The sequence below is a fragment of the Rosa chinensis genome, chromosome 5, assembly GCF_002994745.2.
Source record: "Rosa chinensis cultivar Old Blush chromosome 5, RchiOBHm-V2, whole genome shotgun sequence".
Taxonomy (NCBI): Eukaryota; Viridiplantae; Streptophyta; class Magnoliopsida; order Rosales; family Rosaceae; genus Rosa; species Rosa chinensis.
Genome location: NC_037092.1, coordinates 46310784 through 46382872, shown reverse-complemented (window position 1 = coordinate 46382872; position 72089 = coordinate 46310784). Strand labels below are relative to the sequence as shown.

General features: G+C 40.4%; 2 protein-coding genes and 2 long non-coding RNA genes across 4 annotated transcripts; 2 read left to right on the top strand and 2 right to left on the bottom strand.

Annotated features, from left to right (window-relative positions):
* The first annotated feature begins 8406 nt into the window (after positions 1 to 8406).
* On the top strand, positions 8407 to 16875 carry LOC112166339 (protein IQ-DOMAIN 1). Its single transcript, XM_024303163.2, has 8 exons — positions 8407 to 8569; positions 9091 to 9221; positions 9324 to 9441; positions 10872 to 11108; positions 13295 to 13522; positions 13931 to 14044; positions 15426 to 16014; positions 16332 to 16875. Exons 3-8 carry the CDS (start codon positions 9358 to 9360, stop codon positions 16481 to 16483), a joined length of 1404 nt encoding a protein of 467 aa, XP_024158931.1. The 5' UTR covers positions 8407 to 8569; positions 9091 to 9221; positions 9324 to 9357; the 3' UTR covers positions 16484 to 16875.
* Positions 16876 to 26629: 9754 nt separating this feature from the next.
* Positions 26630 to 27699, bottom strand: LOC121053109. Its single transcript, XR_005810797.1, has 4 exons — positions 27378 to 27699; positions 27147 to 27285; positions 26895 to 26999; positions 26630 to 26771 (listed from the first exon to the last, which is right to left on the bottom strand). It is a non-coding gene; the product is annotated as an uncharacterized LOC121053109 (long non-coding RNA).
* A 13319-nt stretch (positions 27700 to 41018) lies between these two features.
* Positions 41019 to 41978, bottom strand: LOC112202886. The gene is made up of 3 exons (XR_002937600.2): positions 41432 to 41978; positions 41303 to 41349; positions 41019 to 41104 (listed from the first exon to the last, which is right to left on the bottom strand). It is a non-coding gene; the product is annotated as an uncharacterized LOC112202886 (long non-coding RNA).
* A 1664-nt stretch (positions 41979 to 43642) lies between these two features.
* On the top strand, positions 43643 to 46260 carry LOC112165722 (glycosyltransferase BC10). The gene is made up of 2 exons (XM_024302346.2): positions 43643 to 45117; positions 45719 to 46260. The coding sequence occupies exon 1, from the start codon at positions 44012 to 44014 to the stop codon at positions 45095 to 45097; it is 1086 nt and encodes a 361-aa protein (XP_024158114.1). The 5' UTR covers positions 43643 to 44011; the 3' UTR covers positions 45098 to 45117; positions 45719 to 46260.
* Positions 46261 to 72089: the final 25829 nt, after the last annotated feature.

Genomic DNA, 72089 nt, shown 5'->3' with positions numbered 1-72089 from the left:
CGTCCGATCGACGGTGTGATCCAGAGAATTGTTTATTATTAAAGAAACATGAATTCAACTTTTTTGACTAGCCTTCATGCCTCGTGTCGAAATGAATATAACTGGGGTCAATGTTTTTGATTGAGTTCAAGTCGGGGTTTAGCTCGAATAATTTTTTTTTTTTTTTTCAAGCTCAAGCTCAAGCTTATCCTCGGCTTGATTTTTTTTTTTTAGAGAAAAATTTATCATCAGTGTCTACATTTTGGTGCTAATTCCAATTTGATTCCCAGATTCACAAACATATTAATGTGATACGTGAAGTTTTATATTGCTATTGATGACAAATTTCCGTCAAATTTCCATAACGTCTCCATTAAAAATCTGATGTGACAAGCATGTCGAGGGAAAAAAAAGGCAAAAGACCAAAATAACCTAATCTTAAATCTTATCACCAATTTTTACTGAATTTGAGACTCGAGATCTGAGTTTATTGTGAGAGTAGAATTATTTGAGGAGAGCATGTAGACTCTTGATGTTTGGTTGGCTTTGTCGGTATTAGAAGTGTTCCTTTTGTTTACAGGTTTGATGTTTTTGGGTGGTTCATCTTTAAGGGAAGTTCCGCTAAATTTTTGGTAAAATTTCTTCTAAAGTGAGCCCCACAAAACCACTTAGGATTTCAGGGTGAAATTTGGAACGGATTCTGTCAAATATGGTCCAATAAAAAAAAAAAACATTTCATACCAAGTTTATAAAAAAAAAAAAGGAAACATTTATGCTATCAATGTGAGATGTAAAATAGATAGTCATATAAATATACATTGTACTCAACTATAAGAACGTACACACTCACATATGCAGTATCTATGAATTAAGAATACAAACCTGGATAGGACATGTTTGATCTTCTCCTCTGAGCAATCTGATGAATGCAATCTCAATAATGGGGCAAAGAACTTGAATGCTTGTGTGATTGCTAGAGTAGGGATCAAGGTCCATATATAGGCTTTAAGGATTAGGTGCCTCCCATAAAGGTTTCCTAATCCTATTAGATCCAGGCCAACCTTTTCCTGTTCCATATGCAAATAGGTATACTTCATTAGCAAGGTAACCTTTAATCAGTACTGATATCAATGGGCAACAATCATGGAACCAATGAATACGAGGAATGTCTATTTGCTTATTCTGTAAGGTATGCAACTTAGTTGTTGTAGTTCCTAATGAATATTGATAAGTCCACATCAAGTCTTACAATCTCCCACTTGGACTATCAATGTTCAAACAACAAGAAAAGTTGTTGCATCAGATGTAGCAAAAATGAAGTGTGCACAAAGACATTCTTAGTTTCACCAAATCCATTTTAGTACTCAGTCATTCTGCAACCTACTACAATGAACCACAGGAAATCTAATACTTAACCAAGCACTAGCACCCTGCAGTCACATTGCAATATCTTATAGAACACAGGAGCAGCTTAAATGCATATGAAACTTTGTTTTACTTACAGAATGTAATGCAAGTAATTAAACTGATCCAAACTTCAGAGATTCTTAAAACTTAAGGAATATGTAAACTTAATGCTTGTTGTAAAGCTTAGTACAAATTTCATCAGTACATTGAAAATCTGCAAATAATGCTAATGACCTGAAATAGCAAGTTTACTCGAGTAAAATTAAATAAATGCAGAAACTCATTCAATCATAGTTCTTGAGTCAGAAATTTGAATATTCATAATACCAAAGTAGGAACTTCAAAGTTAATGTTTATCAAAATGCTAAATAAAGTCTACAACAATGAAAGTTTAAGTAATACAAAACAAAAGTTTTCAACCTCCCACTAATCTAAAGCATCAAAACCTGACAAGATCCCCATACTTTTAACATGATCCTAAAAAGAACCAACTGCCAAGGGTTTTGTAAGTGGGTCTGCTAATTGATCTTGTGTACCTATCTTAATGATTTCAATCTCATCATCCCTTATGCTCTCCCTAACAACAAAGTACTTCACGTGAATATTCATGGAGGCTGTGGACCTTTTATTATTCTTGGCAAAGAATACTGCAGCTGCATTGTCGCAGTATAATTTTATAGGTCTCTCAATAGAATCTACTACTCCTATCTCTGTAATGAAGTTTCTGAGCCAAAGTGCTTGCCCTGTAGCTTCATGAATGGCAACATACTCGGCTTGCATAGTAGAAGTAGCAGTTAGAGATTGTTTCACAGTTCTCCAAGATATTGCCCCTCCAGCCAACATAAAAATGTGTCCAGAGGTCAATTTAAGATCATCCACACAACCCTTATAATCTGAATCACTGTATCCAACTACTTCTAATTATGTATCATCCATCTTTTTATAAACCGGCATGTGATCCTTTGTTTTCTGCAAATATCTCAAGACCTTTTTGCCAGCAGTCCAATGATCATTACCTGGATTGGACTGATATCTTGACAAAACTCCAACTGCAAAGGCTATATCAGGCCTAGTGCAGACCTGGGCATACATCAAACTACCCACCAATCTAGCATAGGGTCTCTTATCCATCTCCTTTCTTTCAATTGCATTCCTAGGACACTGACCTGCATGTAATCTATCTCCTTTAGACATAGGTGAGTCTCCAGCTTTACATGTTTCCATACAGAAACGTTTGAGGACTTTGTCTATATAATTTTTCTGAGACAATCCCAGTAATTTTCTGTTTCTATCCCTCTTTATTTCTATACCAAGGACAAACATTGCTTCTCCCATATCCTTCATATCAAAAAATTTCATCAGAAAATTCTTGGTATCTTTTAACAATCCTATATCGCTACTAGCCAACAAGATGTCATCCACATATAATATTAAGAAAATAAATTTACTCCCACTGACTTTCATATATATGCATTCATCTAACCTGTTCTCAGCGAAGCCGTATGAAGTAATCACTAAATCGAATTTAATATACCATTGTCTGGAGGCTTGTTTTAAACCATAAATCAATTTTCTTAGCATGCACACCTTTTGTTCATTGCCTTCTGACACAAACCCTTCAGGCTGCAACATATATATTTGCTCACTCAAGTCACCATTTAAAAACGCTGTTTTTACATCCATCTGATGTAACTCAAGGTCATAGTGAGCAACCAGAGCCATCATTATCCTAAATGCATCCTTAGTAGATACTGGAGAAAAGGTTTCAGTATAATCTATGCCTTCTTTTTGAGTGAATCCCTTAGCAACAAGCCTAGCCTTGAACCTCTCGACATTACCATGTGCATCCCTTTTAGTTTTAAATACCCACTTGCACCCAATACGTTTGAAACCTTCTGGTTTGTTAACTAGTTCCCAAACTCCATTGATATCCATTGATTGCAGTTCAGATTCCATTGCCTCTAACCATTTGTCTTTCTGTGGTGACTCTACAGCTTGAATATATGATTTAGGATCATCCTCCATTCCTAAATCAAAATCTGCTTCAGTGAGAAAAACAGTTGCGTAGTCATCAGGAATAGCAGACCTCCTAACTCTCTGCGACCTTCTTAACTCTATTACTAGTTCTTGCTGTAGCTCAGGTACTGGTGGTTCGGGCTGTACTACATCATTAACTTGTTGTGGTGCAAAATTCTGCGCCTCTATCGATATCTCAGCATGATTATTATGCTCATTCAACTCTACAACCTCGTTACCTGGTGGTACAATAGCTTCTAGAACTGGTTCTTCATTTATTGCAGTAGACACATTATTTTCTACTTCATCATACACAAACCGCTCATTAATGTCACTCATAGTATTGCTGGCAGCTTCCAAATCCAACTCATCCAAAACAACATCATCAGCATCATTCATCTCTCCCAAAAAGGTAGCTCTATTGGTCTCTAAAATCCTAGTATGATGATGTGGGCAATAAAATTTATATCCTTTAGACTTAGTCAAATATCCTCCAAAGAAAACACTTGAGGTTCTAAGATCAAGCTTCCCTGCCTTAGGATTGTAAATTCTTGCCTCTGCCTTACATCCCCACACATGAAAGTGATTTAAACTAGGTTTTCTGCTGAACCACAATTCAAAAGGTGTTTTGTTATCCACTGATTTACTAGGAGTCCTATTGCAAATATAGTTAGCTGTACGCAGTGCTTCCCCCCACAAAAATCTAGGAAGACCTGACTTATAAATCATACTTCTAACCATGTTAATTAACTTTCTATTCCTCCTCTCTGCAACTCCATTTTGTTCCGGTGTCCCTGGCGTGGTGTACTGAGCCTGAATACCACACTGTTGAAGATAAAGAGCAAAAGGTCCTAAATTCTGTCTAGCCTCAGTGTGTCTACCATAAAACTCACCTCCCCTGTCTGATCTAACAACTTTAATTACTTTATTCAATTGCTTTTCTGCCTCAGCCTTAAATATTTTAAAGACTTCTAAAGCTTGAGATTTTTCAAAAATAAGAAATATATGATAAAACCTTGAAAAATCATCGATAAAGGTAATAAAGTAGTGATTTCCACAAAGAGTTTTATGAGGAAACGGACTGCAAATGTTAGTGTGAATTAATTCCAGTAGTTCTTAGCTCCTAACCGACCCCTTTTTCCTAGATTTAGTTGTTTTACCCTTAAGGCACTCAATGCATATATCAAGATCAGTGAAATCTAATGAAGGGAGAATGTTTTCTTTCACAAGTGTTTTTAATATTTCTTTAGAAATATGCCCCAGCCTTTTATGCCAAAGAAAAGCTGAGTTTTAATTATGTCTAGATCTTTTAACCCCTACAGCTTTCTCCGTTAAAAATACTTCAAGTGAATTTTTACAATTTAAATGCCAATAATCATCAACAAGAGATGCATTACCAATGAAATTAGAAAAATTGAAAAAATCCAATCCTTTTATTATTTCCAACAAAAGAAAAACCATGTGTTTTGACAAAAAGAGATCCTGACACTAGATTTCTTTGCATAGAAGGTATGCAGTATACATTATTTAAATCTAAGGTAAAACCTCTAGGAAAGACTAATCGAACTACTCCAATTGCTTTAACTGCTACCCTGTTGCCATTCCCCGAGCTAATCCTAGCTTCATTCTTGTTTGGGATCCTCTTTCATAGATATCCTTGCATAGATGTAATAACATGTATCGGTGAAGCGGTATCAAACCACCAAGAACTAGAGGACACACTGACAAGATTATTTTCTAAATGAAAAACAGTTTTGGTTTTTAAATTATTACCTTTCTTTAGAAGCCAGTCCTTTAAACCCCTGCAATCCTTTTTGACATGTCCCGGCTTTCGGCAGAAAAAACATTTCACAGAACCATTCTTAAAGTTTTTAAAGTTGCTAGACCCCTGAGAAGTTCCCTGAGAAACTTTAGAAGATGAGGCACCTGATTGGTTTGATTTGCTGCTGAACTTTTTCTTAAACTGAGGCTTGCCAACAAAGTTGATTCCTATGCTTTTTCCCTTCTTAATTCTATCATCTTCTTGAACACATATAGAAATTAATTCATTCATAGTCCACTTCTCCTTCTGTGTATTATAGTTAGACTACATCTAACTATATTGTTGAGGCAAAGAATTCAAAAGCAAATGTACCAGGAAGGTTTCTTCTATGTTAAGATTAAGGGCCTTGAGTTTTGCTGCTACATCAATACCCTTCATTATATACTCTCTGACGCTTCCAACTCCATCGAATTTCATGGTAATGAGGGTGTTCATCAGGTTTCCAATCTCAGCCTTATATGAGACCTTAAATTTCTCCTCTACATTTTTTGAAATATTCCCTAGCATATTCAGACTCGAGTATACTGCCTCTCACAGCTTCTGTCATAAATTTCTTCAAGATTACTAGGGTTAATTTGTTGTGTTTGTGCCACTGATGGTACCTATCTTTCACATCCTTGCTGGTAGTAGGTGTTGGTTCAGCTGGTGGGTCTTCCTTAAGGACATGGTCATAATCTATCATGCCTAGATGCAGCTCTATGTCTTGCTTCCATCGCTTAAAATTTGATCCATTCAAGTTTTCAATTTGATGAAGTCCTAAAGGAAGGTTCATGGCTGTAGCAAAACATTAAAAGTTCCAGATTTAGTAATGAAAAAATTATTAATTCGAATTATGGCATTAAACTGAAGTGCCCCCAAATTGCATAAGGCGTCTGCCTTACCTAGAGTGGCAAAGGACATATAGACACTAACTGAATTATATAACCAGAACATTAAAACAACTATAGGTTTATTAGATTATGTCAACACTTGGAGTGGCAAGAAGAACAACCTCTAACAACCACTGAATGCATTTCAATCTTCTGTTATATGCTAATATTGAACCTAAGAGATGTGAATGTTTAAACCTTCTAAAGGGAGCAAAGACACAGACAATTAGATTCAATATTACAAGGCGTTGATCCATTACTTATGTTTAAATGACTTTCGGATATGAAATTATTATGCTCGGATTTGGATTTATGACTTATGTTGAATTTTGACGAGTTTTTCCGAGGTGATTCCGAAATTTTATTTATTTATTATTTCTCGCATATTGGTTTATGAATTCGAGAATATTTTGGCGTGCGGGGTCACGTCATTGGTATATATATTTTGCTCGTGAGATTTTGGGGAAACCTTACTGATTTTCCATTTTCGTGGATTTTAACCCACCATACCTGGGTCGTTTTATTTTATTGCTAGCTAGCCTATTAGTACTCCTCCCCGCTTACTATGTGTTTGCGGTTGAGTTGAGCAGAACCTGGGAGGCTCCCTTATTTGTATGGTGATAACTCATTCCCCATAATCTATTGTTACTTGACTAGCCCCGCTAGTCCGATGTCTCTTAACCAGCGGAGTTGGTATATTTTCACTAGTTTTCGAGCTTAAAGAAATGTGTTTTATAAATGTTGCATGCATCGAGTTTTAAAAGGAATAAATGTGGGAAAGTATAAAATCTCTTTTCTTTTCAATTACTTATTTTTATCCACTCACGCTAAAGTTATTATCTACTTTCCCTTGGGCCTTTCTGTTTCAAATGCCAGTCTATAGAGTAGCTGGTTCGGCATAGTAGGATTCGGGGCATAGCATATGCTGCTGTTGTATTTCATATTGTAGGTTACTTATTGAACCTACTTGTATCTTGAGTTCTTTTCTCTTTTAGATTGCTCTGATAACTTGTGAGACAATTGTTATAGAATTTTTGTGATTTTGGAATATGTTGTATTGTCGAATTTCAGTTGTTTATTGTGGAATTGTTGTGATTTGGGGAGCAGGGTAGCTCCAGAAGAATAAGGATGGTTCTTTGGAAGTATGAATGTGTTTCTACAGGTTTTGGGTAGTCCATTTTTAGGGGTGACTCTACTGAATTTTCAATAGAGTTATATCTAAGGCAGGCTCTACAAGGCCACCTCGGATTTCAAGGTGGAATTCGGGGCAGGTCCTATCAGTCTCAATTTGAAAAACATGTATTCTTGTGTTCGAATCTATACTACATAATCATGCATTTACATTGTGGAAAGAAATAATTGATTATAGAATTTTGAGTGGTTATGATTATAGAATTTTGGTATTGAAAACCTTTTGTGTAGTTGAGTTTACTGTATGGGGCATTCAATATCTGTAGTCAGCCCATGAGTGCACAAATAGGGGAAAGTAAACATTTTCGACAAAAAATGTTGATAAAATGATCTTATTGAGTTTCAGATATGGATATCATGAGTAAAACAAGATGACTGACAAAAGGGGAAAAGAATTGTAGTGTAGAGTATGAGAAGAAAGTCGAGTTGACATCATATTCATATATTGTTTATATATTTATATTATTTGAAAATTTGTTTGTTGTTTGCTAAGATTAATCTAAAAGGTCATTTGCCCTAATGAGCATAAACTCACCCCTTCATAGAACTTCACAGGTTCATAGAACCAGTCGTGTATGATAAATAATAAGCACTTAAGCAGAACTTTACATTACAAATTAGGGCTTTCTAGGTTCTTTTGTAAAGAAAATATGAATCAGGAATAAACGTTTTGAAAATCTGTTTGTGGTTCAAGCAACGTTTTAAAACTTGTAAACTAAATTAAGGTACGAAAGTTCTCATACTTTCAAGGTCTTTTTGTGCTACCTCTCTCTCACTTTGATTATCATATGAATATTAAACTAATTAAAATGTGATTCGCTCCTTGACTCAAGATTATATATCTTGACTCTAGCCGCGTGATAATATTGAAAAACCACGGTTTGTTTTTACCTAACTAGAAATTTACACTTAAAAAAAAAAAAAATTCACCTGAGGTGGTGGTACAAGTGAAAAGAAAAATATCTTTTTCACCTGATGAGGCGCGGGGGTCAATAATGGCAGAACATGCGAGGCAAAAAGACAGAAAGTCTCAGCCAATCAATGGATTCGGCGTGTCCCGTGATTGACTCTGCGTGACAACGACCATACACCTCGGCCAGCAAGCAAGCAAGCAACTCCAACGACGTCGTTTCCATTCTCCTCTCTTCTTCCTTCAAACACTACTCCCTCACTCACTCACTTCCGACCTCACATTCAGCTCAGACCCACCGCCGAGCCCAAATCGGATGCTCCAGACTTGAATTCCGGCGGCATTGACCAGTTTGACCGGCTGAATAAAGTCAAGGTATCCATCGTTGACCTTTAGCTCTCATCATTTTATTCGAGTTTCAAGTGAGTTGACTCGTGATCCGATTCTTTCCATTTTTCCTTGTTTATTACTAGTAATAGATGCTCTGGATTTTCGGGGTTCTAAGGTTTTATGCGATGCTTGCTATCAACTTGTTTGATGAAAGCGATTCTTTGGCTTGTAATTCACAATTCTTCTATTTTTTTGGGAAATTAACAATGTGGGACTTTAGACTAGAGTCACCCTATTTCCGTTTTTTACAAAGTTGCACAATTTGTTATAGGATCACCACGCTGTAACTAATCATTTTCTTGCACATGGGTGTAAGGTCTAAGGTCAATTCGCATTGCCATACTTGGGCCTAAATTTATGTTTTCTATATCTGTATATGGAATCAAAATTTGGACCATGCCAAATTATTCTAGTTTCTGTAGTTTGGTCTTGTGTCAGTGATCATTGTTATGTGTCTTAGAGTTGAAATGCATATTTATTGAGAGCTACTTGGTTCTTTTTTCAAGCCTACCAGACATGAGGAGGTTGCATGGAATTTGGGGGTGCTGCTCCTGGCATATTTATGTTTAATGAAGTGACTGCTCTGTGGTGGCAATAGTTTCTTGGTTGGAGATCATACCGATAGCTGAGAGATTAGGTATGTAACGTTTATTTTCTTTTTGCTTTCTGCAACGTTAGTTCAAATTATTCGGATCGATAGGAAAATTGTTGTGAAGCCAAATGATTTGTTCTGAAGCAGGTTAAGATTTGGTTGAGATAAAGTAATCGGTGCCATGGGTGTCTCGGGTAAATGGATTAAGGCATTGGTTGGCTTGAAAAAATCAGAAAAGTCGCAGTCTTCAGTGGCAGATGACAATGTCAGTACCATCTCTTTCCAATGCTTAACCTTCTATGATAAAGTTGGTTTTCGTTTTTTCTTTTTGTTCATTGGTGTCTTGCAAGGTTGGATTAGCATCTCTAATCACTTTTAATCTTATTGAAATCTGCCGGAATATGCTTCTACTTTCCAAAATATTAGATCAGTGCTGTGGCTGTTATTTGGTTGGTCTTTGAGAATTTAGGATATGCACCTTTGGTGTTCTATGAAGATTTATATATTCTTCTCTTACTTTGCATAGAACCACTCCCATGTGCTTGGAGATATCTGTGTTTCTTGGTTAGAGCTGCTGTATTTGTAAAGTCTGGATATTATATCAAGTTCAATGCTTTCTTTCTGTTACCAGTTATAGGCTCTACTCAGCACATATGCTCAAGTTGAGTTTGTCCATAGATATCCTAAGTGGAGGAATTTGTTGCTAATTACTTCGGAAATGTACTCATTGTGATTTGGTGTTAAGAAATAGCTTTCATCCTGTTACTATGCTTGAAGCTACAAATTTTTATCAAAGGAGGGGATTCATATGTAATCGTTGAACAGATTTTCCTGTGATTGCAATGTACATTTAACTTTTCCAGACTATAATATAACTAGGAAGAGTTGTGAAGAGCATGTGCACCAACAAATTTTAAGGACTAAGGCCTAAACTGAAATTTAGAGCTCCAAAATCACACTATTCACAAATTCAGACTTCTCATCAGTGTTGTGTTTCCAGCCGTGAGGGCTAAGGCTGGACCTTTCATTTTAAACAAAAAATCATGACCATTAATTTTGGAAGCCTTTACAAGTGTTGCATGTATGTGGGCCCAGTTTTAGCCTGGTCTGAATCCTAGTTTAATTTCTTTGCCAAAAAAGAAGAAGAAAGAATCCTATTGTAATTTAGCCTCTTCAAAAAGCTGGCATGTAGTTAGCCCAGTGTAAAGCCTCCCTGGAGCTGATTTGGGCCTATATATTACTTTTCACTAGCCTAAATACTACCGGCTGCACATGCTTTAAGAACTCAATGTTTTTGTCGATTAGATTAGAAGACATTACTTAGCTCAGATCCTAATACCTCAGGCACAAATGGTGGCAAACCAAGAATGCTATCATAGCTGGAGATTATGAGTCCAAATATTTTAACCACTCTATTTACATGTATACTGAACTCCAGATGCTGGGTTCTCTGGTAAGTTGTGAGGAAAGGCCACAGTTGTGTTAAACTTTATAATAGTAGTCCACGTCTTGATTAATTACACTTTCGGTGACAGTGGAAAACCAACATAACTTCTTAATGTAAATATAAGACCTCGATATTCAGTAGGCATATGAACAATCCAAGAAGCTCCAAGATATATTGAATGGTAATGTTTCAAATAGATCAAAGTATAAGTCAGTCTGACTTATTTCATTGTTTGTCAATCATGGCAGAGAACAACTGCTAACAGGTTTCGGCACAGGAGAAAGCATTCCGTTGAAATTGATTCAGATAGACTGCAATGCAAGTTTGATGCCAATGCTGCCCCACCAATTGGACATCCTCAATTAAACCCAGATGTTGTGGATTCTCCTTCTAGTTCACTCGAAGTACAGAATGCACAGAGTGAGCAGAATGTGAGAGAAGAGTGGGCGGCTACATGCATCCAAACAGCTTTTCGCGGCTTTCTGGTATTAAGTTTTTCTCATTATATGCAGCTGCAGTTGGTCAGCTCTCAACACTGTTCAAGTATTATAACTAGTTATATGGACTCAAATGTGTATTAGTCTTTCAAATGAATTTATTTAGGGATTTCACATTCAAGCTTTTATGGTCTTAAGGATATTGAATTTAGTACATCTCTACTGATTAAGGAGTAATACTAAGAAGAGAGATAATGAATATTTCTGAGAATTTGTTATGCACCCATGTACACATGACCACACAAGTACAATCACAATTCTGAATAGTGTAACATGTAATTGCTGCAAGGTTAGAATTCCTAAATTTCATATCTGTTATATAATTTGTGTATTCACATGCTAGATCAGTGTCCCACATAGCGAAGAGCCAAAGATGGATGAGAAAAGTATAGGTGAATGAAAAACATATTGTGGGAGCCTTCTGCGTAGTAGTAAATCCAGTAGTCAATTATGCGTAAAATAAAAATAAAGAAAACTTGAATCTTTATTCTCTCTATCAGATGAAAGTGGCTACATGACTTGTGTTGTATTATGTTGTGGTAAAGTCAATGAAATGAAACTATTTGATCTAATCCTAAGAATAAAAAATATATTTGTGTTATAGATAGAAAGATTGCTAAATTATGAAACCTCTGTATCATCCTAAGGCTGAATTTAATTCCATTGAACTTCAGTCTTTTCTACCATATTGTTTTATAGAAGCTTGACAGTTACCATTGAACCAGGGGTACAATACTAAATTTGAACCCAAATTCTAACTAGAAACCTCAAGAAAATTACTATTAGATGTATGAAAGTAAGTTCTTTGAGCCTCTGTGATGCTACTTCAGATCCAGTCTCTTCTCTAGAAAATTTTCTTTGGTAATTTAAGGTAAAGGCTTTGGGATGGATTGTGGCGCATGTGAGGGTGAATACTTGTGATGTTCTTCAAAGGACGAGACTGCGATGCTGTTTCTCTCTCACTGGTGTGTTCTGTGCAAATCTGAGGGGAAGTGTTGATCATGTTTTTGTGCATTGTGAAGTGGGTTGTATTTATTTATTTTTGGAGAATGTTGTTTATGGAGGCGGGACTGGCTCAGGCAAGTTCATCAGGGAGGATCTATTTGTTAAGTCAATATCTACTGTTTTGGTAAAGGAAAAAGGCCTAAATCCTTTTGGGCTGCAGGGTGTTAGCTGTAATTTGGGTGGTTTGGATGTAAAGAAATAGAAGGATCTTTGAAGCCTATGGTAATGTGGAGTTGGGAGATCTTTGGGGGAGAATTAAAGTTCTTGGCATCTTTATAGGCCTATGTCTCTGGAGAGTTTAAAGATTATACTCTTTCCTCTGTATTGGCTAACTGTTGCTGTCTTGGGTTCTTTGTCGAGGCCGTTTTAGTGGCAGTTGAACCTTTTCTTCTGTTGTTTTGGCTGCCTTCTTTAAGTTATTTATTTTTCCCTGTGGACTTCTTGTCCCCTTCATTGTATTCTGCATTTTGTTCTTTTTTTTTCCTGCTTTTCAATAAGAAGCTGTTCTTTTAAAAAAAAAAAAAAGAAAGAAAAAGAGTGCTTTTAGCCTCGGCACTGCAATCCTACTTGTCTTTAGAGCTTCATGACAATAAATCTAAACTGTGTTTTGAATTAGCTCCATATTAAGTGGTACGGATGTTTGGTTTTGCATACCGAAACTTATTTGTGAAGTATAGATTGGGATGCAGTCTTGCAGATTATCATTTTTATTGTGGCAACAACTATTGAGCAACTGCAACTTTTAAACTATGTCATCTGATAATTAAGTAATATAGGTGGCTAACATATTGACATGTTCCTTTTTGTAATTTGGCAATTAGGTACCTATTATGTAAAACCAAATTATACCTATCTTTTGTTCAACAATGAACTTTCATGACTTAGATAGTTACAGGTTATCAATCTCGTAGTAGAATAGTAAATGTGGGAATATAGTTTGTTTGAGAATTAGATTTGAAGAGTTGGTTAACTTAACTGCAATATGCCTGCAATCTAGTATATCTTTCTTCAATCAGTTTGTACTTGACAGAGAGTAGGTCCATATAGTTTTTTTTTTCCTTTTCGAATAATAAAATAAACAAAATATAGTTTGACTTGTTGGTTCATTTTGGAATGTTTTTTTAAATTTGTGATCAGATTATAATCTTTTCGTGATATTTATTTATCAGGCCAGAAGAGCGCTTCGGGCTTTAAAAGGATTAGTAAGACTTCAAGCCCTTGTCAGAGGCCATGCTGTGAGGAAGCAAGCTGCAATAACTCTTCGCTGTATGCAAGCTTTAGTTAGAGTTCAGGCTCGTGTGAGAGCAAGGCGTGTTCGTCTGGCATTGGAAGGTGAAACAACAGAAGATAGACTACAGCAACAACTTGCTAATGAGGCTCATGTCCGAGAAATAGAAGTAAGCAATAATTGTTTGATTCTTCATGTATTATAACTACTCTACAATATTGAATGAGATGACACATAATCATGCTCAGAAGGAACTGTACTTATGTTCATGTTGATTGGTACTAAAAACCAATATCATCTTCAGATGGAACCTTATCATATTAACATGATGAAAGATGTCATAGTAAATTGAATTGCATAAGTAGGCCATCAAATATGCCGTTAAAGCATTCTTGAAGTTCGTAATACTCTGTGTAATTAATGAACAGGTCCAAAATGCAATAGATGCATGTCAATGACTCCTGCTGATTATTCTACATTGACTTCGGCAGACCTACCTTACATACTTGTTCCCATCAGCATCCTACATCTGTATAGGCTTGCTAACTGCTTGATATTACTTCTGACTGTGGTGCAGGAAGGATGGTGTGACAGTGTAGGATCTGTTCAAGAAATTCAGGCCAAGTTGTTGAAGCGGCAAGAGGCTGCAGCTAAGCGTGAGAGAGCCATGGCATATGCACTTGCTCATCAGGTAAAACATGATAAAGCTTTGTCGACTTTAAGAAGTGGCATTATGTTCTTTTTTTTCATTCACATTGGACAAAAGGAAGGGAAAGAGGAAACACTATCACACTGCAAACACAGCACAAAAGGAGAAACTTAAATGTGGATATGCTGTCTGGACAGTAAGATGGTCTTAGGATTCTTATCTTCAATATAATTTCTTTTTCTTCTGATAAATAGAATAATAATTGCACCAAATAATGAATTGACTCATCATATCAATTAATCTTTTTAGTTCTTTGTTTTAAACAGAAATTTCTAGTAGAATTCATTTGATGTTCAGACAACTACTTTTATGATCACCATCATTAGGCAACCTTGTCTCATTAGTGTGGTATCTCAGTTACCACTGCACTGAATCTCATATGGTTCAGCTTTTTGTGAGGATTTATGAAGCCTCATTATAGATTACCAACTCTTCTGAATGAACTGATTTTTTAATTATACTGCACTGCTAATATGGCTATTTCCAAATGTAGACTTCCGTTCCTTTTGCTTTCATATGGTTCAGCTTTTTGTTAGGATTTATGAAGCCTCATGCTTATCCAATTTATAGATTACCAACTCTTCTGAATGAACTGATTTTTTAATTATACTGCACTGCTAATATGGCTATTTCCAAATGTAGACTTCCGTTCCTTTTGCTTTCGGTGGTATTTTTCTAAACAATGCCCAAGATGCGGCATGCTAATGATGTCATTAAAGGGTTTCTAAATTTGCCTGAATGAGTATTTTGTTGTATCTGCTATCCCAATCATAATGCTAAACTGTTGAAGGTGATGGTCAGCTTTGAAGAACTCTTCAAGGCTTCGAGGGTCTATATAATAAGTAGCTCTAGTGGTCAAGAGTATTTACCTCTACACCTAAGATTCTGTGTTTGATTTTCCCCTTCCCCTTATAGTTTATCACAATAAAAAACAAAGCTAATAGTGACCGTCAGTGTGCATTTGCTGCACAGCATACTCCTTAGTTATGGGTTCTAAGTTCTAACATGTACAAAGTAATACACTTGTCAGAAGAGAGATGGAAATAAGCTTTTCTCTTCCTTCCCTACATAGAAAGGAAAGAAATGAAATGTATCTCTTTTAAAGTAAGTTTGCTGGCCAAAGTACAACTCTGTGTGTGGCTTTATTTATATTATTCTCAGGCGACACGGTGTTTAAAGCATTATGCATACTTTCCTAAACTTACTGAATACTATATACCATTTTTTTTCCATTGCAAATTACCCTTCTAAGCACTTGTGCACGCTTACACACGTCCCAAATAAGCAGTATTAGTCTTTTATTTGTCTATAATTAGAGTTGTTCATCACCTACTTGGGATTACATACAAAATTTATTCTGCAGTGGCAAGCTGGAACAAGACAGCAGCATGCTCCCTCTGGGTTTGAACCAGATAAAAACAGCTGGGGATGGAACTGGTTAGAAAGATGGATGGCTGTCCGTCCCTGGGAGAACCGCTTTCTAGATATTAATCTTAGAGATGGAGTAATGGTAGATGAGAATGAATCAACAGAGGCTAAGGATGGCAGCAGATCAGGGTTAAAATCTGCTGGCAAGAAACCTATTGCTTCAACTGTTCAATCGAATCTTGTAAGTCAAAAAGCTGTACCCTTTCATTCCAATGGGTGTGATTCTTCACCCAGCAAGTTGGCAGGTGTGCTAGAGGCATCCAACACCCAACTTGGAAAGCCAAATTCCAAGCCTGTACCCTTTCATTCTGATGGGTGTGATTCTTCACCCAGCAAGTCGGCAGGTGTGCTAGAGGGATCCAACACCCAACTTGGAAAGCCAAATTCCAAGCCCTGTTTGGAAGATTCAATTGAAAGAGGAAACTTGAAACCTGATATTGCATCAAGATCCCATAGTAATCCAAAAGAGAGAACAACAGGATTGAATAAACAGGCGAAGAAGCGGTTGTCTCTGCCTAGCAATGGTGAGTCCCCATCTTTCTGTGTGTGTGTGTGTGTTTCTTTCATATGTGCCCTAAGTTTCCTTACTGATAAAGGGAGTAGCAGTTTCTTCTGAATTAGCAGTATATATGTTCCCTTAATCATACATTTTGAATGATAAGAACACTTCTACACAAGCATATCTGATTCTAGATAAGCAGCTGACACATAGAGCTGTCATATTGCTTGTCTTAAACACTGCATTAATGGAATTCCATGCATAATGTCTTATCTAAAGTCTTTTATGAAACAAGGATTAACTATGCTGCTCCATGTTTATGTGTCTATCTGGTTTGATCAGGAGGTCTTAGTGGTCAAACTGCCAGACATCCTATTAGATCTAATGTCAAAGGGACACCCAGTTCTCAGAAGCCCGTCAAGGCTAGATCAAAACCCAGTGGGAAAGGGGACTCTTCAAAGTCATCCCCGCAAGCCGTTGATATGCAACTTTAAATGCCACATGGAACTAAGTTTCTGCACATTACCCTTCTGAGGCGTTTGGTGTTTTATATCTGTACATATTGAAACACATTCTGAGAGGATGCAACAGCAGCAGTTTCAGGAATGGATCAATTAGTGATTGTTGGAGGGAATAAGACTAGTAGGATCAATGCGTGATTGTTGTGATTATGATTAGCATGCTTGATTGTTTTTAACTATATTAATATTTGGTGTACTACTCGAGTCTACAATTTTCAAAGTAGTTGGCTTCAAGATTTGCCATTACTTGGATACTTAGAAAATCAGTGTACTATTGTTTTGCCAATAATGGAACTCAGAATTGGGGCGATGGGCGAACATCATTCAAGTGGAAATTTAAAAGTCACCACAGATATTAGATAGAACCTGTTACAAGTCGGCTTCTTTAAATTTCCTTCGGTATTTTGTCCACATTTTTTTAGGTGTATAAAGCACCAAAATAATCAGAGATATAAGCTCAGTTTTCCAGTGGTTAAACCTTCTAGCTAGTATTCACAATTATCAATTTGCAAACTCATTCCAGGTGATGTCTTCCAATTTCCTTGGCCATTCCACACCAAGAAGGATCTCAAAACAGCTAACAGGTAAAATGTTAGCAGCAGTTGATACCGGAAAACCTTGAATAGATCAGTGTCCTTCAGTCTTGAGCTTCTCACCACTGGCCACCACTACTTGCAGTGATTTGGAAGTATCCTCATATCCTTTGTAGTTCTTCATCAAGTTAGGACAAAGTTATGAGGACATGTACAGATTTCCCATTGAAAATTTCAGTCAACTGCAAGGTTTTGGGTTTATCATTAATTAGTTGCCAAAATATGCAATGAGATTAATGGTTTGGTTCCTCCATATTAGAATGAGATGCATCTTCAAGCAACTTCTGGGAGTCCTGCCCCTGTATCCATAGTTTCCTGGACAGCCCCAAGCCCTTTTTGGCAGTTGTGACCTAGCTTGTATTGTTCATCACAGAGACACACACACACACACACACAAACAAAAAAACAACCCCAAGCCCTTTTTTGCAGTTGTGACCTAGCTTGTATTGTTCATCACAGAGACACACACACACACACACACACAAACAAAAAACAAAAACAAAAACAAAAGCAAAAAAAATACTGCTTTTTGGTATTACAACTACCGGCAGATGCTTGGTGTGCAGATGAATTACCTTTAGTTTTTTTTAGTGAAAGAACTGCCATTTTGAGATATACTGCTGTTAATGTATCCCTGTTTGGTTTTGGTGATACCGTAGACTTGAAATATGAGTCTTTGCTGATATTCTTATGTCCCATAAACTTTTCTTCATAGATTCTAGCTAATTCATAGGCTTGGCCGCTTGGAGCAGTGTAGTTGGATTGTGTGCTTTCACATCTCTCCTTATTTCTTCCTTCAGGCCACTAATAAAACTTGCTTATAAAAATTCTCCTGGATATTCAGATGCTCTTCTGGACAGCTTATTGAATTGAGCCTGTTAGTCATTAACAGAGCCTTGTTGATACATAGTTGCCGAAGCAGCCTGATAATCAATTTTAGTGTTTTGCCAAATTATTTCATAAGCAACTCAGAGAAACCAATATAGTTGTCTGGGTACTCATCTTGGAACAAGTATCAAATATCTGCTGCATCATTAATAAGATGCACAGAAGCAACCGAGACTCTGATCCCCACAAGAATTTGATAAAGCTCAGAAGTACTACTCAGCCTTGTGTAGCCACTCCACAGGATCACCCTCACGAAATGTTGGAAGATCTAATCCCATATGTTTCATGGTTAATAAATGAGAATCAACCTAATGTTGATAATGGTGAGGCGGGTCATATCCAAAAGTGTGGGAGTGGTCAACTTTTAGTTAGTATGATGATAATTTTCAGTCATGAATGCGGCGATTATTACGGCCTTAACTATGATAACAACTACGCGCAGTGATTATGGTTATGAATGCGCGATGAATGACAGTCGTAAATGAGTCATGATTAATCATCGTTAATGCAGCAATAATTATCATCATAAGTGAGTAAGTAAATGCGATCATAAAAGCGGGAACAATGACAGTTTGTCCCCTAAGTAAGTCATCGCCTATATAAAGGCGGCTCAACATCAAGGTAAATCATCTCATTCCTATTCTTCTGACTAGGCTCGACTAAGAAATGTACTGACGTAGGCATCAGAGGGTTTTCTGCAGGTACTCCCCTCATCTTCTAGCTGACGGTCAAACTTCTGGGTCAACGCTCAAAAGATGCTTCCAGATAGTTCCTAGTCAGCTCTCGCTCCAGTCCGCATTCATTGGTGAGTCAATATCCTCTACGAAATTTTTCGTTACCAACAAAAAGTGGTTTCAGGCATGGAGTAATTTTGATATGGAGGAGGTTGAAATGAAGGGTAATTAGTAGGCCTAGTGTTGGAGACATTATTGAGTATGAAAGTGTATGCAAATTTATGGATGATGTGCCATACTCCCAAGTATAGGAGGTCAAGTTTTAGTAAATGGAAAAAAGTAAGAGTATCGTACCTAAGGGATTGAGTAACTCTACCATAGCTAGATTACCGTGAAAATAAACCTAGAAAACACATGTAAAATCTACCTTTTTACAAGTTCACAACTTTAGCCCTTTGGAAGCTAAAGATCATGAGGATGGTAGTAACAATTGTGGTAGTGAGTGGCATGGTTGATTTTAATTTAGATAAAGAAAATTAAATGCATAAAAATAAAATAAAAAAACTTATGTGCAAATAATGTAAATTTCCATGTGTTTTGATGTTTATGCACGTTTTGAATCTTTTGGCTACTATACTTTCATGTACCCTAAGTGTGTTTATAGATTTATCACCTAGAATCATGCTTTAGGAAATTAATGAATCGGAAACATGAACTCGATAAATTCTTGATTCAGTGAGCATGTGTAGCTAAATAGGTGGTGGCTTAGCTTATTCCTACAGGAAGAACTAAGTTGCTTGAATTTCTTACCTTGAAATTAAAGCATGATGTTGTGAGTTTAGGTTCTGGAGAATTTAGGCTCACGGCACCATAGGTCATTTAGGATCCGGAAAATTTGAATAGTATAAAGGTCGTGTAATTTAGCTTTGTTTCGGAAGAGATTGTTAAATTGCATGATTAGTTGGTTTGTTGATAGCTTCACCAAAGCACTAAGGTGAAGTTAACAATTACACCAAAGCACTAAGGTGAAGTTAACAATTACATCAAATATGGGTTACATTTTGTGCATGAGTAAGGTTAGTTGTGATGCCTAAGTCTCTATTCTTCTCATTGATTTAGTCTCTAAGAGAAGAACTACCCAACCTCCCACCTAGCTCTCAAAGATGTCAAATGATGTATAAGATTTTCAGTTTTTACAACCCAAAACACCATATACATCCACAAAGCTCAAGAATAAGGAAGAACAAGGGCTTGGATATGTGAAAGCAAGTGTTGTGATTGGTTTAGAGTGTGAAGTAACTTCGGTTTTGGTGAAACCCAAGTGCCTAGCTACACACCTATTTCTCACACAAACTTAAAGAACTATGTAGAAGAAAACTAGAGAAATAAAAGAGAGATTTTGATGCTCCAAAATGAGGGAGCCAAGGGGATGCATGGTTTTGGGGAGAGAGAATGGGCTATTTAAAGGCCAAAGCAATTCAAATCAAAGGTGAAGATAAAAAGAAATGAAGGGCTAGATGTGATTGACAAATGTGTAAGCACAAAATGTGGATCTAGTCTTTAACTCCACATAGAAATGACTTAGAAAACCCATAGATATTTTGGTGGAGGATAAAAAGTAAGGGTAGAAGGGTCATTGTGTAAGGGATCGAACAAGCTAATAAATGGGAGACAAAAGTGTAAGGTGTAAGAATGAGACCACTTGTCATATTTCAAATTTTGAATTTCAAAATAACCTAGACCTAAAGTCTTCCCACCCAAAGTCTCTAACCCTAGTCAGCTCTTCCTTGTCCTCCACACATGTTCTTGACCGGTCAACTTGGCCGGAAATGCCCGGAATCCGGCGTTGACCTTCGTTGACTTCTTTTTCGTCCATTTGAGCACTTTCTTCTTCTTTCTTCCTTCACTTAGATCTCTACCAAGACTTCCGAATTTGCCTTAGACTTCTTCATACCAAATGTTCCTCCATGAGTGTAGATTATCCTGGCACTTAGGTGTGGCCGGAAATACTGCCGGAATCCGTACAGGTTAGGTTTTGCAGTTTTCGTCTTTTTGTCAGAAAATTGGACCGATCTTTTGATGGCCTTCCACTCCGAACTAGCTCTTTCACTCTTCATACAAAATGATTCTTAGGATGTCTATAATAGATCTGGAAAGTTTCAACTCATTTGAAGTTCGTTTGGTATGGATGCGACCCCTCCTTCCTTGTCTAGCTCGTTTTCTCCTTACCGAAGTAGGAAAATGTGCTAAGGTTGACTTTTTATTGCATTTCCATGCTTCTCCATCGTTTCCTAGCATGATAAGAAAAACATAATAAATAGATATAAATAAATACAAAGGTTAAGCAAAAGTGCAAGATTATGAGAATAATTACTAGGTAATTATGGACCTAACACCTAGTAGCATATACTGGATCACTATTGCAGTAAACGAGAGTGTACGATTTGTAAATTGAGAATGAGAGAAAACGAGCTTGTTGCTTAACCATTTGAAGCTTGTTGCTTAACCACATTAGCACTTGCAATTTCAAGGTTATGAAGTTTGAACCTCACTTAGTGTATTGGTGGTTTTGTTCTAAACATTTTATTGATATATCAAATGGTGGGAGCCAGTAATCCAATCACGTTGTGCTATGTAATCAAATTGGGTCTACCAATTGTCATGTCAGGATTTGAGTTGATTAGACACTCCATGTCATTTTAAATCATAAAAAAGTAGGGCCATTGAAATTATGACAGCATTTAACGATTAAAATTGACAGGCTTAAATGCTTAATGGAGGGGTGAGGCTGATCAAATTAGTAAGTATATTGTTGTTATTGATGACATTAAAAGAGCAAGGACTAACATGATTTTAGCTATAAAGTTTAAGGGACTAAATTGAATTAACCCTTATTTCTTTCTTTCCCACTATCATATCTTAATTCTTTGCTCGATTCACATGGGGATTGTCTTCTTCTAGGTCTTTTGTTAGGAGAGGCTGGGGTGATGCCTCTCCCATTGTACTTGATTTTCTTTTGATTATTAACAAATTGAGATTTTCAAAAAAAAAGAAAAAAAAAAGGAGAATTCTAAGTTTGTTAGATGATATGGATTTGGAAAGGAAGGATGGAAACCGACTTCCAAATCACCTCACAACCAGGTACGAGAACACAAGGTTGCAACATGTTTCAAATCACAATACCTCTATTAAGAGGCATGGCTAGGCCATTAGTCTCAACGACATTCCGGTTGAGTCTCTTTTGACCGGGGACTTAGGAGACTCACAAGGAGTACAGTGGGCCCTGCCAGTACAAGAGGCCACATGTACTTTTGTCACGTACATGCACTATTTCTACTTAGTGAAAATATTTAACTCCCCACCCAAGAAAAACCTTTTAACTAGGGCTTTGAGAGACTTGTACGTATCAGTTCGGTAACAAGCATAAACGGTACATGCATAGTGATCGGATCATCCATTCAGAATGCTCACCGATGGTACCAACCTCATAACTGAGACTCGTAATATACGACCATGTCGATGCCTCCTCTTGACATCAACTGGGAGACTATTGCAGAGCCTCACTGAAAGGCTTTTGAATATATCTTTCAAACCTATAGAAGACCACTCATTTCCATATTGAAGGACATGACTAACACCCCATGGGTTCCCTTATAAAGGACCTCATAATTACCATTTATGATGAGCATTTATTCACCACCTACAAATGCTTTAAATGCTTTGTCAATATTAGTACAATGGTACTAATTTAGGCATCAAAGGAGCAATGACCTATATGCCTGGCCTATCTCTTCTTGCCTTATGTTATTATATTTGACAGGTACCATCCAAGTCCATAGACATATCATCCAACCCAAAATAACCTATGCTTCAGTCTACCAGTTTGACCCAAATACAAACAAGTTTAAGGGGCTAAACTAAAATTAGCCATTTTTTTCTTTATTTCCACTATCATTCTTTTTTTATCTTGGTTCTTTGTTAGATTCACAAGGGATTCTCTCCCTCCTGGGCTTTTGTCAAACCTTAAGCTGGAGAGAGATGTTTCCTTACTCAAGAACAATTACTTTGACTCTAAAGCAATTAGATCATAATCCTCTTTTGGTTGAGTTAAACCTAAGCCTTTAGTTCGTCTTCATGCTCCCAAGAGGTTCAGGTTTGAAGAAATGTGGTTGCAACATGAAGGTTGTGCTTTTATCATTGATCGTGGTTGGATGGTGCCATCTATTGGTGAGCCAAAATGATGCAGTTGGGAGGAAAATCAAACACATTAGTCACTTTATGCTTGAATGGGATGCTGGAGTTTTTCAACAAAGACAGGTGAGATTGGTTCAGGACAAGCTTGAAACCGTAATGAGTAAATCTTTTGAACCTACACATTTTGAGGAACCAAAAGCCTTGCAGTTTAGGTTGAATGAATTGATGATTCTCAATGAGACTTATTGGAGGCAAAGATCAATCATCAAATGGTTGAAAGAAGATGACACAAACACACCTTTCTTTCATAGAAGAGTCTCAAACTATAGAAGTCGCAACATGGTTAATTAAGGGTATCACAAATGAGGAAGAGCAACAGACTTGTCAACCTGAATTGATATCAAGTGTGATTGTTAGGTATTATGAGAACATATTCCATTATGAAGCTTCTGATTTTGAAGCTACACAAGTTGTGCTTAAATCTCTGGAACCTAGAGTCATTGCTGTTATGAATGAGGATTTAAGCTCCTTATACTGATGATGAGATTAAAAAAACTCTTTTTCAAATGCACCCCTCTAAATTACCAGGACCAGATGGGATGTATCCATCCTTTTTTCATAAATTCTGGTAAATCATGATGTTTGCTTGGCTGTCATGTCTATATTGCAAACTGGTAATCTCTTTCAAGAGTCTAACTTCACTCATCTCACACTTATTCCCAAGATAAGAAACTCATCTCACACTTATTCCCAAGATAAGAAAAACCCAAGGTAGCTTCTGATTTGAGACCTATTGCACTTTGTAATATAGTGTATAAAATAGTTTCTAAAGTCCTTGCAAATAGACTCAAGCTTATCCTTTCTCACATTATATCTCCTTAGCGAAGTGCCTTTTTCCTGGACATCTTATTTCTGATAACACATTTGTGGCTACAGAGGTAGCTCATTTTATGAAGAAACTAAGAAGACAAGCTGAAGGCTTCTTTTATTTGAAATTGGATATAAGTAAAGCTTATAACAGATTAGAATAGTCTTATTTGGAAGCAGTGTTGGTCTAGTTGGCTTTTGCAAGACATATCTTGATGTGATTCTTGCTTCTGTCAAATTAGTTAGCTACTCTATTCTTATCAATGGTGAACCTACTTGTTTCATTCTACCTACAAGAGGTATTAGATAGGGAGATCCTCTGTCTCCTTACCTTTTTATCTTGCATGTGTGTAGAAGGGTTGTTTGCCTTGATATCATCTTCAGTTCATCATGGTGTTATCAGAGGTTTGTCTATGTTTCCTACAGCTCCTACTATTCATTATTTTTTATTTGTTGACGTTAGCTTTCTCTTTGGAGAGGCTACTATTAGAGAATGTCAACAATTCAAACACATTCTCTCTGTGTATGGAAGAGCTTCTGACCAGAAATTTGACTTACAAAATTAAATCTAGTGTGGTTTTCAGTGGCAATGTAAGCATACAATCTCAAACTAAACTAGCTTCAATTCTCAGGGTGCAATATGTGTGTCAAAACATGGTATGTATTTAGGCTTGCCAGTACATGTAGGGCAGTCCAAAACTGCTCTCTTTGCATATTTGAAAGAGAGGCTAACCAAGAAGCTCATTACTTAGCACTCTAAGATTCTAAGTTTTAAAGAGGTTTTGATGAAAGCATTAGCTCAAACTTTACCAACTTATGTAATGAACTGTTATATGCTTCCAAAGTCCTTATGTGATATCTTCAACAGTTGTGTGCCCAATTTTTTTGGGGTAGCTCAGAAAAGAAGAAGAAAATATACTGGAAATCTTGGGAGAGAATAAGTTCATCTAAAGAAGGAGGCATGGGGTTCAAACACTTGCATGCTCATAACTTTTCTATGTTAGCTAAGCAAGGTTAGAGACTAATGTGTAATTATAACTCACTGGTTGCTCAAGTTTTTCAGGCTGTGTATTAGCCTCATATATGGCAACTTTCTAGCAATTGATATAGGGGAGAGACCTTCATTTTCATGGAGAGATATTTTAAAAGCTAAATCGGTATTACAGGCTGGTTTATATCGGAAGAATGACAATGGATCCAGAGTCAACATTTGGGAGGATTAATGGATTGCCAATGTACCCTCTCATTTAGTACATAGACTTATGGATTCTATTTTTGAGATGGTCACTAATTTAATTGATTCACAATCACACACTTGGAAAGAAGCAGTTGTTCATCTATGCTTTCCTCTAGATGTAGCTACTAAAGTGTTATGTATTCCATCGCTTTGTTAATGACATGTTTGCTTGGAAGCTGGAGAAAATGGTTTTTTTTCTCTATTAAATTAGCTTATAGAGTGGCAAAAGATTTGTCAATGGGAAGTCTCTTTTCTTCAACCTCAATTGGAGATTCTTATGCTCCAATTTTGAAAGCTTTGCAGAGAGCTAAAGTGCTAAGTAAAGTAGCTATATTTGGTTGGAGAGCTTATCAGAATTTGCTTCCAACTAGAGCTACTTTGAGTACTAAATGATACATGGCTGATCTGCATTGTGTGCCATGCTCCGCACCATATGAATCTATTGGCCATGTGTTATGTGAATGTGCTACTGCCAAGACAATTTTAAAAGCACCTCATTTTTCTGTTCTAGTGTTTATGTCTTCTACTTTCTTTTGGAAGGAATGGTTGTTGGAAAGGGTAACTTTTCTCCCTTCTAGTATGGTTGGTAAACTATCCGTTATTTTATAGAGCTTATTGAAAACAAAAAATGACAAGCTGTGGAATGACAAGGAGAAGACTAGTCCGGTTTTGATAGCTTCTGCCATGGCCTAGTATGAAGAATATTTACCGGCTACTAAATCTGCAGTAAAAAAAACTTCTAAAGATATGGTGGTGGTTAAGAATTGCTCTCCCCCTTCTGCAGTCATCCTCAGGATGATTGTAGATGGCTCTTTCTTACCTGATGTTCACTTTTGGGGTGTTGGGGTATCCTTAGAAATTATGAAGGGATGTTCATTGCTGCCTTTTCTCACAAGAAAGACTTTGTGAGCTCTCCTCTCCATATTGAGCTATTAGCCATCAAGCAAGGCATTAAACTATTGCAAGGTATGAGAAATGTTCAAGCTGTTGTGGAGAGTGATTGTTTGGATGTTGTTTAAGCTATTCACTACTAGAATTATGCCCTCAGACATCGGCCAAAAACCGATGAGAAAAAGAATTCCGACCGATGTCTTAGTGGGTGATGAGAAAGGTCCGTAAAATCGAGACATCGGTTTTTAGCCGATGTCTAGTATCAGTATACACATCGGTTACCTATTATAAACCGATGTAAATACGTTTAATTGATAACAAATTTGTTTGTTTGACTATTGTTAAACCTTCATTTTATTGTCTTTAATGCTTAAAGAAATATAGATCCCACAACACAACTATGCATTTTAACATCGTTATTCATTTAAAAACGATGACTGATACTGTTTCACACATCGGTTTTCTGGTCTTCATCGATGACAATACTTATACTGGACATCGATCTCTATCTAAAAAACGATGTGCAGTAGTTTGTGGCATATCGGTTCCAACAATAATTCGATTTCCTGTGGTTAATGGGACATCGATTTTTATTTTGAGACTGATGTATTTCTCTCAATCCCAATATATATGGAATTAAGAACTTTGACAATTAACTGAAAAAAAACTAACAGAAGGAAAGAAACGAAAAGGAAGTGAAAGCACTTCATATTTGAATATAAAACATTGCTCCATTTCAAGTTCCAGTACTTTTCTACATTTGCAAATATACAAAGTTGAGTTTTCAGAAGAGCATAATAACAAGATCTTACAAGCAGAAGCCAGACCCAAAGGTAAACAAGATGGTTTACTCAAAAAATAAAAAAAAGAGTGATAAAACAAGTCTCTATGCATGCGCTACCCTGCACCCTTAGGATCTGCAAAAGAAGATTTAGGAAACAAATGAGCAATTGCAGCTCAATGAGTAATTAAAAGAACCTTCACAAAAATAACAACGAATAATAATGGAATGCCACTGCAACTCATAGTGAGCTTGGAACCTGCTTCTAATAACTTGGAACCTGCTCCAGAATTCAGTAAGAATAAACAGCCCCCTTAGTGAGCTCCATATTTAACCGTGCTTTTACATCTTCTAGCCTCTTGTCCTGCAAGTATATTGCTCATAAGTTAAAGATTATCAAGAAATGATTAACCAAGATGCTATGAATATTTAATACCAACTCCAGTCATTCAAACATAGAAGCGACCTTTTCTAATTCCTGAAATATGCAAAAGAGGAGATAGATACTCACTTTAACCATATTTCATGTAAGGTTCGTCCAAATTTCTGACAATTGAACTCTAACTGCAATCTAAGCTATTGTATCTCACGTAGCAATCTCATCAACCTCTGAATTAAATACAAAACTTGGAAATGTGGTGGTAATATCCCTGCAATTCAATTCAGATAGATGGAACACGAGAATTTCTGAAACTCTGAAAATTTATATTTATGAATGAAATAGCAAAAATAAGTCTCATACCTAAGGTAGGGGAGGGTCATGATCTTTACAAATGATGGGCTGCAACTTTGCTTAAAAAGAGTCTAAAATTAGTCTAGAAAACACTTCAACAACAGTTATAAATCAAATGAAGAAAACTTGTTATATTGGCATAGCACCTCTTACAAGGTGAGGACAATAATTATGTGACAGTCCATCTCTACATAAAGGTGAAGGGTATCAAAATTATATATAATCTTGCTTCCACATACATAGCACCGAGAAAAAATCTTTGCTTCAACTCTCTCTACAACTACCAGATTAAAATAATATCATTTTGTTGCAATGATGAATTAGGCTTTAATGTCTTTCCCAATCAAAACTTTACATCAACTATATAGGTTTAACATGAACCATATCTCATATCAGTGACCTATCACTGTAAAACTAATATCCACAAGGAGCATTGGGACTATCATCCATTAAGTTCTTCAACTTAAAAAGAAACTTTGTACAAAATGATGCACATCAAAGGAGATAGCCTCAAAATAAAGAGTTACCTCATAGTCTCCAATATTTAGCTCATCAAGAAGTTCAGTTAGCACATAGATAGCCTCGAAATCTGGTACCTTTTAAAGGATGTGATGCCATTCATAGCAACATACCTAGCAAATGGAACAGTGAAATTAGCTATAATGAGCGACGCTCATGAGGAAACCTCTCCTCCCTGTCAACAAGATAAAACACAAAGCACATTGTACCTGCATGTACGTTTGCAAGCATAATTAGCTATAATGAGCGACGCTCATTGTACCGCCAGAGGTACCGACTCTCACCATGGGGGTGACCTGCGGAGACACAGCCAGGCGGGCTACCGCCCGAGCCCGGGATCGCCCCTAAATCACAGCTGACGCGCAGTCACGCACCGCGCCAAGGTAACATCAGAAGCTCCAGACGCTGGGTATCGAAGCACATCAGTCCCACATCGAAAACAAGAAGAAGATCAACCTTCTCCTCACCTATAAAAGGTTCTCACCTCTCTCCTCATTAATTACACAATTACTACTCATTTATTGTTATGCTGCCCATATGCATTGACTGACTTAGGCATCGGAGAAGTGAAGACCGCCCAACGCGGTCTCCCTCTGACGCCCTGTCTCGTGTGACAGCTAGCGGAGGCCATCAAATCCTCAGAGTAGCGGTCCGCCCACCGGACCCGCGTTAAACGAAAGATCGGCTACCGCCGGACTTTGAGCATTAACATTGGCGCCGTCTGTGGGAATTTCTTGAACAAAAGATCATCCCGCCACAATCACCATGACTAACGGTAGCGGGGGAAACGCTGAAGAGCAGGCAGACCAGTCGGCCAGTCCCCAACCCACCAACCCAGCGATAGGCATCAACCGCGCGTTATTCACCACCCCGGTAAACCCCGGCGGTGAGACAAACCCAAGTAGCAGCCGGCCGACAGGCCAAGACCTTGCCTCTCTATATGAGCTGGCACTGGCGGATCTTCACAAAGCAAACAGAGAGCGTGAACAAGAACGAAAAGAAAAGGCCGAGGCCTAAAAGCAGGTGGCCACGCTTGTGTCACGCTTTGACGAGCTAAAGAAAACGCTGGAGGCAACCGCCAACCCGACACGAAGCCAACAGTCACGGAGCACCAATCACAGTCGACCTGGTACCGGAGCATTGATACCAGCACCAGTCGTGCATATGCAGGTCCCGCTGCGCCCACCGGAGCTAGCGGGAATGGGGCCGCCCCCTGTGCCCCAGCTAATGTTGGAGCAGGAGGCAGAGTCATCATTGCACACCTACCGCTCGAGACCTAGGGCAAGAACCGAGGGAAACCCACCCGTTCCCAGGCGAGGATCAGTTCAGCGGGGTACCCGGCTAGGCCCCGCTGGCGATGCAACCGCTCAAATATCGGAAAGGATGCAGCAGTTGGAGCAAAGGTTAAGCCGAGCGGAGTCAGGCACCCCAGCGCCAATTTTAAATCCACTTTTTGCATCCCGGCCAGGACCATTTACTACTGCAATTTTGTTGGCTGTCAGACCGGCGTATGCAAAGACTCCAAAAATGTCACACTACAACGGTAAGACTGACCCCTTCGTACATATGGACACCTTCAAGAAGGTCACCAACAACAAGGGATTCGATGACGCCACCTTGTGCCACTTGTTCAGCGAAACGCTGGACAATGAGGCAATGAATTGGTTCTTTGAATGCCCGCCGGGATCCATTGACTCATTCCAAGCATTGTCACACGCTTTCCTTTCTTGGTTAATCCTACTGTCTGCTGGGCACCACAATACAAGCCAACTATTCAACGTCAAGTAGGGTATGGAGGAAACACTGAAGGCATTCGTCACAAGGTGGCGAGCGGCAGCATCTCAATGCCTTGATCTGGATAAAACAATGGCTTCGGCGGCTTTTAAGCAGGGACTCCTCAAGGGGCCATTCCTCTATCACCTCAACTACAATCATCCAAATGCGGTATACGACCACCTCATGAGTGAGGCGGTCATTCATGCTCAGGCAGAATTAATCACATACGGAGAAACCCCACCGCCACCAGCAGCACTAGCAAAGTCGACACAACCCTCCTCCAGTCAGCAGGGGACCGCTAACAAAACTCCCAACACACCGCCAACTGACAAAAAGCGGGAGTGGCAGCAGGGCCAATACCAGAACAAGCGGCAGAAGGACCAACACTACAAGGGAAACCGCCCATCCCATGGGGACAACCGCAACATACATACGGAGTCTTCCCAGCGGTATGCAGTATTTACAGTCCTCACGGCCTCGTATGAAGAAATATACAATCAGTGCAAAGATCAAATTCCACCGCCGCCCCCGGGAAGATACCCAAAAACAGGAAAGCCAAGAAACACCGGCAGGTGGTGCAAATACCACGAGGACAGTGGTCACAATACCAACAGCTGCAACGCTCTCAAAACTGCCATTGAGACCTTGTACCGTGATGGCAAGATGGAGCAATTCAAGGTGCGCCAACCACCACCTGTGATCGCTGACATTGAACCCTTGGGGGCCGCATCAACACCATTGACAGGGGTGCTCCAATCACCAACATGTCCCACAGGGCAAGAAAGCGTTATGCGCTAGCTAATCACCCAAAGGAAGTCTGCAACATCCGCTACGAAAGATCCGCCAAACTCCCAAAGTCTGGTTGGGAGCCTATCACCTTCTCAGAGGAGGAGGAACGCGGAGTACATCTGCCCCATGACGATCCTTTCTTGATCGACGCCATTCTCGGCAAAATGTCAGTGGGAAGAATCCTGGTTGATAGCGGATCCGCTGTCAACGTCATATTCAGTGGTTGTTACAACGACCTTAAGCGGAACAGAAAACTACTCCAAGATCATGAACCACTGCTCAGCTTCTCTGGTGACGTCACACAACCACTGGGTTCTGACTATATGCGGCTAGTTATCGGTACTAGTCCATGTATGGCTAAAATACATATGGAGTTCATAATTGTCGATTGTTTCAGCTCATATAACGCCATCATTGGTCGGCCAGCGCTCAATAAACTCAAGTGCATCATCGCCGGGTACATGCTGCTCATGAAGTTCCCCACACCCAACGGCACAGGATGTGTCAGGGGAAGTCAGCAGTTGGCACGCGAATGTTATTCGACTACTATAGCACGATCAACCCGCTGCCATGAGATCCTAGCAGTAGGGAATCTGCTACCGCCACCAAATATCTTTGAGGACCCTAGGGATGACGAGAAGAAGTACGTAAAGAAGGAGTCGGTCAACCCAGAGACATCATTGAGGGTTGTCAGCATCTCTGACGAGCACCCTGAGCGGACAGTCCGCATAGGCGCTCAATTAGACCCAGAGCTGGCAGCGGAACTAACTCAGTTCCTGCGTGAAAACGCTACGGTCTTCGCCTGGTCATACGCAGACATGCCAGGTATCTCCCTTGAAATCATCGCACACAAGTTGAGCATCAAACCATCCTTCTACCCTATCAAGCAGAAGCGCAGAGCCTTCGACGAAGAGAAATACCGTGCTATAGGAGAAGAGGTTGCCAAGCTACAGGGTATCGGGTTCATCCTCCAGGTCATCTATCCCCAGTGGATCTCCAACCTAGTTATGGTCAAAAAGCCTAGCGGCAAGTGGCGAATGTGTGTCGACTTCAAAAATCTTAACAAAGCATGCCTGAAAGACAGTTTCCCACTACCCCGCATTGATCAACTGGTTGATGCAACCGCTGGACACGAGCTCCTCAGCATGATGGACGCTTTCTCCAGTTATAATCAGATCAGGATGCATCCCGACGACCAGGAGTGCACCACCTTCACCACCAACAAAGGCCTGTATTGTTACAATGTGATGCCTTTCGGTCTGAAGAACGCGGGAGCAACTTATCAGCGACTGATGAACGCCATGTTCGCAGAACATCTGGGCAAGATAATCGAGGTCTACGTAGACGACATGTTGGTCAAGAGTATAAAAGCCAGCGGACATGTGGCAAACCTAAAAATCATAATAACCATCCTCTTGGCCTACGGTATGCGCCTCAACCCAGAAAAATGTTTCTTTGGCGTCACCACTAGCAAATTCCTGTGGTATATTGTCAGTGAACGAGGCATCGAGGCCAACCCTGACAAGGTGCAAGCCATCCTCGACTTGAAGGACCCAGAATGGAAGGTGCACGTCCAGTGCCTCCAAGGCAAGCTAACCGCCCTGTCTCGATTCATCTCCAGACTGACCGACAGGTGCGCCCTATTTTTCAAAGTCCTCAAAACAACCCACAAGAAAGTCATCGATTGGAACCCGGAGTGCCAGGCGGCGTTCCAGGGCCTGAAGGAGTACCTGGCGGCAGTTCCACTACTTTCCATTCCTGTGCAAGGCGAGACACTATACATATACCTAGCGGTATCGCAGTCAGCGGTTAGCTGCGCTATCGTCCGGCGGGAGAACCAAGACGAGCTCCCAGTGTTCTATGCCGGCCGAGGCATGAACGGAGCGGAAACTAGGTACCCTCCCTTGGAACAACTCGCTCTCGCACTAATGGTTGCCGCCAGACGCCTCCGCCAATACTTCCAAGCCCACACAATCCATGTGTTAACCAATCAACCGCTGAGACAAGTAATGCAGAACCCTGAACATTCGGGCTGCCTCAGCAAGTGGGCCATTGAGCTCAGCGAGTTCGACATCGATTACAAACCAAGAACCGCCATGAAGGGCCAGGCGGTGGCAGACTTTATTGCTGAGTTCACCGAGCGTCAACCCGAATCCAAAGTCGGAACACAACCAGGAATGGAGATGGTGGTATCTGAGGAACAATCTCCCCGACAGTCAGACTGGAACCTGGATGTGGACGGCTCCTCTTATCCCAAGGCCAGCGGCGCCGGAATCATCTTAACAGGTCCTGGGGGGCTGAACGCGGAGTACGCGTTGAAATTCAACTTCAAAGCTTCTAACAACATGGCGGAATATGAAGCACTCATTGCCGGCCTACTCCTCGCTATTGATTCGGGGGCCGACAGTGTCAACATCTTCAGCGACTCTCAGTTGGTCGTTAACCAGGTCAACGACAGTTTTCAGGCCAAAGACCAGCAGTTAGCGGCATACTTAGGGTACGTCAAGACACTGCTAAAAAAATTCAAGTTCCACACCATCACACAGATCCCCAGGGAAAAGAATGCCAAGGCTGATTCACTGGCAAGACTAGCAACCGCCCAGCCACACCAGAGTCTAGCGGACACAAGGGTAGAATGTCTGGACAAGCCAAGTATCACAAAAACCCTAGCGGAGCTCTTCAACATTGACGCCAATCCTAGCTGGATGGACGAAATCATTAAGTACAAGCGCAACGAGACATTGCCAGAAGACAAGATCAAAGCGCGACAGCTCCAGCGGAGAGCAACCTGCTACAACATGCAGAGCGGCAAACTTTACCGCTAGGGATTCACTCACCCCAATCTCCACTGTCTAACTCCAGAGGAGGGAAAGGTCGTGATGGCAGCGATACACGGCGGAGAATGTGGAAACCACTCGGGCCCCAGATCCTTGGCCAATCGCACAATGCGACAGGGATACTTCTGGCCTACACTCGGTGACGACGCCCGGCAAATATCAAAATCTTGTCACAAATGCCAACAATATGCTGATCTTCCACATGCCCCGGCGGAACCACTGTCGGTCATCATCGGTCCATGGATTCACTCCACATGGGGCCTGGACTTAATGGGAAAATTCCAAACCGCAAAGGGCCAGTTCAAATACATCATCGTGGCTATCGATTACAACAGCAAATGGATAGAGGCGGAGCCCCTGACGGTAATAACTACAGCCAAAGTAATTCACTTCCTCTGGAAGAACATCTACTATGGCTACGGTGTCCTGCATACAATCATCACAGACAACGGCACACAGTTCAATAACAAGGAACTCATCTCTTTCACAGCCAACCTGGGCACCAAGATGCGTTTTGCATCAGTCGCTCACCCCCAAACCAACGGCCAGGTCGAAGCGGCCAACAAGATAATCAAGAAGCTATTACAGAAGAAGCTCGATAAGGCCAAGGGTGTGTGGGTGAAGAAGCTCCCAGAAGTTCTATGGGCCATCAGAACAACCCCAACTTCCTCCACAGGTGAAACTCCCTTTTGTATGATGTTCGGAACCGAGGCTGTCCTGCCTATCGAGGTAACCCAACCAACCGCTAGGGTCGAAGGCTACCGCCCCGAGACCAACAGCGACGGCGTCAACCTCGACAGGGATCTCCTAGAGGAAAAACGAGACACAGCCCATTTGCACAATCTCCAAAACAAGCAATGGGTATCGCGTTTCTACAACGCCAGGGTCAAAGCCCGCAACCTCCAACTGGGGGACTGGGTAATGAAGGAAGTCATACCACTACCAATAAAACTCCGCCCAACTTGGGAAGGTCCATACAATATTGTAGAAGTCGTTAGCCCAGGCACCGTCTACTTAATGGACAAGGATGGCGGCACAACGACCCACCCTTGGAATACCAAACACCTTCGGTATTACTACAAATAGTCATATGCCTTTACCCAAGAGCATCTTGACTTAGCTAAATTTTTGTTCAATATTTAGCTAAAGGAAGCTACCCAACGGGTACGACCCATCTTTTGTAAATGCTGTTCAGACAGCTATCAATGAAACGAGGAATTATTCAAACCATTGTGTTACCAAGACTAGCACTAAGGGCAACTGGCAACGCCAGTCAGCGGACCACGTCCGCTACATTGTTCACTTGGACCAATTTTAATTCCTTTAATGTTTCATTCGCTGGCAAAAGCAAAACTGTCAAAACCTCTAGCGGTACACACATCATCACAAACACAAAAAAAGAACAAAGTATAGGAGCTTAGGTTCCGAAATTTCATATATCCCAAAATAGTCAATTACATCAAAATGTTTACGCCTCAGCAGCTACAAAAAATTTTCTACTCCTATTTCAGGGGTTGGCAGGGTTGGCGGGGTTGGCTCCGCTACCTTCGGCATCTCCACCTGCGGCCGGCGGCGGATGTGAACGGCTCGTTTGGTCGGACCCTCGGGCTGTGGGACTGGGGGTCTCTATTGTGCCATCCGCCCAGGTGTGGGCCACCAAGAACCCAGCACGAGACACCTCAGACTGGGTGGGAGTCCGCTGGGAGTCCCTCTTCGGAAGTCCGCCACTCTCCCCACTACCCGAGCAGGCACCTTCAACCTGACCAGGGGCGGTAGCCGGGGCTATACTCGTTGTCGGCGGAGCTTCCTTCGCCGGCGGCAGGACCGACATCGACGCCTTCGCCCAGTCGATGGCGCCCTTCTGCTGCAGCATTTCCACGTTGGCTAGGGCACCGGCCTTCGCCGCTTCTGTCAGCGCCTTCTTGTATTCCGCCGATTGCTTGTATGACTCCACAGCGGCGGCCGCAGCGCGGCTTCCCTAAGCTCCCAGCCGAGCGACTTCACCCTCCAGCCGTTTAACCTCAGCTTGCCTCGCGGCTGACTCCCGCTGAAGGATCTTAACCTTCTTATCTTTGGCGGCCACCCGGTCTTGCAGCAGGGACATATCTTGCCCCAATTTGGCAAATTGTTCGTTACGTTCCAGGTCCCGCTCAATGGCAACAGCCAGCTTGCCACGAGCGTCTGCTGCATCACAGTTAGCCTTTGTTAAGCGTCGCTCAACATCAGCCAACCTTTCCTGGGCCTCCCCCAAATCCCTCTGCAGGCCCGCCACCTCCTCCCTGAGCTCCCGCTCAACCAGGGGCTGTTTTGCCGCCGCCAGGAACATCTCATGCAGCCCCACAGAGATGTGCCCGAATGCCGTGCTGAAGGGCAATTGGTTGACGACCGTCGACCGTACAATCCCCTCCAAGCCGCCGAACCCCAGCCGCTCGCAGAGGTGATATAGGAACTCCCGTTCACCGTCATTAAGGAACTCGGCGTAAGCGGCAAATGAGTCCAGGTCGCTCATGCCCGCCGCTTTCGCCACATCCACGAAAGCCTCGGGCGGAGCCTGCCTTGCCTTCTTCGGTTGCTCGCGGGCCCCGGTAATCTCCACGGCATCCTCCTCTTCCTCGCTGGAGTTGGGTTAACGACGTTTTCGCTGAAGCACCCGCGTACTTCCAGCGACGGCAGGCCTCTAACCCCTCGTCGGCGGCTCCAACCCCGCTATAGTGACACCCTCCGCTGGGCGCACTGTTTTCTTCGGCACCCCGAGCCGTGTGGCCGGCGCTCTCTCTTTCAGCGGCGTCGCCTCGCTCACCGCGCCGGTCCCCGCCTGAACAGCAGGCAGCCCGTCACCGCCAAGATGAGAATGGTGCGGCATGGACAACACCACGGGAACCTCTGACGGGCTCAGCGCCAGCGTCTCTGGGTCCACCACCGTCTTCTGCGCCACCAGCCCGGAAGCGTACATGGCCTCCAAGAAGTTGTCGATCTCAGCACGGTCCATGGCTTTCGCAAAGGCGTCACGGCTCGCTTTGTTCCCCGGTGAAGTTTCTACAAAAAAAACAACAAAACCATTAGCATGGAACAATCTCTTTAAAAGTGCGGCATGGCGGAGAGTGCTTACCAACGGCACGAGTCAGTTGTTGATCGACCAACAACTCCCAGCCTGTAAGAAGACGAAAATCCAGCAAGTTGCGATTCAGCCAGCAACCTCTGATACGCGCCACGCGGCACTCTTCTTCGCGAGTCAGGTTATACCGCAACCCCGCTGCACAAAAAAGGTCACTATCAGTACAGAGTACAAGGCTGGAAAAAAAAAAAAAAAAAAAAAAAAACCCTCCAGACATGTTCGGCGGAAACTCACAAACAACCTCGGATAGGCTGAAACTCCGACTTAATCCTAAACGTCGGCTCCCCCTCGTTGGACCCCACCTGGTATTCCCACCCCGTTGTGGCAACACAGAAGGTCCCCCGCCAGTACGACATTGAATCCCTCAGGTTCTCGATCAGCTTGGGCGCTCCTTGGCGACGACTGAGGTTTACTTGCCCTCTGTAACCCTGGCGCTTCACGTACACCAGTTCGTAGAAGTGTAGTACCTCCGCCACGGTCGGTCCTTCGCAACCGGAGCCACCACAACGAGTTCAGCGCCAGCATCAACCGCTACATGTTGGGGCAGACTTGCCCAAAGGCAATGCCAAACTCGCACACCAAGATCTGAAGATTGGGCACCAGCGGGAATGTCACTCCCTGGCGGAATATCGCCTCGTGCATCGCGGCAAACCCCGCTGGAAGAATCGAGGCCTTCTCCTCCACTGTTGGCGGGCATAACTTCACCACGTCGGGCAACCGAAACAACCGCTTCAGCCGGTTGACGGCAGCAACGGTCATCTTGCCTCCCGCCTCGTCGATGGGGGTGCCGTCCTGGAGGACCCACGCCAACTCGGCATCCTCCCCCACTACATCTCCCCCGTCAGCAGAGCCGCTGGCGGCACTATTGCTTGCTAACCGCTCATCGCGCAAATTTTGAGCAGTGGCAGCCTCCCCGGCCCTAGAACTTTCTGGACGCGGATCATGACCCATGGCTACCTCCCAAGGTATGGTTTGTAGCGGCTCGACCTCTAGTGGTTCTGGCAGTGAGGTTCCTGCACGGGCAGACGGACGCAACGAGTCAATAAATATTTTATCCGCCGCGCTGAACGACACTTCAGATCCGGAATCCTCACTGCTTGAAATCTCTATGACGTCGGCCATCCCAAAACCCTAAAACCCAAATCAGTTAGCTCACACAAGATCTAACCAATCCCTATATCAGTCAGTGTCCAAGAACATCAAGAACACTTAACCCAAAAAATCCTAAAACAAGAACAAACACACTCAAACCCAGATTCGACCATCTAGAAAATCCCTAAAATCCCCAACTTTGTCAAACACAGCAACCCATCCCCAAACCCACTCTCACACCCTCACAGCACGTCAACGAAGAACATATCACACAGAAATTCCCAAAACCCAAAAACTCGCCATGGCAGACATCCAATGAAACAGGGATGTAAGTCAGAATACCAACCTCAATGATGGAGTCTCAGGTAGGAGTGTGAGCACTTGTCTTCGGGGCCGGAGATCGTCGGTTTTTCCACGTACGATAACTCGGCAGTATCGCCTCAGCCTTCTTCTCCGATCTCAGACGCAGGGAGCTTGAAGACGACGAGTGCAATTCAAAGTTTAGAGCAAAGTGTCAAATATGCTAACTTCTCCCCCCTTTTATGTCAACGTCAGACAGTTCTAGGCCATCCACTGAAAAACGACATCAAATGTCAGCCGTACATGGGTCCCACGACTCCAATTACTCTCCGGATTAACCGAGGCGTCGCCTCAGTTACAAAATCCATCATTACTTAGCATTAATGGCGAGGAGACGGCTAGGCGGAGGAGACACGCTTCTGCACGCTAACCCTCTAGGGGTTCGCCACGTGTCAACCGCCATCAGACGAAGCGTCTAATGAAAGCCACCACTTTTGGGAAGAAGGCGCCAATCGTCGGCAGTATCCGCTGAGCGAAACCCCGCTAGCGGAACTTCTCACTTGTCACTTTCCAAGTATCGAAGTCCGCTGAGCGAAACCCCGCTAGCGGAACTTCTCACTAGTCACTTTCCAAGTATCGAAGTCCGCTGAGCGAAACCCCGCTAGCGGAACTTCTCACTTGTCACTTTCCAATTATCGAAGTCCGCTCAGCGAAACCCTGCTAGCGGAACTTCTCGCTTGTCACTTTCCAAGTATCGAAGTCCGCTGAGCGAAACCCCGCTAGCGGAACTTCTCACTTTTCACTTTCCAAGTGTCCAAGTCCGCTGAGCGAAACCCCGCTAGCGGAACTTCTCACTTGTCACTTTCCAAGTGTCGAAGTCCGCTCAGCGACCCGCTAGGAGAGCTTCTCGTCACTTTCCGACTATTGGGGTCCGCTGAGCTAAACCCTGCCAGCGGGAGTTCTCCCTTAACACCCTATGACTGTCGAAGTCTCCGCTGAGCGAATCCCCGTTAGCGGAACTGCCACTCATCAACTTGCAACCGGCAGAGCTCCCTCCGTCTTGTAAACCCCGTGCTTTGCTGAGCGCAACTCCGCTCAAATAACTACTGCCAAACACGTCTACGCGAGGCTGTTTCCTGCTACAACCAGCGGGGGGTATCTGCCAGCGGCGAATCCAGAGGCTACGCCTCACTCTGACAACGACCGCCGCGCGGCGTTACGGTCAGATCGTCCCTACGAGACACGGGGACTTGTCAACAGTCTACGACGACCCTGATCAGGTACGTTGACCGCCGTCACTTAGGTACAAAGATTGGGCTCGCTACCCAACACCCTCTGCTCCGCGCAGCTTCCCCTCAACAAACAATTTGCCGACCATCCGGAGGTCCGTCTTGGCTAGGGAGTGGGGGACTCCCTGGCGGGCCTAGCAGGGGCCCACCCGAAAGGGTATAAAGCGTTCGCTCAGTAAATCCATGGTTGACAACGCACTGACGCTAATTATGCTTTTTTGCAAGTCTAAAGCGGAGATAACGCTTCACACCGCCGATCAACTCCCCAACCAAGATTGCCCTCCTTAACTGGGGACTTGGGGGACTTGTACCTGCATGTACGTTTGCAAGCATAATTAGCTATAATCAGCGACGCTCATTGTACCGCCAGAGGTACCGACTCTCACCATGGGGGTAACCTGTCGAGACACAGCCAGGCGGGCTACCGCCCGAGCCCGGGATCGCCCCCAAATCACAGCTGACGCATCGCCACGCACCGCGCCAAGGTAACATCAGAAGCTCCAGACGCTGGGTATCGAAGCACATCAGTCCCACATCGAAAACAAGAATAAGATCAACCTTCTCCTCACCTATAAAAGGTTCTCTCCTCTCTCCTCATTAATTACGCAATTACTACTCATTTATTGTTATGCTACCTATATGCATTGACTGACTTAGGCATCAGAGAAGTGAAGACCACCCAACGCGGTCTCCCTCTGACGCCCTGTCTCGTGTGACAGCTAGCGGAGGCCATCAAATCCTCAGAGTAGCGGTCCGCCCACCGGACCCGCGTTAAACGAAAGATCGGCTACCGCCGGACTTTGAGCATTAACACACATCAGATGTGCAAACAACATGGCTAAATACAGAAACAGTGTCTAGAATGTTATGTTTCCATGCCACTTCACATTGCATTTACATGAAGCACGACAAGCAAAACTTGGCAGGACTTCAAGTCTTCGATTGAATTGAGAAAATGTGAGATAGAGATAATTACCTGGTCAACAAGATCATAAATCAATTTTGAGTCTTCCCCATATTTGCCTATGAGAGTGTCTCTCAATTCAAAAACTGGAGTATCCAGGGCTGTGGCACCATGCCTCTCAAAAACATCTTCTATTATCGAAAATGCCTTCTTTCTCATTGTCATTTGTTCTTTTGCAAAGTCACGAGTACCCTACCATGCAGAGTAATGTCAACATGTGCTAGTAACTCCATTCATTACAACCCAAAAATCAGTATTAAAGAAAAAAAATAAGCAAAGGCAACTAAACTACTAACAAACTGACAATATCCTGTTAGAATCTACAGACAACTATTATAAGTTGTAGCTAGATCAAACTTATTTGAGAATCTACTACCAAATTGATAGGATCTTGCTTTCATAGGAGATACCTCTGTCGCACAAAGGATAATGTCATAGTTGCCAAGATATGAATAATAGTCCCTTTCCATACTCCAAACCATCAATGACAAAAAAATAGATTAGAGAAAAAGCATTCAGATACAAATGAAAGCAAGATTCTAGCAATGCAACTACCTTTGGAAGCTTTGGGTGTATGCAACTCCCTTTCCATACTCATTTAGTCCTGTATGCTATTATTTGCTCTTTTCATAACAACAACAACAACAACAACAATAGCTAAGCTCCTCACAAGTCACAACAAAGAGGATGACCAAAATGACCCAAACCCGAATGCAAATGAAAATTGGTAAAAAGCATTACCTTGAGATCATTCTCAATCTTTGCAACTTGACCATGAATTTTATCGATAACCTCCTTCAAAGGAGACATTGTGGGGAACTAGGATTCATCCTAGACAAACCTAGCTTGAGAGAAACTCAAAATTCAGTGGGTAAACAAACACACACACATTATGGAAAAGCTAATGATAAGTGATGTGATGAATACCTAGTGAGGTATGAATCCATTGGAACTCCATCCACCGTGACAGAACTGCTCTTGACTCCTGAAACCCTCTCTAGCTCCTTGATCTGACACTTGATCTTGTGAGAAACAGCCTCTACAAAGTTGTTGGACTGCAAATTGCGGAATTGCAATGTCAATGAACAGATCGAATAACAAAATAGCATTGAAATTGCCAGAGCAATTACATCCGGAAAATTCAATTCGCATTCAATAATAATATAATATGTATCACAACAACAACATTATAACACACTAAAGAACAAAATTGAACATAGAGAGGCTGCAATTGGGAGGATGAGGAGGAATACCTTTAAGAGATCGTCGCTGAGGGAGAGAAGAGATTGGGAATATTGAACTGCAAGAATAATGAAACAATATTTAACAAAACAAACAAGAAAGGGGAGGGAATGGGTAGTCAGATCTTGGAAACTAGTTACTCTGTAGAGGGGAGTGTCGAAGGAATGCTTGGAGATTTGATCCTGGAGGTGGTTCCATAAATACGACGTTGAGTTTTGGACAGGCAGAGACACCACCCAGTACCTGCTCGCCATTCTTTCACTTTCTTTCCTCTCTCTTCTCCTCTTACTCAAACTCTTATCTATCACCAGCATTTGGTGCTCGAAGTCTCACCAATCGAGGAGGATAGACTCCTTGGAGGCCGGTTGGTTTCAGATCTCGAAGCAAAAAAGTGGTGGCGTTGGACGAGAAGCACCGTCAGAGGCGATGACGCCAGTGAGGGGACAGAGGAGGCCAGGTTAATGAAGGAGAGACAGTAGCCGCAGAAAGAGAGAAGGAGGAGAGCTCTAGGGTTTTAAGGAAGAGCGAGAGAGAAAGAGCTGAACCCGGAGAACGAGCTCGGGTCGGAGAACGAGCTCAAGGCGGCTCAGATCGGAGAATAAGCTCGAGGCGTCGAAGGAGGTGCCGGTGTCAATCGTAGTCAAGTGAGAGTTAGGTTTGAAAGTCTCAGACAAGTGAAAAAAGGCAAGTGTTGGAGGGAATGAAAGATTAGTCCCCCGCGTTTCTAAATTTTTTAACTTAGTCCCTCCGCATTTTTGAAAACAATTTTGAACGACAGTTTAGACATCAGTTAATTTGATAACTGATGTTTATAATCACAATAGAAATCGATATTTCATAAACCGATGTCAGGATGTATTTTTTACATCGCGTGCAATTCCGACCGATTTAATAGTGGTGATGTCTGATGGCATAATTCTAGTAGTGTATTACTACATAAAGGTTGTGACTTATCACGCTTCACCGCCACAGACGATAACCTCAAGAGTAGACCCCAATCTAGCCAACTCTAAACCACCCAAAAAGCAGGAAGAGAGATTGCCGTCTCGGGGAGTCAAAACTAGAAAATCCTTCGTCGCCACCCTAAACCCACCATCGGAAGAGAGAGAATGAAGAAATAAGGGAGGCCGAGACCACCCATATGCCTAAGACCAGCCAAGGCTGCTTTCACCTAGTCCGCCGCCGCCATTCCAACACACCTTAGACTTTACCCTTATCTTTCATAGTTATACAATGTTTTTCTTCCTCCTCCTATAGCTTTCATATTCCAATTTTTTTTTATTCCAATATGACTGTAGAAGGCGTAGATCAAAATGTTGAATCCTCGTTGAGATGGGTGGATGCGGAAGACATTCAATTGTGCAAGTCTTATGAATTCAAACTTTCCTTAATCAACTTCATTCTCGTCCAAAAATTCAATTATTTATGTCCTTATGCACTTAGCCAAATCATTCCGGATTTTGAGTGTCGATGATCAAAGGATCTGGTTGTACCAAACTATCATTCGAACCCATGGGCCTCCTATACTTCCTAGTTGGGGCCACCGCCAAGCCTACCTCTATTTAGGGCGGTGCCACGTTATTTTTTGTACAGTTCTAATCGTATGCTTTAATAAAATTTCCTCATCTTCTTCTTCTTCTTCAAAAAAAAAAAAAAAAAAAAAAAACCTTGTATACACTATTTGTTTATTTGAAGTTTTGTACATTTTGTATAATTATTGTTACAAAAAAAAGATATTTATTTTATGTAGCACTCTAACCACCCTTACGAAAAAATTCCAACCCCGCCCCAAAGCAACTATCGTCGAGATATCCATCTTGAGGGGGCCAACCAGGTGGGATGAAAAATAAGAACAATTGTGGTCATTAGAGCAAGATTTGGTTGAGCTAGAGCATCTTCATTAGACAAGTCATTGAGAAAAATACATTTGCTGCATGTTGGAATAGGTTATCTTTGTCTATTCCTGGTGAGACAATAGAGAATTGGAAATTAAAAGTCATTGTCCCGACTTACTCACTAGAAAAAATCAAAATTAATTAATTGATCATAATAAAACCGTCACGATATCAGAAATCATTATCCCGAATTTATGAGACCTTTACAAATACAATTTTTTCCATTAAACCCAAATCCACATTTCCAAATTCCAATGCAATTTGCATTTCGCATACAATATATACAGATAACAATATTGTTTATTTATTTATTTTTTGGTTAAAAAAACATACAAATAATAATAGCTTTTGAAGAGAAAAAGGAAAATGAAAGTTTGTTGCGTGGTATTTCTTCAAAAAGAATTAATGAATTAAAACGCTAATAAGGGATCGCATCCGTGCAGCGTCCAACAGCGAAGTGAAGATAGATAATTAGATATAGGGAAGGCCCAGCTGCTAGCCTCATCCACGCAACACACCCTTTCAGTTTCATTCCCATTTCCTAGAATCTCTGCCATTCCACCACCACCACCCACCACTCTCCTTCTTCTTCTTCTTCTTCTTCTTCTTCTTCTTCTTCAGCCCCCAACCCAAAACCCCCCCACCCACACAATAGGGAGAGAGTTGCTCAAGTCTTCCACAATTCCAGACCCTCAAAGAGAAAGGGATGCCTCGAGGCTCCACCACATCCAGTTAACCAGTCTCAGCAGTAGCAGCAGTAACTCTTTATGCCCTCGATCTTCTTCTTTCTCTTCCTCTTCCTCTTCCTCTTCTTCTTCGTCTCCAATGTTCTCCACCCCATTCGTACTCTCCTTCGCCCTCCTCCTCTCCATCCCTCTCCTCTTCCTCCTCGCCCCCCATTTCCTCCCCCCCAACAACCAAATCCCAATCCCCGCCGCCGATGAAATCGACGACCAGGCCCTCTTCTCCCGCGCCGTCCGATCCAAATCCGCATTCACCCACCTCTCCCTCGGTTCCAAAACCAAGCCCAAAATCGCCTTCCTCTTCCTCACCAACTCCGACCTCCACTTCGCCCCCCTCTGGCAACGCTTCTTTTCCAAAACTGCCCCCAATCTCTACAATATTTACGTCCACGCCGATCCCTCCGTCAACGTCACCATCCCTCCCGGGGTTTTCCGCGACCGTTTCATCGCCTCTAAGCGGACTTACCGTGCCTCCCCGACCCTGATCTCCGCCACCCGCCGATTGCTCGCCACCGCCGCGCTCGACGATCCGGCCAATATCTTCTTCGCCGTTCTCTCCCAGTACTGCGTCCCTCTCCATTCCTTCCCCTACGTCTACCACTCCCTCTTCGCCTCCGCCACTTTTGACAAGTCCCGCCCCGCCACCGAGTCCGACGCCGAGTTGACTCGGATGGGACTGAAGGTCAGGTACAAGAGCTTCATCGAAATCCTCTCCAAATCGACCAGTCTCTGGAAGCGGTACGCCGCCAGGGGAAGGTACGCCATGATGCCGGAGGTCCCTTTCGACCAGTTCCGGGTCGGGTCGCAGTTCTTCTTACTCACGCGCCGTCACGCATTGGTGGTTCTGAAGGATCAGCAGCTGTGGCAGAAATTCAAATTGCCGTGTTATCGGGAGGACGAGTGTTACCCGGAGGAGCATTACTTTCCGACGCTGTTGTCGATGGCGGATCCGGATGGGTGTACCCATTATACTCTGACCCGGGTTAATTGGACGGGTACGGTAAATGGGCACCCGTACACTTACCGACCCGGTGAAGTGTCGGCACAGCTTATTTATCAACTGCGGCAGTCCAATTTTTCCGAGTCTTACTTGTTTGCGAGGAAATTCTCGCCGGATTGCTTGAAACCCTTGTTGGGTTTATCCGAGAAGGTCATTTTCCGGGACTGAGGTTCTTCCCATTTACCCTGGTAAGTTAGTTTTCTTTTATTTTCCATTTTCATTTGCTCAATGTTTTCTCTATTGGGGAATGTGTATCGAGTTCTGAGTTGACTCGGTGGTTAGGCTAATAGACTGGGTGGTTTTGAAGGAATGAAGGAATTCGAAAAAGAAGGATTGTTAGTTAGGAGAATGCTGACCTAAACAAACATGTTGATGCTATGTTGTTAGGTTGAATGTGAATAAAATTATGCGCATTATACATTTCTGATGTCAATGAAAGAACTAGGATGGGTTAGGGGAGTGCTTATTCGTGTTGATCATTTATAAAATCACAGTTGAAATGATCAATGATGTTATTAGTAACCAAAACATATAACTGGGAGGTGGGATATAGGTGGATAGCTTCAAAGACTGAAAGAACCTTCTTGCTTGCTAGTTGTTACAACTGGGATGCCACTCTTGAAAAGCTTTTATTTTTTTAATGATTGGATCCTTAATTTGTCCTTTTCTCAATGTCCTCTCCCTATCCTTTGAGCTGGCTAACATGGGATTTTGCTCAAGTTTTTGTGAATTTTAAATATAGAGGTAACTCGGATGCGTTAACAAGTGGGATTTGTGTATGTTCTGCAGGTAAAAAAAGGCCAGTGAAGATAAATTAATTTTTGGGGTTGGAGAAACTGATTGGGATGGTGGTTTTGGAGAGGCGCAAGAAGATTTGCCCACAAACCACAAAACCCATAGGAAGGTTCCAACTGAGAGAGTCTCTGTCTCGGACAAGAAGCAAGAACAAGAAGATAATGTTTATCATCAAATACAGAGTGTGAGAGAGAGACTTGAGCAAGAAATTGAGTGCGGTGCAAAAGTAGAGAAGAGAAACAAAGCAAGGTACTTGTTCTTTTTTACTGCCAAGTTTGTATTTTGTGGTGTAAGGTAGTGGAGTACTGGAGTAGTAATACACCAAAACCAGCAAGCAAAGCAAGCAGAAGAAGGGGAAGGACATAGTGTAACGGTGTTAGCTAGCAGAAGGTCCTTTGTCTTTTTTGATGCGTGTAATTTGTACATACATATATGAAATGGGAATCTTGATCAAATCTTGTACCATTTTGACAAGAATAAAAAAAGGTCACAGTGATCAGGGGCAGAGTCTTTTTGACTCTGTTCTAGTAAAGAAACCGGATCCAATGCCTCAATTCCTATCCTTTTCTCATTTCCCTTTTATCGTCACCCTTTTTTCCTAGCAAGAAAAATTGAAAGTTATTAGTTATTACTTATTATCAATATACACAGTACAGACAGAGAAAATGCTTATGAGGAAAAACATTTTTTGTGTATTTAGTAACTGGGGATAAATAGTTAGGTGGTGGGTAACTTGTAATGAACTAATGATGTCAAATCTTCTAGAATTTCAATTTTTTTTTCCATGTTCTGGAATATGGATTTTTCTTACGATATAACTGTGACTTGGTTTTGGAACATGGCGGAATTTTCGTATGAGTTGCGTATAATTCTCTCGTATGAAAATGCAATGCGGAAGAAATAAGCATTCATTTTTTTTGCTTTCATTCATTCAAGGAATAATCTGTATGGCTATGTTGTTGGGAGGTGGAACGTGGAGAGGCAGCAATATAATACACCATGTTCATGTCTGGGTGTACTCGTTGATTTAATTTCAAGTCTGAAATTGATTATGAAATTGATTATTATGATGGATCCAGAGAGAGACAGGGAGACAGACCATTCTATGATAACTGATATGAGCTGGAATCTGCTGCTAATGCTATTAAAATGAAATGGATACATCGTCGCACTTGCACCACATCAAAGCAATCACCTAACTCAATAGCGGTAGGCCAACCAACCACTGAGCCCTGCTTTTGCTGTGGTTGTACTAGTACTACTACTATTTTCGATACTATATTACATTGAGAAAACATCATTTAACTTTTTACCATACGACAATTTACTATTATTTTAGCCATTCAACTTAAAATTTTATAGTTTGGTCGTTTCTTCTATTGTTTTTGTGAAAATTATAATATAATATTCGTTAACTCACTCATATTTTTTCACTCTCATCTGATTTGTGAGTTTTGGATAAAATTTGTATCAAGAATAGTGCACGAGCAGTGGCGGAACCAGGATCAAATTCCTGTCTAGGCTAATTAGAAGGGCACAATAAATTTTTTTTTTTTTGGAGGTTTGGAACCCAGTGGACTGACCGTGACCGACCATCAGACATTCAGACCATGACCAAGTAATCAACATTCAACAGATCAAGAATCAACTCAATCAAGATCCTCACTTCCTCAGGCCTCACCGCCTCAGCTAACTAGTAACCACCGGGTTCTCTCTCTCTCTCTCTCAGTCTCTCAGTCTCTCTGTCTCTATCTCCCTCAGTCCCTCTCTCCCTCAATGGTAAGAAACAGAATCGGCAAACCCCAACTCAGAAAGATCTGGGATTTCTGGGATTTCAAATCTGGGATTTAGAGCTTCACAAATTCAAAACAGGGGAGATCGATAGGTTTAGAGCTTCATACCTTGTTTGAGTTGTTTCAATCGATTTAGGGATAACATCCAATCCTCCATGGCTCCATCGAAAGTTCGAAACACTAGAGACAGTGAGGCAGTGAGGGACTGAGGGCGTGACCGCGTGAGGCTGTCAGCTGTTGTGGGCTACTGGGCTAGGAGCTGGGATGAGTCGATGACGCGAATCAGTTGGGATTCTGGCCTTCTGGGAATACACGCGATGAGTCAATGACGCCTGGACGCGAATGAATCAAACCTATATATTTTTTTCTTTCTTTGGGCTGGTATGGGCTAAGAGATATATGTATACTTAAGGGTTTTTAGCCCAAAAAGTTGTCTAGGCTTGAGCCCATAAAGCCTTCAACGTGGTTCCGCCCCTGTGCACGAGTGATGATTGTTAACAAGGAAAAAAAAAGCGGAATAACCAAAATGGAAAATGAGAAGAAAAATCGCAAATGCACTCATATTTTTTCACACTCTTATCTGTTTTATGAGTTTTGGATAAAATTCGTATCAAGAATAGTGCACGAGTGATGATCGTTAACAGGAAAAAAAATAGGCGGAATAACCAAAATGGAAAATGAGATTTAAAGATCAAAACTCGCAAAAAAAAAAAAAAAATCTAAATAATAAAAGTGATAATTTTAGAAAGTGAGTGAGTGAAATAACACGAAAAAAAAAAAGCTGAGTGATGATTTATGACTTACTGTTTTGTTCTGCCACTAATAATAGATACATCGTCTTCAATTTTGAACTGTAGGCAGAATAACCAAAATGGAAAATGAGATTTATGTTGAATGATGAAAACTAGCAAAAAAAAAAAATTTCTAAATAATAAAAGTGATAATTTTAGAAAGTGAGTGAGTGAAATAACACGAAAAAAAACTGAGCTATGATTTATGATTTTTTGTTTTGTTCTGCCACTAATAATAGATACATTGTCTTCAATTTTGAACTGTTATGAAGGTGGCCGGATCATTCACTAGAGGCCACAAAATCTGTCGGTGTGTGGGATGCTTCTCTCGATCTTTCTTTTCTTTAGATTGATTCAAAAATATAAAAAAAATAAATGAACAGTATCAAGGAATCACGGAGGAACGAAGTCATATGAACATGTTTTTCAAATACGAAGATTGAGCCTTGGTTGTCCTCCTGTCCACTTTGGCTTTATATGATTTATATTTTAGTTAAAACATCATGTGTTCAAGTAAGTCAAGTTTGGTGATCTTCATATTTGACCATCTAGGTTGATTGGAATTGATACTCTCTGGCGTCTGGATCTTTCTATTATATTTATCATGTTAATTACACAACGGTGCTCCATTCTGGACTTTCGATGTCTATTGAGTTCCTTCTTTTACCTAGATGTCGTCGCTGGTGAACTGTACCATTTTAAAACATTGAAAATTCTCCCTTAAAAAAAATAAATTGAAAATTCTATGATACATTACTAATACATCAAATATGCTAGATTTAATACGGAGATAGACTGACTCCATGCATAAGTAGACTAACTTTACTTGATTCTAAATTAATCTACATCTGTATTGAACTAGTCTACTTGATGTATCAATACATTAATGTATCGTAGATGACCTTTTAAACATGGTCAACTTTAGAGGTTACAATGTGAGATGGTCGCCTTAGGCCTCCAAATTAAATATTAGTTTATTGAATATTATTAGACATATAAGTATAGTCAAGTTGCTATAGTTGTATGTGATGCCACAACTGCTAGAGTGGCTTCTCTTCTCTGTGCAAACTTGATTATGTGTGTGTGTGTAGAGGGCCATTCCACTAAGGGATATTTTTTTTTGGCAATTTTAAGGGATCCCTTGTAGGATCCACTTTTAACCACATTTTTGTATTTTGACCGTTCAAATTTTAGATTTCCATAAGTAGATATCTTTTGCAAATTTTCGGTCAAATTGATGATCATTTAGGTGTTCATAATCGTGATTTACAATTATGAACATAAACAATTCAGGTTGGACAGATATGATTCATCCGTTGATTTGAACTAATTCGGTACCTTAACGATCATCATTTGACTGAAAATTTGCATACATGATCTATTTATAGGGACCTAAAAATAGAACGGTCGAGATCCCAATATGTGATCGCAAAATTTGGTCTAATAACCGATCCCTTAAAATGGCAAAAAAAACGGGGATTCCTCACTAGAAGGGCCTGTATATGTACACACACAAATTAAAACTTCCAATGACAGTCAACAATAAGCTTGATACAGTTCGAGTTTAGCTCATGTTTATAAAAGCAATGAGATGAACTTGAGTTCAATATTAACCTCGACAAGAAAATTGAGCGAGCTTGAATTCTATTATATTCGGTTCACACAACTTGTGAACAACTCATTTATCTTCAGGAACACTTTTGGAGAGCAACCATATACTAAGAACATTTAAAATATTTTATCTTTCTATCGGAAGAGGACAACATATTAAGAACCAAAATTATACAAGATCCTACCTTTTATTTTTTTTTCCGAGACAATAGGCAAGTAATAAGTGGTTTTAGTTTGACCTCCAAATTTGATATTTGGACCTCTATTTTTTTTTTATAATTATTAGTAAACTTTGTCATTCATATGAAAAGACGAATAAAGATAAAGAGAGCACAAAATCAAAAGCCAATCTCAAACTCGACTCTGAGAGCAAGTTCAACAGTTGGGTCACCTACTATTCACTATTTTTTAGTGTATATTTTCATTCTCTGGGTCACTAAATGCACTGTGCTCGTGACCGAGGGCACGAAATACATTGTGCAAGTCACCATGGTGACCCAGAAAGTGATCTAGGGTGACTCAGGGCACGAAATACACCGTACTCGTAACCCAGAGGGTAAAAATAACACTAAAAAGTAGTGAATAGTGGGTGACCTAGTGACCCAACGGATGAACTTGCTTTGACAGAAGTAAAACTAAAAAATTGAAAGGGAAGAAAAAGGTTGAAATCCCAAAATGCAAGAGACAAAAGAAGCAAGCAGCGAGGCCCAAAACCCCAAAATCGACATGGTTGATTGGAACCATTGTGGTAACCATTGCTCTATTTGCTCAATCCCACTAGAAAACATTTAAACATTATGTTTTTGGAGCAGCTTTTGTGTCACCCTACTTACTTGGTGCAGAAACCACGTCGTAAGGTAAGCATTAGAGAGATTGGAGACTTTGACAGGTAAGCGCCGATCTAGGGTTGAGGCTGAGCTCACCATCTCTCCAAAGAAACTCAAATTGAGCTTGGCAGTGGGTAAAAAAACCCTTGAACCTGCAGATATGGGTTTGGTTGCAATGCCACAGAATGATCAAGGCATGGGGAAGAAGAAGAGAGGGAGTCCGGTGGGGAGCAAAAATAAACTCCCACCTGGAACTGCTGAAAAGAAAAAAGCTGTGAAGGTAGATGGTGCAAGGAAGCGCAAGTTTGCCAAGAAGAGTCTGTTGACCAATCTGAATGGTGCAGATGCTCCTGCAAGCTCTAATCTGAAAGGAAAGGAGCTAGTTGTGGCATAGTCTCTATTATTTTTCTGGGTTTCAAGCCTGTGTGAGTTAGGGGAACTTCTATAAGTTTTCTAAGACGTTTCTAGTTATTCGCTTGTACCACAATTGCGTGATTGGCAGGTAGGGACTAGTTGAATGATTTCATTTCCTTTGAAGATGAGGTAATCCTTTCTTGTGTAGGCTTGCATAAAGCGAGCGCTTCTTAGAACTTAATGGTTTGCAATTTCTTAGATAGGTTGTACCAGTTGTTACTTGTCGGGTTTCTTATTTGAGGGTCTGTAGACTCTGGCCTTATTTTGGCTATTGATTCTATTGATATCAATTTTTATTCAAAAAAAAAAAGACAAGGCTTCAATTTTTTTTTTTTAGGTAGAAGATGTCAAACTTGTATCGAAATTCAGCATGCAGTATAAAAATAACCCCCCTTCTCTGGGGTCATCAAAAAGAGTTATTTTGCATAGTACAAAAACATATTCTAGTAAACAAGAACAAGCTCCAACTACCCCCGTACACCCACCTTTTAGAAAGTCCATGCACTTTTATTCTAACAAAAAACCTAGTACTCTGAAGGAGAAGAAAATGGTTCAACAGAGATACTAGATCCTTTGCAACCTAAAAAAATTAAAAAGTACTAGGAGTAGAGGATTAAGATCCACCCTTAAATTGCTCATCTAAAAGAAAAAAAACTAATTTGCTGATGGGCCGAGAACCACCAAGCCCAGCAGCATAAAGCAACACAGCCCATAAGAATCTGTAGCTCAAAGAAACAAGCCTAGTTGGAGGCCCAAGCCACCCACCCAGACCAACCTCCCTCATTATCACCTTCCACAGCCAACGTCTAGTCGCCGAAGAGGAGTTAACCACTGCCAATACAAGCCACTCAACTAGCACCCGGAAACCCAAACGGCCCCACCATCAAAACATCAAATTCCGCCCACTTAGCATCACCATCCTCCATGTCGACCCCCACGGAGGAGTCATGTTGAAAACAATGAAGAAATTAGTCTCTAGATTGGAACGAAGCCTATCAGAGATGAACAGCAATGCATCAACCAAAGCAACAAGAAGTTACTAGATCAGCCATTGTGGTCGATCTGAGGGCAAGGAAACAGCCACCCCATAGCTGGTGATCGTCGTGCAACACGAAATAAAGAGGTTTTTTGGCGGCAGCCATAGATTTAAGAATTTTGTCGAGGGTGGGAAAGCGACGAGTAAACCCTAGCAGAGTTGGTAGGTCTGTGGCTTTAATTAGTACATTTCCAAGCAAATAAAAAGTAAGATTTTCAATAATGCATTTTCCAATATGCAAAACTTTTGCATTCATTTATATATATAAAAAAAAAACAATAAACAAATTCTCATAGAAAACCAAGAGTCGAGCCAAAATAAATTAGAAATCTATAGATATATTCAAGGGAAAAATTCATGAATAGTACCCGAAGTAAGGTCCACTCCAAATTTTAGTACAGCAAGTTCCAAAACATAAACTTTGGTACATCAAATATGAAGCCCGACCCGATATACGTATACAATGTTAATGACTCTGTCAGTTCGCATGCTATTACACACGAAATGAAGGGCAGAATTAGTTTTTCATTTGTCAACGGGTTTCCTCTCTCTCTCTCTCTCTCTCTCTCTCTCTCTCTCTCTCTAAACCTCGCTCACTGACTCTGCTACCCAAACCCTAGCAATGGCCTCCGATGTCCTCTCTATCATGTTTGTCGCTGTTGACGACTAGAAGTACAGGTTCAAGAGGTCAGAGACCATGTGGCACCATCACCATCATTGTCCTCCTCCCACATAAGCACCAGTAGTCACTAGAGGGGCTCCTTCTCGGCTCTTGACAGTGCCGTCATACAATGTGGCTCACAGTTTAGGTGAGCTTGTTTATGCAGTAATCCAAAGAAACCCAATTGAAATCTAGAAATCCAATTATGAAGAATCCAAAGTCAATTCTGAAATCCAACTCTAGAAATCCAATTATGAAATCCAACTCTAGAAATCCAAAGAAACCTAATTGAAATCCGAACCCAATTATGAAGAATCCCAGGTCAATTATGTAGTGCTTTTCAAAATAATGGTTTTGCACAACTTGGATGGAGTTTTTAGGCAAAAATGAGCGTGAGATATCCATGCCGTTACTCGAGCACAGCTCTATTGTCAGTGATGGGATTGATTCAGTAGGTAGCTTTTGCACTATGCGTGGAGAAGGATTGGAGCCAGTTGCATATACGGTAAAATCATCAATCACTAAAAAGAATAACTATATGCACTAAAAAAGAAAATCCATGCACTAAATTTTTCCCATATCTTCAAATTCCATGCACTAAAAAAGAAAATCCATTAGTAATTCAATAGTTTATAACAATAAGGAACTAAATAACAAATTAAAAGAATATTAGAACCATGTTAGTTAATAATTCAATCATATGTGGTACTACTGGAAAGAAGGATCGAATGAAACAATATAATCCGTCGTGAATTGAAAAGTTACTTTTCCAAATTCTATGAATTAGATATATAAGAATACCTAATTAATAAATTTGAAACTAAGAATATTGACCAACTTTTTTTTTGAAAGGTGGTTGGTGAGGTCTTCAAGCCTTGATTAATGAAATTGCGAAATATAGGGGGGTGGGGACGTAGAGCCTAAACCCCAGTTTATAATAAGCATAAAGAGAACATCCTGAAATAATACCAAGACTCTCCACAAAATCTATGTATTCTATCAAGCATCAATTAGTAAAGAGTGCATTAATGGCTACTCTATTTGCTTTGACATAACAATGACATACCAGAAAGATAACTCTGTCACGAAAAAGTATCATTACAAATAGCATAGTTTTCCCATTCTGTTGCCACATGGAAATAAATCCGGCGACACTTAATTTCATTCTACCAGTAGGATACTGTGTCCATTTGATCAAGCAAATAGCCTGCCACCTCGCTAGGCCAGTCAAGGCATACTGAGTGTGCATACCGAGACCAAGCCCATGTCGCCCTATCAAATAGTGATAGGGACTTATTATCGGCATATAGCCATGTCTTACTAAAAGTAAATAACAACAACACATAAATAAAAGATAAAAACAATATGGGCCCTGAGACAAATCCCAGGCCTAATCATCACCGAGCCCATCCCACGTAGAAGACTGTTGCAGCCACGCCACTGCCATCTTGCCTGCATCTCCTATGCTACCCCATCACCGGCGACATCTCCCCCTCCATCTACTGTGCCCCCAGTGAAAGCGGACCGACCATGCTCTGATCTAGGATAGAGCAGACCGTTAATCGACCTCCTAAAGCCAGATTTTCCCTACACAGGACATCTAACCTGATCTATGCCTGCACTCCGACTGACACCATCTCGGACTCACGCCGCTGCTCTCATATCCAGAGCTACAACCCTATCCCTGCCCTGCTTGCCCAACCACCGTTGACACGCAAGCGAATCGGACAGCAACGCAACCACCACGCGGCCTTCACCATGATTGGACTTACTCATTCTAGCCCGTCTGATGATGACACCCCGAGGGCATGCTGTCGGATCAGGCATACGCTTTAACAGAAGACTACGCCACCTAGGTTTTTGTGAGAAAAGTCGAGACTACGCCACCTATAAATTGACAAATTTTATAAGTTTATAAAATTTTTGAGTTGGAAAGTGAAGATTAAACTTGTAGACTGTATTGTGGTTACACTTCATGAACACAAGTTTCTTATTATTTGGCAAGAGTTGAGAAACTGTAGATTCAATATAAATGTTGTTTGGTGTGTAGGACTGGGGGCAAAACAATGAAATAGTATAAAGATGAAGACCTCAGTTGACAAAATCAAACATTGCATTGGGGGCTAGTAATAACTTTCTTTGATGCTTTTGTAGTTGACCAAACCATAATAAGTGTTCAATCTCATCACAAAACAAAAAGAAAAAGAGAGAAAAAGAAAAAGAAAAGCAAAAAACATCTACTTGGGGAAAAATCATTAATTTTATGTTTTGATCGTGAATTTCATCACCAGGTGGGCTCAAATTAGGGGTGTCAATTTCGACACGACCCGATAATACAACTCTAAACCCGCACGAAATAAAGCGGGTCAACCATTGGTCAATGGATCAACCCACCATGACCCATTTAATAAATGGGTCGGCCACGGGTCAACCCGCCAACACGAAGTGAACCCGTATAACCCGAATATGCTATACTTTTTCTTGAAATTTTAGACATCCGGAGTATTTAATCATAGGATTAGACAATTTGAAATATTTTTCTTTATAATTATTGGATTTAATTATTTATAATTATTTATATTCGTCGTCTTATGGAGTTTTTAGCAAATATAATGAATTTATGCATTTTTTTAGTTAAATTGGTTGCATTCACCTTTAAATGAGTCATTTTGTCTAACATGACACGACCTATTTATTAAACGGGTTAAGTGGGTTGGAAATGGGTAACCCGTTTAATAAATAGGTTGGGTTTGAGTTTAAATTTTTGACACGATTATTAAATGGGTTAAGTTTGGGTTTGTCTTTTGCGACACGACAAATATCTTGACCCGACACAACCCATTGACAGCCCTAGCTCAAATTGCAGCAAAATTGGCAGGAAGAACAATTAATGAGATAAAGAATTTCTAGAATTCGTATAGAGGTTGACTTAACTTTGAATGTCGGCGAGAATCATTCCTTGTCTCATTAAAGTACGTCTGTTGAATTGATAGAGATGAAAAAAAAAATTGTTGAAAATACAGATTTAATTATTTTAAGTGTGTTTTGCTAAATAAGAATGTGTACTTAGATTTTTAAGAATTCAAAAAAATAAATTGGAGATTTTTTTTTTTTTTTTTGAAATAAGGGATGGTGCGGCCGTTCTCATGCCTTGATTGATGAAACAGATGAAGACCGGGGGACTTAAGGCTTGAACCCCAAATTACAATAAAGCTCAAGGGGACCTCCCGAATAATAACAGGAGTCTCCACTGTTATCATGTATTCGAACAAGCACCAAGTAGCAAAGAGTGCCATATCGACTACTTCATTTGCTTTACAATAATGGTGGCATATTGGAAAGTTAAAGCAATGCCATAAAACCAATAAAGTAGCTCTCCCAATATGCTGACGACTAGGAATAAATCTGCCGACATGACGTTTCATCCTGCCACTAGGAGGTTGCACACAATTCATGATCTGTCGCCTCACTAGGGCAGACAAGACATACTGAGTATGCAACCTGGTACAAAGCCCACATGATGAAGAAGATTTATGAAGAAGAGGTCCAAATATCAAATTTGGAAGTCAAACTAGAACCATCCTTAGCAATTCCAAATATGGCCACTACAAACGATAAGAACACTTGGAACCTTAGAGCAACTCCAACAGCTTCTCTATAATTTTTGTATTATAGGGAAGCAAAAGTCAGAGCTTTCCATAATGTTTTTTTTTTTAACTCCAATAGATTTTTTATTTCCATAAATTTTTTCTCTAACTACAACAAATTCCCTATTTTACATCAATTTCTAAAAACTCTATAATTGTTCCTTAAAATTTTAGAGATTGTTGTAAATTTAGGAAATTTTGTTTTCTCCTTCCTCACTATTCCTAAAATGAGGATAGTTATAAGAAATCTGTTAGAGCAAAAGAGGCTTATTTTATCTTAAAATAGAGAAAAATCAAAATATGAGAAAGTTGTTGGAGTTGTTTACAAACCAAAAAATTACTTAATTGAAGGCCCTAATACTATTGGCCTACTATTGCCAATTTACCTTCCGCCTAAGAGGCTTATTCTTGATATCTTTGGACTCGTTCTTTTGGTTTTTAGACTTGGAATTTCATTTTCTTTGCTATAAATGACTAGAATTGATGTCGGTAGCTTAATTGACGCTGGTAGTACAGGGATCAGAATCCTGACACCTCCATTGTTGAAGCCATCGAAGCACCTAGGCCTCATCAAAAAGCCTGCAAATCAAGTGGGCCGATTGAGGCCCGCCGGCCCGCAGGGCCAAAAGACCGGCCCGACTGGTCAAAAAGCCCTCCTCGGTGGGCTGATGGAGGCCCACCAAAAAGCCTGCAAAAATCCAGCCCAGCCGTCCTAAAGCCCGCTAGGCCCGGCCAGTAATAGCCTGTTAGGCCTGGCCGGTAAAAGCCCGTAAACTATTATATTATATATATATATATATATATATATGTTGATGTGCGTATATTTTCTTATATTTCTATGCCTCTTTGGCTCTTTCTCTTGGTATACATGTTTAGTTCTCCTTATTTATGGTTTATTTACGTTAGTTTAGTGTCTTTGTAGGTGTGTTTCAAAGAAAGAAGAAAAGAAGCTAAGCTGAGCTAACTAACACAAAAACTGTTGTGCAGAATACCTAACTTCGCTGAATTACTGGGAACTGCTTGGATGGAATTAGGAGCTGTACCCTATATGCACGGAAAGCCCTATGTGTCTAGTTTATGAAGAAGTTTACGGTTTGTGATTCCGACTTTGTTAGAAGGAGTTATGGAAATTTAAGTGAAGACAGTTCAGCTTGGATGGGAATCTGCAACATCTTTTACAAGTTCACGTCTGGAACCTAACTTCGCTGAATTACTGGAAACTTCTCAGATGGAATTAGGAGTTGTATCCTATATGCACGGAAAGCTCCATGTGTCTAGTTTCTGAGGAATTTTAAGGTTTATAATTCCGACTTTTCTAGAAGAAGTTATGGAAATTTAAGTGAACGCAGTTCAGCTTGGACGGGAATTTGCAACATCTTTTACAAGTTCATGTCTAGAAAGCCCAGCAGATATATTTGGAAATCTTCAGTGTGCCACATCATCATTATTGAAGATCCAGGACTTTTAGACATGTTTATATTTGTGTGTGTGTTTATATATATATATATATATGTATGTATTAATGTATATGTTATATATATGTGTGTGTGTGTGTGTGTGTCTTTGTGTGAGTGTGAATTTGTTGTAATTTGGCTTATGGTGAAATTGAAAGTTCTCATACTTCTATATAGAATATGTGCATATATATTCTACATGTCATGACTACGGTTGACCAATTCGATCGGATTCTAAATTATGGTGAAATTAGCTAAATTTTTTACCACACTCATAATTTATTATAATAATCTCATCAAACGGTCGGTTTTTCCATTTTATTTGAATCGATAGACGTTCCCCTTTGGAATCTATGATATGTAAATATAAGTTTATAAGAGTAACTAAGTTTGACCTAGTTGATCGAATTCAAAACGAGAACCAAATTGGCTGGATTTTCTACAACCACCATAAAACATTACAATCTCTCCATCAAGCGGTTGGTTTCTCCGAATTCATTTTCCACTTCATGGTTGCTTTAGAATGAACCTCAACAATTTAAATGCAATGTACAAGTTATACAACTTTAGGAGGAAAATTAGTATAGGCCAACGTATTTGTAATTAAAATTGAAATTTTTATCTTATGTCCACGCACATCCATTGACTGAATATTTACATACGTGATGTGAAAAAATAAGCACGTTTCGCGGTCGTCATGTCATGGTCAACCAAGAAAACATACAAGTGACAACGGTTGACCAATTCGATCGGATTCGAAAATATGGTGAAATTGGCTAAATTTTTTACCACACTCATAATTTATTATAATAATCACATCCACCGGTCGGTTTTTCCATTTTATTTGAATTTATGGAGGTTGCTCTTTGGAGTGTATGATATATAAATATAGATTTATAAGAGTAACTAAGTTTGACCTAGTTGATCAAATTCGAAACGAGAACCAAATTGGCTGGATTTTCTACAATCACCATAAAACATTACAATCTCTCCATTGAGCGGTTGGTTTCTCCGAATTCATTTTCCACTTCATGGTTGCTTTAGAATGAACCTCAACAATTTAAATGCAATGTACGAGTTATACAACTTTAGGAGGAAAATTGGTATAGGCCAACGTATTTGTAATTAAAATTGAAATTTTTATCTTATGTCCACGCACATCCATTGACTGAGTATTTACATACGTGATGTGAAAAAATAAGCACGTTTCGCGGTCATCATGTCATCGGTCAACCAAGAAGACATACAAGTGACAACGGTTGACCAATTCGATCGGATTAGAAAATATGGTGAAATTGGCTAAATTTTTTACCACACTCATAATTTATTGTAATAATCACATCCACCGGTCATTTTTTTTCATTTTATTTGAATTTATAAAAGTTGCTCTTTTGAGTGTATGATATATAAATATTATAAGAGTAACTAAGTTTGACCTAGTTGATCGAATTCGAAACGAGAACTAAATTTGCTGGATTTTTTACAACCACCATAAAACATTACAATCTCTCCATCGAGCGGTTAGTTTCTCCATATTCATCTTCCACTGCATGGTTGCTTTAGAATGGACCTCAACAATTTAAATGCAATGTATAAGTCATATAACTTTATGAGGCAAATTGGTAAAGGCCAACGTTTTTGTAATTAAAATTAAAAATTTTATCTTATGTCCACGCACATCCATCGATGAAATATTTACAAACGTGATGTAAAAAAATAATCACGTTTCGCAATAGTCATGCCATCAGTCAACCAAGAAAACATACAAGTGACTACGGTTGACCAATTCGATCGGGTTCGAAACTATGGTGAAATTGACTAAATTTTTAACCACACTCATAATTTATTGTAATAATCACATCCAATGGTAGGTTTTCCCAGTTTCTTTGAATTAATAGAGGTTGCTCTTTGGAGTGTGATAGGAACATAATTATGCGATAATAATGTTGTTAATTCTTATATTTACTTTGTTAGTTTATCTTATTTTCTGGTTAATTTAGTTATTTTTATGTTTATTAGGTTTTCCAAAGTAAGGAAAGAAATAAGAGCAAAAGGAAGGATATCAACCAATCTCAAACCTGTCTCAGTTTCATTTTCTTTCTGTCCTCTGTTTTGACGTATTTATTTAATATAGTAAATAAACTCCAAAATTCACCAAATTTTGTGTGCTGAATGCCTTGTGTGTCTAGTATGTCTTTGTAAATTTTCGTGTTTTTCTGGGTTGTTTTGGTTAGGTTTTTAGTTTGTTTTTCGACTGCTGTTCAGTAGGCACTGCAGTCACGTTTTGTGGCTTTTGTTAAAGTTTTTAGTTTAACTTAATCCTTTGCGGGAGACCCTTATTTCCCTACACTACAATCGACATATTTGCAGGAGAATAAGGAAAATCAATATCTTTAAATTTAGCTATAACAGTGTATTTGGTCGGCCTGATCCATTAGTCTGACACGTTATTATTTAAAAATATTGTAAGGCCCGACCCGGCCCAGCCCGTTGATGAGGCCTAGAAACACCGTGACTAGGTTGCGGCTATCCCACCATTTTTTAAATCCTTGTTATCGAACATAGATTTTGTTACAGCCTCGACACCACACCAAACGATCCTCCACTGCAAAAGCCACCGGAACCACCGAATCCATTTGTTGAGACCAAGACCACATAGCCACGAAACAAAGAACCAAACGATCAATCATCCCATCGCCCTCTCCACTAATACCACCATCGCCCTCTCCACTAATACCAACTAAAAGGACCAAACAGGACGGTGAAATAAAAAGCCAAAAGAAAGACTGAAAAGACTCAAACCAGACCTGGTTTAGATCAAAAGATAGCTTTCTTTGTTTCTTTCTTTTTTGGCTTAAGAGAGTTTGAGTTTACACGTACCACCTATGAAAGTCCTTAAAGATCCTGTTGTGTTTAGACTTTAACCTTGAACATTTTCACTTTAAAGCCATAATTACGGGATGATTGCTTGCTTTTGATGCAAGGAAAGGATCGCCACTCGTCCACACTTCTACTTTACATGGAAGCATAGGATAAACTAATTAACAAGTTATATATATCACCAATATGTCAAACTAACTTTTATTTTGAAAGCGATATTGAGATTTGAATGTTTTTTTGGCCGTACAGATAGTCAAGTAGTCTAATACTCTAGAGCTATAGAGATAAAAATTCAAGTTCTTGTCTAGGCATTGCGGGACATGAATATTTTCGTAGTATTGAACTTAAAAGATAAGATGCTGATGTGATTTCTTGTCCAACTAGCAGCCAGAGTCTGTCATCACAAATTGTTATACTGTCTTGGTCAAGATGACACTGATATTGCAAATATTCATTCAATTCGTCACACCAAATTAACTATATATATATATATATATATAAGTCTACTATTGTGTTTAATTTTAATTAACAAGTTTGCATAGAGAGATGTCGTGGCTTGTTGTCAAAGGAACATGATGACAAGGGAAGGAAAACACATTGAAATGGAGGAAACAAATTGATCCAGATCTTTGCCAGATATATAAAGTACATAAAACTGTACTGTAATGGACGGAAGCTTCACTCATTTCTCAGATGCTCTATGGATACGCATGACTTCCAAGCATAGAAAACATGCATTCTAATTTACTTTGGCACTTTGAAGTTCTTTGGCTAGTATCCATGCTTTTTAATCAAATAAACTCGATCGAGAGGATTCTGGTTATAAACTTGAAATGGTTGGAACTATACCCTCGATTTAAATATAGTAACCTAAATCTGCAAATTGGCTATGGGATCATTTTCATTACCGGTTTCATAAAAAATTCAACTATGTTCATGCATGCCAAACAATTAGCTCTCAGATAGAGAGTTCATACTATGACACATGCATGTAGATCGTGGCAAAATGATGAAGTTTAGACTTGAATCGACTGTAAAATGTTTTGGAGTTGCCAAGAACACGATAGGTAACAGATACCATGAGCGATTGAGGCTTAGTTCTTGGTTATCATTGACTGCACATACAATTTGTGCATCAGGCCGGGTATGATTAGTGTAGAAATGAAGATTACGGTATCAAATGTTATCAAACACTTGTTGGATGTTAGAGTTCCGACTAGATAGCGTTGCAAGCTGTCGAGACTTAATTCAAGGTCATTATTGATCTCATTAACAATAAATGGTCAAATTTATTGTCTCACTATCAAGCCAAAGAAAATGATGATAGGGTTGGATGTTTAACTTTTGATTGAGTGACATTTGCCGAAAAAATGGCTCACCAAATGAGTAAGTTGTATTGTTTGGGTTAATCACGAGCGGCCTGAGGGCGTGCCAATGGTGTGGCCGCGTAGGGCCTCCGGCTTTCAAAGGCTTCCAATGTGGTAACACCTCTGTCAAATTGAAATATATATATGAGGAGAATGTAATGAAATAATTAACGAAGTGTTACTCTAGTTTGGTTGGCTTTACTCTTGCTGAATTTCATGTTCTATTATTATTCATTCAGTCCACGACCATATATCGAGTCTTCTGAGTAGTAGAACAAGAAAGTTACAACTGAGAAACAATAAGTTCGATGGCATGCAGTAGGCTTAGTTTATGATATAGTACCAGTATCCACAAAAACAAACAAAGTTTGCTAGTATTCTACGGCCAAAATATGTCTACTTGTACAACGTCATGTACTGTACTAGTCTGGTGGGGACAAGTAGGCATTTGGTCTGGAATCGGATTATGGCCTTGTTCAGTCGAAATGGTTAGTCTTCCCAAGTTGAAGATTGAGTAAATAGATTTGGAATTTTTCCTCGTGTTCCTGCCTAGATTTCTACTGTTTTTGTTGCCAAGCTTTCAGTTGTGATTGTAGTCCCATATTAATATGTTTCAAGCTTAATTTATTGGGATGATCGAGCTACTTTTCTTTACTCTAAATGATCTAATTTTTTGGATGCATTTGTACTAAATTCATACACGCATGCACGTACACCCACACCAATTCTTTCTCTCCCTCCCTAAATTCTGTCCTGTTTCTCAACTGTGATCCTTATTTTGAAGGTCTCTTTTCCATTGTTTTATAATACTAGTCTTAGTTCACTCTAGGGGTCTAGTCCCTTCTTCCCCCTTGTCTGATATGTTTCTCTACCCTTCTATGAATGTGGTTGTAGGTCTTATTTGGGAAGAAAGTAGTAGTATTACACTATTACTGAATGGTGACACTCCTGTTTATAAATCTCCGATGCTAATAAAAGAGAAACAATATGATGAAGACTGTAATTTTTCTTGATTATGCTACGAACAAGGTTACAAACTTATACACAACTGCTGTACATTAGATCCTTATGTATAGCCTATAATTAAGCACAAACTATTATACAACTAACTAATTGTAGGATAATATCAATCTGCTGATTTGGTGGAACCTTTTCCTTTAACACTCGCCCTCAAGTTGGAGTGTATGTTAATAACTCCCAGCTTGCTAAGTAATACTTCAAATTGTGTTGAGCTCAAGGGCTTGGTGAACAAATCTGCTGGTTGATCTGTAGTTCGAATATAGGCTGTTAGAACCATTCCTCTTTGAACCTTTTCACGTACCAAATGACAGTCAATCTCTATGTGCTTCGTACGCTCATGAAACACAGGATTCGAAGCTATATGTATGGCAACTTGGTTGTTGAAAAACATTGTAACCGGTTGTGTGTGATTCACTTTCAAGTCTTTCAATATACTTCTTAACCAAGTTACCTCACAACATGTAGTGGCCATGGACCGGTACTCTGCCTCTACACTTGAACGAGCCACAATGCTTTGTTTCTTCATTTTCCATGAAATGGGTGCGTGCCCAAGCAGAATGCAATAACCACTTACAGACCTTCTTGTATCTTTGCAACGTGCCCAGTCAGCGTGACAAAACTCTCTTAACTCCAATGATCCTGTAGAAGGTAAGAAGATACCTTGACCAGGTGCTTGCTTGATGTACCTCAAAACCTTGTGTGCAGCTTCAAAGTGTAGATGTCTAGGTTTGTCCATGAATTGACTCAATATGGGAATTGCATAAACAAGATCCGGCCTTGTGATAGGTATATCAAGGTATCAGTTGCCCTACAAGTCTTCGATACTGAGGTGGATCACTCAACAGATTTCCACTTGTTTGTGCAAGTGACAAATTTTGATCAAGAGGAAAGCGTGAAGGTTTGGCGCCAAGAAACCCTGCATCTTCCAAGATTTCCAACGGATATTTTCTTTGACATAATGCTATTCCCTGATTCGATCTTGCAACCTCTAGTCCCAGAAAGTATTTAAGTTGGCCCATGTCCTTCAACTTGAATGGACTCGAAAGGATTTGGTTAGTGTCTACAATGTCCTTTAGGTTGTTCCCTGCCAATATCACATCATCTACATAGACCAATAATGCAATGAAGCTACCTGGGCGGTTTCAGACGAACAAAGAATAATCTGACCATGATTGGTGGAATCCAGCGGACTTAAGAGTAGTTGAAAACTTAATGAACCACTGACGTGAAGCCTCTTTCAATCCGTAAATGGACTTGTGTAACTTGCAGACTCTATTCTCCCCCTTTCATCTGAAACCAGGAGGAATTGTCATGTAGACTTCCTCATAGAGATCTCCATTTAAAAAGGCGTTATTCACATCAAGTTGGTGTAGATGCCATTCTTTTAGGGCTGTAATACTAAGAAGCACTCGAACTGTGGTCAGCTTAGCTACTAGAGCAAAAGTTTCTTGGTAATCAATGCCTTCAATCTGACTGTATCCCTTTGCGACAAGTCGAGCTTTGTAGCGTTCGACAGTACCATATGGATTGAGCTTGATTTTGTAGACCCATTTGCAGCTTATAGGGTGTTTATCTGATGGTAAAGGTACCAAACGCCAAGTTCTGTTGGCTTGGAGAGCTTTGATCTCAGTGTGCATTGCATCTCTCCACTTGGATCTTGTACTGCCTGTGAAAAAACTAGTTGGCTCTTTCTGAAGTGTGAGTTTGGTTGTAAAGGCTTTATGACTCTCTGAAGGACGATTATATGATAAAACATTTGAAAGAGAGTGAATAGTACTTGAGGCTTTGACTAGATTCGTTGAAGATGATGATTCGGATCTTGAAGGAAGGGCTGAATTGCTGGTTGTGGTGTAGGTGCAGCGGATTGTGGTTTAAGTTGGGTGGAAGATTGGTATGGGAAGGTGTCCTAAAAAAAATGAAACATCTCGAGAGACAAAAATTTTGTGGCATGTGAGATCATAAACCCGATATCCCTTCTGACCATGAGGATAACCAAGAAAAATACATCGAGTTGCACGAGGATCAAATTTGGTAGGCTTTGTGGGATGGGTGGATGTAAAACACAAACAACCAAAAACTCGTAAATGAGAATAATTTGGTGCCTTGTGGAACAATTTTTCGAATGGTGTTTTACCTTGTAGGAGGTGTGTGGGTGTGCGATTGATAAGGTAGGTTGATGTGAGAATGGCGTCCCCCAAAAATGTTTAGGAAGATTGGCTTGAAAGAGTAGAGCTCGTGCAACATTGAGCAAATGCCTATGCTTGCGTTCAACAACACCATTTTGTTGTGGTGTGTTGACGCAACTAGTTTGATGTATGATTCTCTTGGTGGCATAAAAACTTTCGAGTTTGAACTTGGGGCCATTATCACTATGCACAATTTTGACTTTGGTATTGAATTGATTCTCAACCATGTGAATAAAAGTGGCTAGAAGGGTTCGTGATTCTGACTTGTGTTTCATCAAATAGACCCATGTATTCCTAGTATAGTCATCCACAATGATGAGAAAGTTTTTAGCACCAAAAAGTGTAGGCACATGATAACCACCCCAAATATCTACATGCATCAAATCAAAAGATGATTCACTTGAAATTGTGCTTAATGGAAAAGATAATTTGGTTTGTTTGTCCAAAGGGCAAATTGCACACTTGCTTGCATCACAAGACTTATTTGCAGAAAAGGGAAATAACAGGGAAACTTTGTTGGAAGGGTGTCCAAGGCATTGATGCCAAAGACTGGAACTGTGAGTACTGACAGAATTATGTGTTCCTTACTTTATTTGGTCGAGGTAGTAGAGTCCCTCCCGCTCAGTTCCCGTCCCAATCATCTTCTCCGATCGTAGGTCCTGTATGACACAAAAATGACTGAGAAAGATTTAAAAGGAATCGAATGCCAACTTGCTAATGGAGATCAAATTCAAGTAAAAGAATGGAACACACAAGACATTATGAAGGATGAAGTTGGGAGAGAAAACAGCTTTTCCTATGTGTGTGACCTGAGCCGAAGTACCATCCGGCAGTTTGAAAAAATGATTTGTAACTGGTTTTAAATGAGTGAGAAGGGAAGGACTACAAACAATATGATCACTAGCACCACTGTCCAATATCCAAATATTCTCCTTGCCATTTTGAGTGAAGGAGAAGACTTGACCTGAGAGTTCTTCATAATTTTGAACATTACCAACTTGATTAGCTATAGAGGCCTTATTCTTGCTCAATATGCCTAGGATCTACTGACACTCCTCTTGGGAAAAAGGAAAATTGGATGCAGCCTCTTTTTTGTCACTCACGTAGGACACATGATTTCCCTTTGAACGACTTTGTCCTCCCTCTGCAGCAGCCTTTCTTTTGAGACAATATTCATACGTATGGCCCTTCCAATTACAGAATGTGCACTTGAGATGTGCTTTGCAGTTCTTCGTGCTATGATTGTTTTTGTGGCACTTTTCACACCTGGTTTCACCTTCTCCAGAGTCAAGATCACAACTTGCCTTCTTCACAACAAAACAGCCGCTTCTGGTAGGGCTAAAGCCTTCCCTTTCGATACTTCTGCCTGCTTCTCATAGCGTAGTGCCATCAAATACGCCTTATTTGCACATGGGAGTGCATCCCTTGCCACTAACTTGCAACGGACTATAGCATAGTTGTCATTGAGTCGCATCAGAAACTTCATTGTCTTCTGGTTTTCCATGTAGGCCTTGATTTCTTTGGCTGTCTCGTATCTGCAAGGAGGGATCTCACAGAGTGCATATCTCTCATCTTAGAGGCTCTTGAGCTTGGTGAAGAATGATGTCACGGAACTGGTACCTTGTTCACAGTTGTGGATTACATTCTCTATATGAAACAATTGAACAGTATTGGTATGAGAAAACAGTTCTTGCAATTCAAGCCACATACCTCTAGCGTCCTTTTAGTGAATAATGTTGCTTGAGATTTCCTTTGACATGGATCCCAGCAGCCACGTCTTGACCAGTGTGTTGCAGCGATCCCATTGTTGTTGTTCTTTAACCTTATCAGTTGGCCTCTTAATGGATCCATCAACGAATCCTTTCTTATTCTTGATTGTTCATGCTCATGGATTGAACCCATGTTGTGTAATTGTCTTCCACCAAAGGTTGTGACACAAGTACTGCGCCAAGCTGATCCGAATGGTGGAGAAATAATGGATGATTGGAATTTTCCCATGGTTCTGGAGATTTCAAAGAAGTCGAAGACTTGCCATGTTCCACAAACTTCTGGTCTTCATCGCCAGCCATGGATGTTGTAGTGTGTTTGTTTCACGTTATGCCTCAGATCTTTTACTTTGATACCATAAAGCGATACAATATGATGAAGAATGTAATTTTTCTTGATTATGCTATGAACAAGGTTACAAACTATACACAACTGCTGTACATTAGATCCTTATCTATAGCCTATAATTAAGCACAAACTAAATATACAACTAACTCATTGTAGGATAATATCAATCTGCTGATTTGGTGGAATCATTTCCTTTAACAATAATTGTAGGAACAAACTAACAATTTTGATGAAGCATTGTCATGGTGACTCACTAACATTACTGGCAAATAAAAACGATAGATCTGTTTATCGAAATGTGGAAGATGCTACAAGCTTCTCTCTCAACCTCATCAGGTTTTCTCCATATCTAGTTCTTCTTTATTTGGTGTACGTAAAAGATATTTATCTTGGTTGGCATTTGTATAAGGTCAGTAGGGTGCTCCAATAGATTGGCCTTTTGGCCGTACTGTAAAATTTAGGATTCTATGGCATGTGAGCTGCTATTATTAACAACATGAGAATCCTGCCAATCCTCTGGCAATATAATGTCTTTCATGTCCTAATAGGCAAAAATGCTGACTTACTAATGGTGAACTTTTCCAAAGCAAGTTAAGCAAAAGTACAGAGATGCTTCAGAAATGGGCTCAGTTTGTGATTCATAGCACAAGTATCCATGAATTTTTGGTACTTCCATCAGGTGTATGAATGATAATATGCATGTATGTATGTACCATATTGTTTTACTGCTAAGAACATGTGTACTTGTAGGGTCATGCACTTGAGTTTATGATCCTAGCTAGGCTAGGATAATTCACCTAGCTGATAGGTTCTAGAGATCTAAAGACGTAACAGTGCAAGAGAGATGACTAACTTTTCGAAGAAAAAAAACCCAGCTAGTTTTATACAGGTTGTGTATCTAGAGATGGTGCGCTGGGGGGGGGGGGGTGTTTGGCATTACAAAATGACAGAGTATGAAGGTGTTCAATGATTTTATTTAAAGTCTTATTTGTATAAACTGTCTAGTCACTTGCGCTTTCTTAGAGTTGGAGGTGTGCTGCACAGTTGATATCCTTCTCCTTTCAAAGTACGTAGATTGTGTGTTTGTGTATCTCATATGCTTTTATATCTTGTAGCTAACAAGTTGTTTGAAATTTTATGTTAGGAAATAACGTTGCTGCAGTAACTCGGTATAACATCAAATTGTCTGGACTGACAGTTCCATAACATAGTTCACAGGTAATAAGTTCATTGAGATGATTTAAAGATAATTCTTTAAGCTTGACTAGTAAGGTTGTTGTGAAGCATATTTCTACTAGTAGTTTGTGGTCATATAATAATCACTTCTTAAGTAAGATCCAAAATTGGAGAATTAGCTATTTGTTGTAAATGATAATGACTATTCATGCAATAAGTATTGCTTAATGTATGCGATTGACAGACTCGTAATGTATGCGATTGACATACTTGTAATGTGTGATTGATTAGTATAGCTATTATGTATTGCCTTTTGTATACATAATGTAACCCTATATAAACCTCATGGTGAGATGAATACAATACAATACAATTTTTCAATTCTCTACAACATGTTATCAGCACGATTCTCTAACCCCAAGCCCTAGCCAGAGAATAAAAAACCCTTCCAGCCGCAAGCCCTGTAGCCCCTGCTGCTCCTGCCGCCAACACTGGCTGCTGAAACACTTTGCTGCTACCACACAGTTTGCTGCTGCACCTGCACACCTCGCTGCTGCACCTTGCTGCCGCTGTTGATGCTTCCCTAAGCTGCTGCATACTGCATCCTGCAGCCACCAAAAACCCTTGTTGCTGCCTAACCCTTGCTGCCATCGAAAATCCTTGCTGCCGCCAATTGCCGCTGCCACCTCTAGTTCATGCTGCTGCAGCAGCCAATTGTTGCTGCTGCCCCAAAACGCGCGTGTTCTCAAGCCCCAAATCACTATGTTTCCTGGAGAGTTGGAATGCCTTGTTTATAGTGGCACCACACATACTATATTGCGACATAGGCAACTATTTCTATGGATGACGCTTAGTTGATCTTCTATGACTACGATGGCTGGACTATCACAATTGATTCATGGTCAAGGACCAGCTCAATTTATGTTGCCAAATGGCACAAGTATTAATATCATCGAAGCTCTATATGCTCCTAGGGCTAGAAGGACCCTATTGAGTTTTAAAGATATAAGAGCCAATGGTTTTCATGTGGAAACACATTGTGAGAATGGACAAGAGTTCCTTTGCATCACTTCTAATGACTACGGACATAAACGAGTATTAGAGAAACTTATGTGTCAATCTAGTGGGTTGTATGCAACCACTATTCGAGTTATTGAATCCAACCATATCATGAGAGATGACTTATGGGATTCTGACACATATATGCTTTGGCATAACCGTTTGGGACACCCAGGTCATGATATGATGATCTGTATATTAAAGACTTCACACGGACATCCATTTTTCAAAACGAAAAGAAGTTAGAACCAAAATTCAATCCAAGGTAGGGCTGGCGCCGCCTACCCCCTGCGGCCCAAAAGTGGTATTGACGCCACCAATACCTCCTTGGTTCCTTTTTCCTACTTCTAAAGTCAATTGTGACTTCGTGGCTCAACCAGATACTTTCCTGGTTACTTCTAAAGCCCATTTTTCGTTTTGCAAAGCCTGCTCTTTAGCAAAATTAGGATCGAGACCATCCTATGCAAATGACACTAAAGAAAATATTCCATTCTTACAAAGAATCCAAGGTGATATTTGTGGACCTATTCAACCAACTTGCGGACCATTTAGATATTTTATGGCGTTGGTTGATGCATCGACAAGATGGTTACATGTCATGCTATTGTCCATAAGAAATGCTACATTTGCTAAACTCCTAGCACAAATCATTAAATTAAGGGCTCACCACCTTGATCATCCTATTAAGTCAATTCGTCTTGACAATGCTGGAGAGTTTACATCAAAAACGTTTGATGACTATTGCATGTCCATTGGGATTGAGGTTGAACACCCTGTTCCTCATGTCCACACCCAAAATGGTCTCGCAGAAGCTGCCATTAAAAGACTTCAAATGGTCGCTAGAGCATTGGTTATGCACACCAATCTCCCTGTTTCTGCTTGGGGCTATGCAATATTGCATGCAGCTATGCTCATTCGTCTAAGGCCTACTGCCACTCAACCCTTTTCTGCGTCCCAGATGGTTACTGGATATGAGTCTGATGTCTCACACTTACGCATATTTGGGTGTACAGTTTATGTGTCAATTGCGCCACCACAGCGTATAAAAATGGGTCCTCAAAGACGATTAGGCATTTATGTTGGATATGACTCTCCAACCATTATCCGCTACTTAAAACCCTTGACAGGTGATCTATTTATCACTAGATTTGGGATTGTCACTTTAATGAGACAATCTTCCTGTCGTTAGGGGGAGATAGGAACAATAATGTTCAACAGGAACGACAGGAATTGTCGTGGTTTTTCCCCATTTTGTCTCATCTTGATCCCCGAACCGCACAATCAGAAATTGAAGTGCTGAGAATTCTTGATCTTCAGAACGTAGCAGACTCTATGCCTGATGCATTTTCTGATATCGCTAAAGTGAAAATATCACATATACCTGCTGTAAACGTGCCTGCAAGGATTGATGTCCCTAAAAATAATGGACATGGCGCCACCCCTAGGGGTATTGAGCATGGCACCGCCACCACTAATAGTGATGACAATGTGGCTCAGGCCGGGCTCCCAACAAGGTAATGTGGGAAGCCCAAAGGTTCAATGGATTCTCGCCCGAGAAAGAAAGCAAGTTTGGCACAGAAAGATCCATTAATCATCAACATAAATAACACGTCGCATGAAGATATTCCGGATTATGGTTATTTCCAAGAGACATCATTGGGGGACTCTCAAATGTTAGAACAAATTCCAGGAAATAGGGAGATCTCCATGAATTAGACTAGTGTACATGAGACATTGAATCGAGATTCTATTATCCTTGATGATGTGTTTGCATATTCTATTGCTCAAGGAATTATAGAACACGATGGTATCGAACCTCGCTCCGTTGAAGAATGTCAACGAAGAGTAGACTGGCCTAAATGGAAAGATACAATCCAGGATGAATTGGATTCACTAACAAAGAGACAGGTATTTGGGCCTATAACGCTGACACCCCCAAGTATAAAGCCTGTCAGCCATAAATGGGTCTTTGTTAGAAATCGTAATGAGAAAAATGAGATTATTAGATACAAAGCCCGCCTTGAGACACAAGGTTTCTCACAACGCCCTGGAATCGACTACGAGGAGACATATTCTCCCGTATGGACGTTATAACGTTCCGCTACCTTGTCAGTTTGGTAGTTTCTAAAAAACTTGACATGCAGCTTATAGATGTGGTTACACCATATCTCTATGGGGATCTAGATTCAGAGATATATATGAAAGTTCCAGATGTACTCCAATTACCCAAGTCAAGTGGCTCTAAACCACGGAGCGCGTTTTCAATAAGATTGAGACGCTCATTATATGGATTGAAACAATCCGGACAGATGTGGTATAACTATCTAA

Excerpts from the sequence above, each read along its gene's own strand:
- LOC112166339 (XM_024303163.2), top strand. The coding sequence starts at position 9,358 with ATGGGTGTCTCGGGTAAATGGATTAAGGCATTGGTTGGCTTGAAAAAA. Across the intron at positions 11,109-13,294 it reads CAGCTTTTCGCGGCTTTCTG|GCCAGAAGAGCGCTTCGGGC; the intron begins GTATTAAGTTTT and ends TTTATTTATCAG. Across the intron at positions 14,045-15,425 it reads CATATGCACTTGCTCATCAG|TGGCAAGCTGGAACAAGACA; the intron begins GTAAAACATGAT and ends TTTATTCTGCAG.
- LOC112165722 (XM_024302346.2), top strand. The coding sequence starts at position 44,012 with ATGTTCTCCACCCCATTCGTACTCTCCTTCGCCCTCCTCCTCTCCATC.